Source organism: Acartia tonsa, chromosome 8 (assembly GCF_053477335.1).
Source record: "Acartia tonsa isolate MP-2025a chromosome 8, ASM5347733v1, whole genome shotgun sequence".
NCBI lineage: Eukaryota > Metazoa > Arthropoda > Copepoda > Calanoida > Acartiidae > Acartia > Acartia tonsa.
In genome coordinates this window covers 4,808,518-4,880,606 of record NC_137267.1, presented here as the reverse complement: position 1 = coordinate 4,880,606, position 72,089 = coordinate 4,808,518, and the positions used below count along the sequence as shown (strand labels likewise).

General features: G+C 32.4%; 2 protein-coding genes across 4 annotated transcripts; both read right to left on the bottom strand.

Moving 5' to 3' along the window:
* Positions 1-18,555: 18,555 nt before the first annotated feature.
* Positions 18,556-40,276, bottom strand: LOC145325846 (CD109 antigen-like). Of its 3 annotated transcripts, XM_080168817.1 has the most exons (13): positions 40,212-40,276; positions 39,500-39,716; positions 39,127-39,255; positions 38,442-38,614; positions 37,783-37,872; positions 33,988-34,057; positions 33,081-33,140; positions 32,383-32,469; positions 30,844-30,995; positions 27,247-29,817; positions 23,175-24,438; positions 22,404-22,540; positions 18,556-21,974 (listed from the first exon to the last, which is right to left on the bottom strand). In XM_080168817.1, the coding sequence occupies exons 1-13, from the start codon at positions 40,214-40,216 to the stop codon at positions 21,725-21,727; spliced, it is 5,205 nt and encodes a 1,734-aa protein (XP_080024943.1). In that variant the 5' UTR covers positions 40,217-40,276; the 3' UTR covers positions 18,556-21,724. The 3 variants fall into 3 exon arrangements, with proteins under 3 accessions (XP_080024943.1, XP_080024945.1, XP_080024944.1); XM_080168819.1 differs by lacking the exons at positions 37,783-37,872; positions 38,442-38,614; positions 39,127-39,255; positions 39,500-39,716; positions 40,212-40,276 and adding an exon at positions 37,527-37,605; XM_080168818.1 differs by lacking the exons at positions 37,783-37,872; positions 38,442-38,614; positions 39,127-39,255; positions 39,500-39,716; positions 40,212-40,276 and adding an exon at positions 35,947-36,025.
* A 1,157-nt stretch (positions 40,277-41,433) lies between these two features.
* Positions 41,434-44,543, bottom strand: LOC145325367 (uncharacterized). The gene is made up of 4 exons (XM_080168368.1): positions 44,487-44,543; positions 43,842-44,153; positions 42,973-43,287; positions 41,434-42,543 (listed from the first exon to the last, which is right to left on the bottom strand). Exons 1-4 carry the CDS (start codon positions 44,528-44,530, stop codon positions 41,943-41,945), a joined length of 1,272 nt encoding a protein of 423 aa, XP_080024494.1. The 5' UTR covers positions 44,531-44,543; the 3' UTR covers positions 41,434-41,942.
* Positions 44,544-72,089: the final 27,546 nt, after the last annotated feature.

Below are 72,089 nucleotides of genomic sequence, written 5' to 3'. Positions count from 1 at the left end.
ATCAATTTATCAGCCATTGTTTTATCCCTTTAGTTCCCTGTTAATTCGGCTGTAATCTCAAGAAAGATAGACATCTAGTATATAATTTACTTTCTAAATATATTCACCTGCGCCTCTTACTTTTTCACCATAGGAATTCGATGGTGGGTAAGAAAAAGCCGTTTAACCGATCATACGCAATATTGGAAGGGTGAAGCAAAATACAGATATCAGTTTTCGCTATTTGATTTACTTTTTTTCTCTATAAAATAAAAGCGTTGCTTGCAAAATTTTTTATTTCGCTATTATATAATAGTTATTTCTCGTATCGTATTATAAACGGCTTTCCGCGGATATAGAATGTACAATTATAAGATTAAAACTAGTTTTTTTAGCCCCGGGGTGCCGAAGAAAACTGGATATAATACGATGCTAGACATAGTTTTTCGTATGTATCAGAACCGGTTCCTATCCACCGGATTCGAATGAATACGAGAAAGCTATATAATATATTTTTCCGAAAACGGGATTTTATTAATGTTCCTAATAAACGTTTCTCCAAGTTTTACGAGGTCATATGCAATATTGGAAGGGTGAAGCAAATTACAGATCTCAGTTGTCATGACTGACCGCGTAACACGGCTTTTTCTCACCCATCAATTCCAGCCTGAGGCACGGATAAAGTGGCATCCAATAGGAAACTGAGACCACACATACATATATAGAGGAATACTTAGGGAGGGAGGGGACATTGGGTTGTTTATTACACTGGTCCCAATAGTTTTATTATTCGTTGGCTTAATTGGGATCTTTAGGTACTTAATCAAATATTAATGATTGAAGTAAAGTTTTTCTTGCATTATAATAAAATCATGTCCACCCAAACAATCACATCAGAGTGCTTAAACTGTTTTTAAACTATTTATGAAATGTATATCAACAAGGATGACAACATCCATAAAAGCGAAGCTCTGAAACGGTAGGACAAACGGACATTAACACTTGTATAATGTCAGAACTAAATAATCAGAATGCGAATGTATAAGAGTCAAAGCAAAATTGTAAGTAAATTTGTTGAAAAACTGCTTGATACAGGATAATGATTATGGAAATTAGGGTGGGTCGATTTTGAACATTTTTTTTCTGAGACCAAAAGCGGGGATCTGAAAACGATCTTAGGATGAATTTTAAATCATCCAGAGGTGTATTATACTCATAAAAATCGTTTTCAGATCCCCGCTTTGGTCTCAGAAAAACTTTATATATTATTAGCGGTTGTGCCTCTATCATCTAGGAACTAGAAAATAGCTTTAATCCATACCAAGACTTAAATCTGAAAATGAAATAGCCTAAAATTATCTTGGGACCTATGTTCAGTTTAAATAAAATAGAGAACCCAATCAGAAGTTATTAAATATTAAATATGAGTCATTGAAATCAACCTGACAATATATTTACAAATAAAAATATTGTTATTAGATTCTGCGTTTACCGAGATCTTTTAGTACAGACTGACACACACACACAGATCCTGTAAAGGACCAGAGGTCAGACACACAGTGATTTACTCTCAGACGGACATTTCTAATTATAGAGGTGTTTCGCTTAAAAAATATAAATTTAATAAAAAAGCAAGGACACCCAAAGTGAGGTTTAGGGTGCTTTCCGACAAAGTGCATATCGAGCGCTGAAAAAACACTCACATATTTCAGAAATAAATTGTAAATGAGAAGGGATAGATTTTTCCCATATGTCTAACTCCTGCAGGGGGCCCTAACCAACCGAGGTTTACCCTTGATGTGGCCTTACTTTTTATGAGATATTAATTTTAGAACATATAGAATTTCTAAGAAATTTTAAAGCTTAACAAGGATGACATCATTTATAAGTCCTTAGTAAAGCTAACAAACATGGATATCTTTACAATAGAATTTAAATAATATCTATGATAGCAGATGCATATGAAAGCATTCCAACAGATGGACGGACAAAGTAAGTTATATACTGGATGTTCATCAGTATGGGAAATTCTTATAAAATTTCCAGCCGTTGAATTTTAATAACTGAAGAGATATTCACGTTTACTCCTTTACGGTTTCTTACTGAGAGACAGACATTTCAATTAGAGTACAAAGAAACATATGATAACATCCATAAACTTTGTGAATTTAAAAATCAAATAAGATAGACAATGTGGTTAAAACATTAGATGTCAATAGAAATATATACAGTAAACTTTAAACATACATCTCTAAAACCATAAAATCTAATTACTAAAACTTTAGCATAATGGACGGACTGACTGACAAAGATAATTGAATATATGATGCTTATATAGTCAGCGAAATCATCACAGACAAATTTGCTTTCTATTTTTATTTTAAAGTAAAACATAATTCTGATTGTGTACCAGACAGACATACAAAGTTCATGTAAGATTTTCTGCTAAAATATTTTTTAGTAGAGAAGCTACTATATAATTTGAAATGTCCCTCTGTTTTTTTTCTAACAACTCGGACCCTAAGGCGGCCTAAGGCCGCTTCATCACTAGTCTATAATACAAAGTAGAACGATGTCTGTCCATCTGTTTGTTTGTAGCGAAGGATCTCGCTAACCGCTGAACCGATCGGGTTCTCCTTTACGGGGTAGCTTCTAATAGGTCCCGGGAAGGTTTATAACTATTTTCTTTGGTGGTGGGACACCCCCAACCCCCCCCCCCCCAAAAAAAAAAAAGAAAATACTAAAATTAAAATAGTGGGGTCGACTACCCCTCCCCCCAAAGAATTTTTTTTTTTTATTTTTATTTTAAATCTAAAACATGAAAAATTGATTTGATCAAACCTCTTGGGGCAAAGCCCCTAGAGGCAAGGGGCGAAGCCGCTAGTAACTTTATATAAGAGGATTATTATTTTTTCTTTAAATTTAAATCACAAAACTTTCAGAGTTAGTTTGCAATATATACACATATAATTAAAATTTAAATTTTTCTATGCATATTAGCAAGTACTTTATCGAATATTCTTGAATAAGGAATGATAATGGTTTTATATATCCTTTTATATATCTATTGCATTCATATTACAATGAATCCAATGCATTAAAGTTAATTTTCAAATTCTTGTTAAATTAAAATATGTATTTAAAACAAGGATGAGAACATATATAAGTAGCAAAGCACAAAAAAACATGGAATGGACAAACAGTCAAAATAAGTTATAGAGCAGAAGTTCAGCTCTCATAACAAGTAAAAAAAGGAGAGAATATTAAAAAACTACAAAGAAATCACGAAAAAATGACACTTCCATCTTTTGAATCACTATTAAAAGACAAACGGATAGACCTTCATGCAAAAATGCTGTAGGAATCTTCACAAAAAAATCTTTAATAGCAGCAGAGAAAATCAAATTTCTCCAATAGCGTTACAGACTGCCAAAGTGAATTATAGAGTAGCTTCACACTACAGTTATTTATTATGGATTATTAACTGCTTTCAAAGAAAATATTTAAAAGTGTTATAATTATTGCAGGAAAAAAGTGACATTATATTTTATAAAACAGTACTATAAAGTTTTTTTTTGTCAAATATGGCTCAAGACTTGGTAATTGTTAGAGAGAGAGGGGACAAGGGGTTGTTTATCATACTGCACTGGTCCCCAAAGTTTTATAATGACGTTTTCTTATTCTTTGGATTAACAACTTTAGGAACATTAGTGAATTATGATTGGTTGGTTTATTAAGTTGTGTGTTGTGTACCTATTCTTAACCACAACTGCAATTTTTGGTCATCTATATAATTTTTGTAAATGTATTGTTCTTTTGATTGCTAACATAGATTGATCATTTTTAGCAAGTCAATTTACCAGGGATCTAAAGGGATAAGACAATGGTCTTTAAATTGATGTACATCCCCAATGATCCCCCTAAAATTACCCCTTCTGTAGATTACAATTAGTAGTAGTAACGTTTGAAGATTGGGTAACATTCTATCAAGTTCTTTGGATACTATACTGGAGGTTGTGGGGAATATGGTGGGTCCACGCATTCCGTGCATGATCAAATATCTCATGATTTATCGTTCTTAATTACTGACTACTTTTATACAGTGGGAGGCGTAGTGAAACAAATTAGTTGGGGGGGGAAAAGACCAATTCAACGGTGTGCGGTCATTTCCGCATATTATCACATAAGAATATTGTTTTATCAATACACAAAAGCAAATTAAATTAGAAGGGGTATACAGTAGTGAGTGTAATGGATCTAAAGGGATAAGACAATAGCTGATAAATTAATATACATCCCCGATGATGATACTTAGAATAACCCCTTATGTAGATTAAAATTTGTGGTTAATTCAAATTGACTCAATCCCCAAAATTGTTAAGCCAACTAATAAGAAAACGTTATTTAAAACTTTGGGGACTATTGTCATTGCCCACTCTTTCTCTGCTGTACAAAGTTTATACTGTGTTAACAAGGACAAAAGGGATGAAAAGTAGAAAATGTTTTTTTCATGAAATAAAATAAATATATTTTTTTCATTAAATAAAAAAAATATATTTTGTATCATGTATATCAAAATATTGTAGATCCTAAATAAATTTAGCTGAGTAATTTACCACATCATATTATAGACATCTTTCCGTGGATAATAAGTGAAAACAAGGTTCCAAATGCCTGAGCTAACAAAACTGGTGCTAATATTATGATGTTTACTTACTACTCATTTAAAATTTCTGTAATATTAATAGTAATAGAGTAGCCCCGCTACTATAAATTATTTTGTTTTATACCAACTGGGAACTAACGGCAAATTTTCAGATATTTAAATTAATTTTTTTTAAAAAGAATTAATTAATGATTATTAAAATCTCAAAAGCTTCTTTTCTAAGTTTGTTTCAAAAATTAATTTAAATACTATGAAGAAAAAAAATACTTTATCGATGTACTTAATAGCTTAATGTACTTTTCTTCAATTTATACATGGAAACGTTTTATGGGGGCATTGTTCAAAAAAGTGGTTTAAACACCACCAATAATTAAAATTTAAACAAAAATAAAAATCTGTATATTAATGTATTTTATATACATAGATATATTTAAATCTTTTATTACAAGCGATTTTAGATAAAGTATCAATTAATTCGCAGGCGTTGCATGTGTTTGAATGTATTCGCATCAATGTAAATAAATGGAGTTGAAATATGGATCTTGAAATTGTTGGCGAATTTTATCTATAATTTAGATGTCTGTCAGTCTGTTAATGTAACTTTTTTATTACATATATTTTTAATTTTATATATTTTTTAGGTATTTTCTTTATAGGATTTCAAACAGAGTGACAGATTAATAGGGAGAAAAAACAAAGTGAGTTGCAGTGTAGATTTGCTTTTAAAAATTAGTTTATTTGCCAACATTTTCCTGCTGAGTGCCATTCAACTTTCTACTCACCCTCCAAGGGTTAAAGATTAAAAAATAAAACAAATATATTCTGTTCAAGTGTACTCTGGTTGAGAAAAATATTGGAAAATTAATCAGTATTATTCTGCTAGTGAGTAAATTCATATCAGCTTTTTGAATTCCTATAATAATTAGGTATGGTTTTTAAATTGTAGCAACTTTATAATTGTTACTAGATTGTACATCTAAAACATGATGATTTTTTATTTATTCAGCAAATTTTTGGGATTCTGATTCCTATTACAACAAGGTACATTGTTATAAGCAAATCATCTCTATAAATAAGTTGAAAATGTAAGTATGTCCTTAAAAATTCTCCTGTATTAAAGAAGATTGCAACAAATTTACTAAATTTACTTCAATTTTTTTTAGACCTGTGTTTAGTATTCTTCTTATTAAGTTCTGATACGCTACAAGTGTTTATGTTCGTTTGTCCTACATTTCAGAGGTTTTCTTATATGGATGTTGCTAAATGTGGAAGTCAATTGTTAATTTTATTATAATTCATGTATAATCATATCCATATTCCATAAAAAAATTTAAGGTGGGAGTTTGTACACTTACAGATTTCATCCTGGGACTTTCCCTCTAGGGGCTAGTGGAGCAAAACAGCTCTAGACCAGCCAATTTTGTATGTAGTCTATCACTGTAATCATAAACATATAAAAAACTTAATTGGCGCCAGCAACCGCCGAAAATGGCAGTTTCCGTTATTTGCCGTTTTTCGGCGATGGTCAGAAAAATATTTTTTTGTTATGTAAACTAAGAGTTCCTCCTAAAATTTGGTTATTATAGCTTTAGAATTGGCCGCTCTACAGCTGTTTTAATATTTAAAGGCTGGCAAAAAAATGAAATAAGAGGGGAGGGGGGAAGTTAGTACACTTATAGGAAATGAAATTCAATACCAAATTTTGCCCTGGCTTGTTTTTCTAGTTATCAACCTAATTCTTTTTGTAAGCTCTCTTACATGACTGGATCTACTCATTAATTTTGTGACTTTCCCTCTAGGGGCTAGTGGGGCAAAAGAACCCCCCAAACACTAAAAATTTAGGTTCTCAGCTTATTTTTAGAGATATTGAGATGATTTTTTTTTCAGAAAACTTTTTTAACATAACTAAACTAAGTAAACATTACAGATTTCATTTTGAGACTTTCCCTCTAGGGGCTAGTTGAGCAAAAGATCCCCAAACACTAGAAATTTAAGTTCTAAGCTTATTTTTAAAGATAACTGTACTAAGTAATCATTATAGATTTCATTTTGGGACTTTCCTTCTAGGGGATAGTGGAGCATAAGACCCCTAAACACTAAAAATTTAAGTTCTGAGCTTATTTTTAGAGATTTTCCCTACTATTGGAGCAAAAGACCCCCCAAACACTAACATTTGAAATCTGAGCTAATTTTTAGAGATATTGAGATGATTTTTTTTCCAGAAAACTTTCTTAACATAACCAAACTAAGTAATCATTACAGATATCATTTTGGGACTTTCCTTCTAGGGGATAGTGGAGCATAAGACCCCCAAACACTAAAAATTTAAGTTCTGAGCTTATTTTTAGAGATATTGAGATGATTTTTTCCAGAAAACTTTCTTAACATAACCGTACTAAGTAATCAATACAGAATGCATATTGGGAATTTCCTTTTAGGAGCTAGTTGAGCAAAAGACCCCACAAACACTAAAAATTTAGGCTCTGAGCTTAATTTTAGAGATATTGAGATGTCTGTCCATCTGTCTGTCCATCAGTCCATCAGTCTGTCAGTCAATACTTTTAGGAAAATGTGATTTTCTAAGCTGCCATTTAAGATAGAAGGCTAAAAATTCTTAGTCATCATTTAAATCATTTTGGAGCATAATTAACCTAAAACTTCATAGGAACAGAGAGTAAATTGTATTTTAATTTTAGGGATGCTGGAATTTTGTATAATTAGAGTGGTCCATCTAGCAAAGAGGAGAGTGAAAGTAAGAAAAGGTTATTTCCGGTTTTTAGAGGGTATCTGTAATTCGATTCAGCTGGAGCAAAACCGGTTAGAGGTACAAAATATTTTACTTCACATGAAATTTAGCCAATGCAATTGCCTACAAAAATGTACTTCACCATCAACTTGATTGGACAACTCTTTCCCCTCCTAAATGTCCATTAAAACCTCGGAAACGGCAAAAATCGCCAAAAATCATGCCTTCAGCGGCGAATAACGGCTAAACGGTCAGCCGGAGGTTAATCAAACATAAGTAAAGAATTGTCCGCCTCTAAAAGTTGTTCATCATCAACGAGATGCTTGAAGTCTCTAAATGACTACTTCCCCTCCTCTTAAAAATTTAAGTTCTGAGCTTATTTTTAGAGATATTGAGATGATTTTTTTCAGAAAACTTTTTAACATAAACCAAACTAAGTAATCATCATAGATTTCATTTTGGGACATTCCTTCTAGGGGCTAGTGGAGCATAAGACCCCCATACACTAAAAATAAAAATTCTGAGCTTATGATATGAACCTGTTTTTTTTAAAGTAAACTTTTTAAACATAAATTTCAATAAAGCTGTAAAGGAAAATTTTTAAAAAAAAGGTAAAAGTAACAGGATGTTTCTCGTGTGTTTGTATGTTTGTTGGTTTTTGCCAAAGTATGTAAATTTTATATTAGAAACCTTAAAACATAAATTTTGAGAGCAGCAGATAAACCGCCGCAGATTTTCAGGAAATATTAATATGTCATCCAGTTATCCTTACACTAAAGTAACAGGATGTCTATTTGTGTGTCTGTGTGTTTGTTCTGAAAAATCTCGCTAACTGCTAAACCAATCGGGTTCTCCTTAACAGGGTAGCTTCTCATAGGTCCAGTGAAGGTTTATGACTATTTTGGGTGATGGTACCACCACCCTTCCAAGAGATATAAAAAAAGTCGACAAAAATTTAAATATTTGAGAGACATAAAGAGGTATTGTAGAATTTTAAAGCAATAAAGAGGTATCATATAGATTTGAAAAAAAATACATTTAAAGCGCGACTAGAGGCCTCTAGAGGCGTAGCTGCTAGTGTTTTTAAAAGTATTAAGTATAAAGTTTGAATTCTATATGTCAAACATTTAAGATTAAGGTTAAGATTAAGTAAAAAACCATCTCGCATATTTCCGTTAATCGTCGGCTACAGTGACCAGCATCTGAAAAGATTTACCACTGCTTCAAAAAAATGTGTTTTGAAAATATTTCCATAATAGATTGTTCTTCTACCTTAAAACAAGGATGACAACATCCATAAAAGCGAAGCACTGAAACGGTAGGACAAACGGACATTAACACTTATATAGTGTTAGAACTGAATAATCAGAATATAAATGTATAAGAGTCGAAGCAAAATTGTAAGTAAATTTGTTGAAAAACTACTTAATACAGGATAATGTTTATGGACATACTTACATTTTTAGGACTTGATTATAGAGTTGCTTCGCTTATAACATTATAGTTTGTTGTCCCAGGAATCAATACACCAAAAATCAGATCAATCGGATGATTAGATCACAAAAAATTTGTTGTTAAAAAAGTAAATAAATCAACATGTTTAAAATGGACGTACGGACATTTTGGTGATGATTATAGAGTTCCTACGCTTTCTAAATCGTACCTAACTATTAAAGGAATCACCATTCAAAATTTGAAATCAATAGGACAATTCTAACATGCCTAAATTAACGAAAAAAGCTATCCGTTACGGACGGACGGACCGACCCTAATTATAGAAAAGCTTCGCTTTTAAAAAAAATATTTAGCAATCCTCATAAGAAAATAACAGGATGTTTGTTTAATAGGGGGAACTTCAACGCCCCCCCCCCCCCCCAAACCTATTAAGGTCCAGAAAGGGTACTGACCGTTTAGGGTTAAACATAGAGTAAATTCGCTACTAAAACTTAAACTCTAAATCATCCAAGATGTAATACAATTTTTTTTTAGTTTCCTGCGAAGTTGTCTCCGATACCATTGCTAATTTTTAAAATCAAATTAATGTTTTTGATATACAAAATAATAATCCTTTAATAATTTTTAGTGCATTTTAATATGGAATGTAAATATTCTAAAAAGAAAAAAATAATTTCTATCTAGGCGTTGCAAAGTTTTAAGTTCGCCGAATTTGAGATATGCCAGAAAGCCGGACCCACCTTTTTCCCCACAACCATACTGGATATAATGTAATGATATATCTGTACTGTGTTGTATTGTACAAAAATTAGGGTGAAGGTGTTGTATCAACTCCGTACTAAATTTTTAAAATTCAAAATACAACATCTAATTTATAAACTACCAAATGAAAATTCGTAGCTACCTTCTTTCCAAAAAAATAATCCCGTTATTTTTGTTTTTTCTATGTGGCCCTTTTTTAATGTTTAACTCTAAGCAGATTTAATAATTAAACTAATGTGATCTAACACCATTTATATTTATTTTTTCGTAGCAGACGAAATCATTATTTTTTCCAGAATTGTCTGCTTCTAAAATTTCCGCCATCTGTGATTTGGGCTTGTTTTGTATCAACCAATCACCAATTGGCTCCGCCAATTGGTGATTGGTTGATACAAAATAAGCCCAAATCACAGAACACTATTGGTTTAGAGCGGTAGCCAATATGAGCCGTCCGCCAGTAAGGTCATTAAATTAGGCAAATGGTAAAAGTTGCATGATCCCTTTCAAAACCAGGCCGAGACCTAATTTATGGCCAGGTTTCCTATCCCTTATCCTTGGATAAGACAGTGGGCGATAAATTTTTGTAAATACCTAATCAGGATACACAAAATTACCCCTTCTGTATATTACAATTACTGGTTAAAACGTGTGTACAATCAACCTAATGAACCAACCTATCAAAATTTAATAAAAGTCCCCCCCCCCCATATAAGTTGGGGGTAAATTTTTTTTATAGGGGTAGGGGGGGGGGGAAATCTAAGAAAATTCTAAATTCTTTGGAAAGGAGGGGCTAAGCACCCCTTAACCCAGCCCTTTTCCCTGATACATCACGGCAATGTTTTTCAATGCTACTTTGTTATCCTTGCTGAAATTAGTAAAAATTATTTCAAAACTAAATAAAAGTTTATAAATAAATCTAAATAAATTGACAGACTTAATTATTTACAAAATTTTATAAAAAAAAGTTGTAACTTTAAAAAATGTCTCAAAAATCAGCCATGTGACGTCAGAGATTATCCATCTCTTTTTTAGGGGTTTTCTTTCCCATTTCTCCTCTCACCCCCCTAATATTTATGACCTCACATGGCTGCTTTTTGAGACACTTTGTAAAGTTACCAATATGCATATGATCAGGGAGCTAAATGGATAAGACAATGGCCAGCATATTTGTATAGTGTATACATCTCCAATGATGCACAAGATTACCCCTTCTTTAGGTTACAATCACTGGAAACCTTCGGGTATTCAACTTAATTCACCAACTAATCAAATTCCTTACAAGGTCCTAAAGTTGTTGAGCCAACGAATATGAAAAGTTAATCATAAAACTTTAGGGACTAGTGTAATAAACAGCCCATTGTCCCCTTCTTCCCAGCATATGAAGGAATTATATCTCTTACACCTAACACCGTAACAATTTTTATAGGCGAAGCTTTTCTATAATTTTTTAATTTATATGTTATTATTTTATTTCACTTTTAATATTTCTGAAATATAAAAGTACTCCTAACAAAATATACATAAACAAAGATAAAAGCAAAGCTAAAAAAATATGGATTGAAATCCTAATAAATTGAAGAATTACAGACAGGCATTTTTATGGGTATATTATAAATTGTTTGAAACCTGCCAGGAATTTGAAAAACTTTTTAAAACTGCATTTTTTTGGCAATTAATCTTGGGAGGGTAGTTGTACCCTCCCCCCCCCCCCCCCAAATAGAAAAAAACCTGCCTAGGACCTATGAAAAGCTACACTGAAAAGGAGAACCATATCGGTTCAGTAGTTAGCGAGAGCCTTCGGTACAGACAAATAGAAAGACAGACATGATTTTAATATAATTTATTTCTTTAAAACCACAAACGTATTGAACTTTAGGGGGAAGAGAAGTGACATTGGGTTTATTACCATAGTCCCCAAAGTTTTATAATTTGATTGGTTAGTTCTTTCAGTTAAGCATACAAACGTTTCAACCACTAATTTTAATGTTTAGAAGTTGTTATCTTGTGAATCATGATTGGGGATGAACACAAAGTTATCGGCCATTGTCTTATCCCTTTAGATCCCTATGTATGAAGTAAGTAAATTGGTCCTAGCAAAAGTTACCCATTCTGAAGTATTTTGTAAGATTACATAAGATTAAGCTGATAATATGTACGTGTGTTTGTCAGTTTAATTACAACTAATTTTATCAACAGACGTTATAATTTGGTGTGGAATCATTGGGAATGTACATTAATTTTTCAGCTATTGTCTTATTCCTGGGGAGCTGCCCATTTCACTTGGCATATAGGACCATAAAGCTTATCTACAATTAGGAACTGTCCGTATGTAACGCTCTTCTCGTTAAAATAGCATGTTAGAATTATCCTGTCGACTTCTAACTTTGCATGATGATTCCTGTAACCATTACATACGACTAAGAAACCGTAGCAACTCTTTAATTGTTACCAGAAAGTCCATATTTAAAATAGTACGTAATTTTTCATCACATTTGTATACAATTTTGTTTAGACTTAAAATTTAATATTCTGCTTATCAAGTTCTGACACTCTACAAGGGTTCATGTTTGTTCGTTTGTTATGCCATCTAATTTTAAAGCTTCACTTTTAAGATGTAAACCTTTTTTCGCCAAAAATAATTTAATGATCATCAAGGCTGCATTTATTAAAACATTCGGATCTACTGCAGTTCATGGTAAAATATTGCTGGTAACGAATGCATCCTGGTTACTGGCAATATTACAAGAATCCTGGGTCCAGCAGCATGCATATTTCCCTAAATCCCAGGTTCCTGTTAGCTGGCAATCTGCACATTTTCCAGGTTACCAGCAATGACAGAAGATTACTGGTTTACAGGAGTTTTTACCCCATACCCTTTTTCACAATTTCTTAGGGGGTAAAGCAATGCTTAAAAAGGGACAGTGGCTTCCAATGCTGTGAAACTAGCTGTAATTACTTTATATACATTAAGAGATATAAGTTTTCCGGAATTGTAATGTAGGGAGTAGATTTGAAATCTGCATCAAATTTTAAAGATTTTTTTATAAAATTCGTTTTTTGTATAATTCTTTATCTAAAAGCGGAAATACAAATTAAGTTAATTAGTTTTGGCATCTGTGATTGGTGGATTTAAAAAATCTGCGCTCTGATTGGATGTCGTACATCATTCAACCAATTAGAGCGCAGGTAGTTTAAAATCCACCTATCCTATTGGTCAAAATTAATTAACTTAAAATGTATTTTCGCTTTTAGATAAAGAATTTTACAAAAAACGAGTTTTATAAAAAATCCTTAAAATTTGATGCAGATTTAAAATCTACTCCCTACATTAAAATTCCGAAAAACTTATATCTCTTAATATACATACTTAAAAGAGGTAGGAGAAAGGGGTTGGGGATCTTCACCTACAAATTTAACTGCTTTTATTTTAAATTTCGCTTTCGCGCCAAAATTTGAATGGCATCCATCAAAAGTGCCCAAGGACCTAACAATCAATACCGCCTCTTTATTTTTATAATAAATTAAAAAGATAGTCTTTATTTTAATCGTATTTGCAAATGGAATTTTATTATCGTCTAATAATAAAGAGATTTTAATTGGTAGATATTTAATTAAGGAGAAAGTATGTAAGTTCCATCTTGGAAATGAAGGTCGCTAGGAAGTCCATGGTAATATATACGTCTCTATTTCTCACCCTTATTTAAAAAAAAAACATAGTTGCAATTTAACAAGTATGACCACATCCATAAAAGCGAAGCTCTAGAGTGTCAGAACTGAATAATCAGAATATAAATGTATAAAAGACGATACAAAATTGTCAGTAATTTCTTGAAAGCTGATTAAATACAAGATAATGTTTAAAGGCATACTTACTTTTTTAGGACTTGATTATAAAGATGTTTCGCTTATAACATTGTACTTAGTTGTCATAGGAATCAGTATTAAAAAAATTAGATTAATCGGATAATAAAAACTTGCTGTTTAAAAAAGTTAAAAAAACTTGTTTAAAATGGACGTACGGAGATTCTAGTAATGACGGTGGTACCTAACTACATGCCTAAATCAACGAAAGCCATCCGTTCTGGACAGACGGACGGACTCACCTAATTATAGAAAAGCTTCGCTTTTAAAAATGGGTAATTACGGTTATTAAAAAAGGGTAAGCACTTTATTAAAAAGCTAGGGGAAAGTTGAAAGGGCAAAGTTAGGGGAAAGACAAACTATAGCAACATATAAATATTGGCAATTCTAAACAACCACTCACAGTCAAATACAGGATAGGAAATAGGAAACATCACCAGCCATGCCGCCACAAAGTTTGTCCGTACATTAAAATACGTCAATAGGAGAAAAAGGAGGGGGGGGGGGGGGGAGAATCAGAAATTCTTAGCACATTTATATTATTTTATATAATAGTTTAGATAATAATTAAAGTTTACAGAACTAATCATTTTATTATCCCCGAAGGATCTCGCTAACCACTGAACCGTTCGGGTTCTCCTTAACAGGAAAGCTTTTCATAGGTCCCGGGACTGTTTATAACTATTAGTTTGGGGGAGGGTACCACAGAAATCACAGAATGCTTTTTTTGTACAGACTTAAACGCAACATAGACAAATTATATAAAAACGGGTTTTTTGGATTCAATTCCCACCTCTTCAAGTGCCCCTGGAGGCCTGTAGGGGGCTTAGCCGTAAGTTTATGAATATTTAAAAATCAATTTGTTTATAGTATATGTAAAGACATTATGTCCATTTGATTTACTTTTTATTACAGCCTTACAGTAAAATATTCAGAAATAAAATTTATTTTGAAATTAGCTTGTCGATATTATGTTAGCAATGCCCACTATAATTAAAGCAATAGTCGATGGAATGTCTACAATTTTACACAAGAATATTTACTAGAATATAAAAATTAACAGGTTAAATCTTTTCAAACCTAATTTAAGCAATTTTCGAAGTAAATTCGAAGCTGTCAAATCACAAAAGCAAATGACTGAATGAAACAAATTTATCAATATTTATATGACCCTTTTTTCATATCCATACCCAATTAGTACAGAGTAGGATCTACCCCCCCCCCCCCCCCCTCCCACTACCAAAACCCTTACCATTGGTCTTTTAGACAAACATGCCAAAATAGCCGCTTCGAGTAGCGTGCTATCAACCTCTATTTGTGGGGTAAGTGTGATAAAAGGGTAATGGGAATTAAAAAGGGAAATATTGCTTTTTAACAGGAATATTTCAAACCTGCCAGAGTCCAGGAATGTGCATAAATTGCCAGCAACCAGGAAAGTTAAACATTGGTGGCTCCAGAAATATTTCTTGTTATGCTAGATCCAGGATTCTTGGAATATTGCTAGGAAACAGGAAGCATTCGTTACCAGCAATGTTTTACCATGAACTGCAGTAGATCCAAACATTCAAATCCATATTCTTTTAAAAAATTAAAGATCCAAAGGCGCAGCCGCCTTAATGGTGGTTATAAACAAGAATGACAACATCCATAAAAGCGAAGCTCTGAAATGGAAGGACAAATGCACATTTTGTTGTCAAAAAAGGAAAAAAAATCAGCTTGTTTTAAATGGACATACGGACTTTCTGGTAACAATTATAGAGTTGCTGCGCTTTCTGAGTCATACTTAACTGTTACAGGAATCAGCATACAAAGTTTAAAATAAATAGGACAATTCTAACCTGTTTAAATTAAAGAGCTAACTGTAACGGACGTACGGATGGACGGACGTACATACGACGGAACGACCCTAATTATAGAAAAGCTTCACTTGTAAAAATCAGCAAGATTATCACTCATTATATACATAGAAAATAGAATTCATAATTTCTTCAGCCCCAAGCAAAATTTATATATCTAATAATCTCCCTTTAATAACATGGTAATGCTCAAATATTAAAATGAACCACCAAACAAGAATGATAATTTCCACAGGGATAAGTCAATGGCCAATAAATTGGTGTACATACCTAATGGTGACACACAGATTACCTCTTCTGTTCATTTAAATTAGTGGTTGAAAACTTTGAACACTAAACTTAATAAATCAACAAATAAAATTTCATTAAAAGTCCCCAAAGTTGTTAAGCCAACGAATAAGAAAACGTTTTTGTAAATGTTAGCAGAATAAATGTTATAAGTCTTTTGTAATTTTCACAAACGTGATGTCCTGCAGGGGTGTTTAAGCATCCTATGATATAAAGTAACAAGCTTTTTTTTTGTAAAAGATCTTGCTAACTGCTGAACCGATATGGGTCTCCTTTAGACTGAAGCTTTAGGTCCAAGGAAGATTTTTAACTAGTTTGAGGAATTGTATCTCAAACCTCCTAAAACGAGAAATCGTCCCTGGAAAATTTTTTTTTTTACTTTACTCTCTTAAACTTAATTTTAAGATTGGGGGTTGTCAACCATCCCCCTCCCCCCCCCCCCCATTTACTTTAGTTCCCCTAGAGGCTTAAATGAAATAATAGTCATATAAAGCAGCTTATAGTGTCTCCAAAAAAGTGGACAAATGTTACAACGCCTGGCTGAAATAATCTATTCATTATATTGCCCCATGTGGTATTTTTTTAAAAAATAAAAAAAATAAAAAAAATTTCCGATGCTGCGAACCATAGTTTCCCCCCAATTTTTTTTTTTGAGGGGGGGGATTTCTTTTTTGGGGGGAGTTGGGGGTGTCCCACCCCCCAAGAAAATAGCTTAAAACCACCACAGGACCAATATGTATATACCCTGAAGAGTAGAATCCAATCGGTTAAGTGGTTACCGAGATCTTAAGCTTCAGACGGACGGACGGACGGACAGACATCAAGCTACTTTGTATTATAGATAATTAATATTTTAGCCTATGATTATTGCGTTGCTTATTGTTACGATTGTCTTTTTTTTTAGTTGCGAAGCCACTCCATAATTCACTAATTCTGTCCGTCAGTCCGTAACGCCATGGAGGAAAAGTTATTTTCTCAACTGCTAAATCAATGTAGATGGTTACTCTCTCAATTAGTTCTTATTGTGAAGATTCCCTATACCATTAAGCATCCAGTATGTAACTTGCTTTGTCCGTCAGTATGCCGAGCTACAAAAAAAATACATGCTGCTTTTTTACTTTTTTTGACAGAAAATTTATGTATGTTATATTATAATTTTCCTTTTCATCTGATTTTTGGAACACTGATTCATAGGAAGACAAAGTAAAATGTTATAAGTGAAGGATCTCTATAATCAAGTCCTTAAAATGTAAGTATGTCCACAAACATTATCTTGTATTTCAGCAGTTTTTCAACAAATTGACTTAAAATTTGGTTTCCAATTTTATACATATTCTGATTATTCAGTTCTGACACTCTACAAGTTTTAATGTTCCTTTGTCTTACCATTTCAGAGATTCGCTTTTATGGGTGTTGTCATTCTTACAATTCTTGTCAATAACCATTAACAATCAATCTATAATACAAAGTAGAACGATGTCTGTCTGTCTGTCTGTTTGTTTGTTTGTTTGTAGCAAAGGATCTCGCTAACTGCTGAACCGATCGGGTTCTCCATAACAGGGTAGCTTCTAATAGGTCCCGCGAAGGTTTGTAACTATTTTGGGGGATGGTACCACCAACCTCCCAAGAGAAATCGCCCATAGAACAAAAATTACCCCCCCCAAAAAAGAAAAAAAATTTGAAAACTTAAATAAAAAATGGGGTATGGGGAAGGGCATCTCCCCCTCCATAAACATTTAAAATGGGTTTTGGGATTCAACAAACGAACATTAAAACGATCTGAAAAACAGAGTATACAAGTGTAAAAGTCGAAACAAAGTATATTTGTTGAAAAACTGCTTATTTACAGAATAAGATGAATAGACATACCTAAATTTTTAAGACTTTATTATAGAGATTCTTCGCTTATAACATTGTACTTTGTTTTCCTAGAATTCATATTCCAAACATCTAAATCAGATCAATATGATAATCATATAAAAGGTTTTTCCTTGAATAAAGTGCAAAATAGAATAGACAAAAATATTAATTTGAACAATGGCGTGCGAAGTATGGGGATGTAGAAGGTTGGCACCCCCACTTCCTTGTTGAATCGTTGTACACCTTATTGATTAGTCACTATGTGCATTTTTAACCTTTTTTATCACTAGCTGTTGTGCTTCTATCATCTAGGAGCTCTGTAGTAGAAGTGGTAGGAAAGGGAAGAAAAATAGCCTAAAACCATCTCCAAGATTAAAATCTAAAAAATAGCATAAAACCAACCCGGGAACAATGTAAACTTCCGTTAAATGGAGAACTCAATCGGTTCAATATCTTAAGCCACAGCCAAAGACCTTAGGATAGTTTTAGATAGAAAAGACCCAACTGATGAATCGCTGTTCACTGATCAGTTGAATATTTTTAACATTTGTTTATCCTCAAAATTTTAAAATATACATATAACATTTTGAAGCCGGCTGTAAAAAAAGTGGCTTCGAAAAAGAGAGAATATATGCTATATACATATGATTATCATTTAATTCATATTTTGAAGCATGGGAAAATTTTTCGAGTGTGAGAACCATTTTTTGCATTAAATGATCATTCCCCATAGTTTTACAGACTGCAACAAATTGACGGACAGACAGACAAAGTGAATCTAAAAACTGAGGATTGACGAACATTGTAAATTTTAATGTTGCTATCCAGGGGAAATCAGTGTTTTTTACACTAATCCCAAAAGTTTTATAATAACGGTTTCTTACTGGTTAGCTATACAACTTTGGGTACTTTAATTGAATTTTGATTGGTTGGTTCATTAAGTTGAGTGTCCAAACATTTTAACCACTACAAAAGTGAAGTGGTAATATTGTGTATTATTATAGGGGATATATATTAATATAACGGCCATTGTCTTATCCCTTTAGATCCCTTATTGCTATCATTTGAGAACAAAAAAAGGGTTTTAATTTTTACATTTATTAAGTACATATCACAAAAATATATATAAAATATTAATATTATTATGTTGATGTTTGTTATGGAACTTCAGATTTGGATCATGTTGCGCTTAAAAAAAACTGACCATAAAATATTTTCATGTTTTTTTATTCTAGTACCCAAAGTTATATAAGTTATTTTATTAAATCTTGTTTAATTGTTTCAACTAGCAGTGTCCAAACTTTTTAACCCACAATTCTAATCTACATAATGGGTACTATTGGGGTTGTCCATCAATTTATCGCCAATTACCTTATCCCTCAGGACTTAGGGTCATTAGGTTGTTTGTACTTTATGGTCAGGTTTTTTTTAGACGATCATGTCCCAATTCTCGTGGTCCCTTTTAAAGTATGTTAATGATTTTGGTCTTGTATTCTTTGGAATTACAATATTGATATAAATTATAAATAAAACTTATTTTTGGCAATTTTGATATATAATTCATTTAGCTAAAATTTGGCATCAATTTTATATAGAAAGTTTTAAAATAAAATAAGAAAAGAAAACTATAACACAAATCATTTAAATAAAAAAAAAAGATTTTTAAATTCGTAACTACGGTATTTCAAAAACCTTAGGCACTTTCATTATATTTTGATTGGCTGTTCCTAAACTAACAGTGTCCAAAAATTTCAAACAATTTCGATTACATCTACTGATGATGTATATAAATTTATCCTTTGTTGTCTTATCTCTTAAGATCTCTGGAACGAAAAAATGCTAGAGAGAAACAGCGTATAGTGTTTAATAAAAAAATACGCCATACAATACAAATGGCCAATGATAGGCCAGTATACAATTTACCATTGTTCAGGTACAATGTATACTAACCTATCATTGGTCATTTGTATTGTATGACGTCATGTTTTATTGGACACTGTACGTTGTTTCTGCTAAAAAAAAATTGATTTGTGTTATGGGCTTTGATCTTTCTTGTTATATATGGCGGGACCTTTATGGTGCTGTGATGAACATGATTTTGTAGCCATGTTTAGTGCCCTAGAAAAATGGGGATAGATGCCTACCTATTCTATTGACGTCAAAGTAGAGGGAAAAAGAAGGGGAAAAGAAACCCCATAGAAAAAAAGATGGGGTGGGTAAAGGGTATTTCCTGACGTCAATAGAATAGGTAGGCCAAAGGCAGTGACATCTATCACCATTTTGACAGGGCACTATAGACAGCTCCCAAATTTTAAATCTGGTGCAGTTCACGCGGTAAAATGTTCCTGGGATCGACGATTATTTCCAATAAGTCCATGAACTTTATGGGCTGTGCTAGCTGACCGTTCATGTCTCATCCGAATGTTGTTATAGGCTGCCTCCAAATAACCTTGAATATCCAAGATCCAATGATGCACTGGGGAAGCTTTGTTGAAGAAAAAACGCATAAAAATAAGTCTTTTTCGCGCATGTATGTGCACTGCGAGATAATTGTGTATTATTTAGTATTAGTAATGACTATTCGATATTAATTACTGAACTTTTTATTTCGCTTAAACCAGCCGTTTTGGAGCTAGCAGCCATTAGAGTTAATAGATTTTTTGAGATAATTGTTATAAGGAACATTTTACCGTGAACTGCACTAGATCTAAAATTAATCTTTATACATAAAATTATAAAATCATATAACACATATAATATAGAAATTGTTCTAAATCTCTCATAATTTTAGATTCAGATATTTAGGGTTTTTAAAATCTTTATTTTTCAACTAAAGAAAGTAAAATAGAATGCTTTTAAAATATAAAAAAAATAATTTTAAAACTGTAAGATTGTATTTAAATAATGCCTTTTACTCTTTTGTTAATAAATGCTCTTGCGAAAAAAATAAATATATTTTTTGGTGATTTCCATTAAAGTGTCCAGTCGAGCAATGAAACACCGCCAACCCATCTTTATTTAAAAAAACAAGGATAACAACATCCATAAAATGATAAAAGCGAAGCTCTAAATCAGAAGAAAGGACAAGCGAACAATATCTTAATAAGAACTTAATAAGCAGAAAATTAATTTGTAAGCCTAAACAAAATTACCCCCCCCCCCCCTCCTTAGTTAAACTAATAAGGGGAGGGGGGCTCAGAGCTCGACCAGCACTTTAATTAAGTAAAATCACCAGACTTAATAAAATACAAATGTCTTTATAAAAGAAATTATGATTAAATACCACAGTAAAAACTCTTTTTGGACCGAAAGTATTGTTTTCCGCCTTATGATATCAACATATTAAAAATATTTTGATTACAGTTTTTCCTGCCAATAAGAAATTATTTACTGGTTAATGTTGATTATCATCTGTAAAACTGAATTGTACGACTGGAAAAATATAGGGCGGGAGGGTATATTTGGACTGTAAATTATACTGGTACCCAAAGTTTTATAATCACAATATCTTATTTGTTAGATCATAAACAGTTTTTAGCTTGCACTGTTTAAATGTTTCCACCAATAACTATAATCTACAGAAGGAGTATTTTTTTGTACAGTCCATTGTCTTATCCCCAAAAATCCCTGAAACATGTATATACATAATAATACTGGATAGATGCACAAGCGATTTAGTCCAATAGTGCAAATATATTTTAAAAAAAAGATAACTTTCCTTGAAATAACTCCTTAAAATTGTTGTAGATATGTAAAGTGTCATGTGTGACGTCATAAAATATTTCTAAAACAAGGAGAAATGAGAAAGGGAACCTCTAAAAATAAGATTTATTTAGACGTATTTTTATGACGTCACGCATGACACTTTCCGTATCTTCCTTAATTTTTATGATTTAGGGGGCAAGGGTTAAATAAATGTATATTCATTGGGTGGGGACACTGTGCTGACTTTCAATTTGGGTCTTTAAATATCAGACAACAGCGTCGGAAATATAAACACAGCCAAGTCGCTGCAAAAGAACAGAAAGCAACTTGCTAACAGACAAAAAAGGTCCCCACCACTGGAACCAGGTATTTGTCTGGGTTATACATTTATTTTGTAGACTAACCCTTAGAAAACTCTGTAGAATAGCTGCTACACTACTAAACAATAAAATAATTTATGGGATGATTTAAATGAATCTCCTCCCCCCCCCAAAAAAATATTTAAAGAAGGAAGGTAAACTATTATACAGTAAAATACATAATATGCTACAAGTTATTCAGGTACATAATACAAGATATCAGAGTTGACATGAGCAGGACGCCGGACGCCGATATGACGGGCGGCGCTGCCGAGTAGAACGGACAGAAGGGGCACTGGTAGCTGCCGCACACCTCGCAGATGCTCAGCGTGTACAGGGCTGTAGAGTTCCAGGTATACACGAAGAACCGCTCCGGTCGCATCGGCTCAACAATCACGGCTTGCCGCGTTCGCGTCAGGTTAGCCACTGGAAAGTATCTGAAATTTGATATAAATTATTAGTAGTGATTTTCTTAGTGATGGAGGAGGAGACATTAGGCTGTTTATTACACTAGTCCTCAAAGTTTTTATAATAACGTTTTCTTATTCATTTGCTTAGCAACATTGGGAACTTTTATTGAATTTTGATTGGTTGGTTCCTTAAATTGAGTTTCTAAAGGTTTCAACCACTGGTATCACTAGTATCTGGATGTCTATCTTTCTGTTTTAATTCATAACGTCTGTATGTCTATAAATCAATCACTCAAAGAATGAATCTTACCTCCAAACTGTATGAGTAAAACTCTGTGTGGTAGGAGTGAGAAAATTAAAGTATCAAGATGATATCTGCCTGTCTTAATTCATAAAACTGTCTGTATGTCTATCTGTATGCCAACCAATCACTATAACTCACATAATGAATCTTACCTCCAAACTGTATGAGTGAAACATTGTGTCATAGGTGTGAGGTATTCAAAGTACCAGATGGTTTTCCCGGCCTTATCCACATCTACATCCTTCATTTGTGGGATTACTCCAGATCTCACAATTTTGACGGCATCAGGCTAAAATAGAAACATGTTTTCATGAAAACTGATGCATTTTTGAAATGAAAAAAAAATTTGTTGTGTAATAACATACAAGAACACATAACGAACGAACAGACAACCTTTTTGGGACCATTGTTTTGGATGTCCCAAAGACCATACAAATGAGGAGAAAGCATTGATTTTTTTCAATTTGTGGAAGTAGTGAACACTAGATGCATTTTTTTATTCAAAAAGGCATAAAAAAGTAAAAAATCAGTTTCAATTTTGACAGCATCTGGCTGAAATAGAAAAAAAAACAAGGATGACAACATTCATAAAAGCCAAGCTTTACATTCAGAAGGAAGGAAAAACGAACAACAGCTCTTGTCAGAACTAAATTAGCAGAATATAAAAGTATAAGTCTAAACAAAATCTAAGTAAATTTGTTGCATAACTGCCTAATTACATAATAAAATAAAAGTACTTACGTTCATTAGGATTTGATTATAGAGATAAATGCACATATTTTATAGATAGCTTCTCATAGGTTTTGGGAAGGCATATACATATTTTGGGAGATTGTACTACCCCGCTCCCAAGAAAAATCACCCGAGAAAAAGATTATCCCCTCTTTAAAAAAAACACTCTGCAAGCAATTGAAATATTTTACCTGCATCATGATATAGCCCGAGGGAATATCCATAACCAGCATGGCCATGCCAGACGTTGGCGTATGATCAGTACATGTCCAGCTCACACAACTCTTCACGTCAATCTCGGACTTGTTGCGCCCGCGGAATGTCTCATCGATGGTCAGGTTGAAGCACTGCTGCTCCGGTTGGTCCTTCAATGGCTCATAGTCGATGCCCCAGTTCACATCAAGCTGGGCCACCGCAAGACCAGCTCCAGTCGCGTGGAAATTTACGTGTCCCCACACATTGGGGATCAATATTTCTTGAAGATTTGCCGCCCCATCAGGGCTAAAGTATTTATTACTGGTGATATTGGAATCAGGAATTTCAACTTCGATGTTCATATTGGTGATGTCCTTGATCCTGCTGTTGTAGCTGTAGGAGACCAGGGCCTCTAGGGCTATGATGGTATCCTGGGTGCCGATGAAGCCGCCAACACCCAGTCGCATTGTGTTCAACCAGGTGACTATCTGATCCTGCAATACCGTCACACCACCACCCTCAACCTTGAACAGGACAAGCAGAGCATATCCAGTCGCTTCTACAGCAACAGCATCATTAATCTGCTTGAATTTACCTTTTAGAAAAGGCCGGTTAAACTGAAGATACTGGACTTCATTTGTTTTAATTGGAGTGGGGCTCCAGTAAACCATTCCACTTTCTTCCCGTCTCATCTGTAGTAATCTTCCATAAGCAGCATCTGCTTCCGGGCTTTGTGACATCACCAAGGCATAGGCAACTATGGCAAGGTCATATGGGTTTGTAATATCCGGTAGATTACGCTCAAGATACCGGCGAGCTCGTAGTCGGGCGGTTGAGGAAAATTTCTTTGTTTCACCAAACATGTGATCACCAGACTCTACCAGAGATATAAGGACATGGGCTGTCAGGGCTATGTGGCCAGCTTTGTCATCCTTAGCCATGGGCTTGTGCAGCGGGTTGTCTCTGTAGTATTCAGTCTCAATAAACTCTCCTTCAACGTCCTGATAGTTGATGAGCCACATAACCGATGAGGTGATCACCTCTGGTTCAATGTAGATATAATCCTCCCAGTCCTGGAAGGCAACGTGTGCCAGCACCCTGACACACAGCGAGGTCAGCCAGACGGACGGCTTGGCCGTGTCCCATATGGCCAACCAGCCCTGAGAGCTGAACCGTCGCATGACAGCTGTGTACTCAACATTCATCTGTTCAAACACACGCTTGGCTAGTTCCCAGTTGGATTGAAGTTGGTTGGTCAACCTAAAAATGCAAATTTTTATATTCATTGGGATTTATAGTAAGTATCAAATAGACAAACTTGAGAGATAGATTTTTGCAAAAAAAAAAGGCAGTTTTAAACTAAGGTCAAAACAACAAGGATGACGACATCTATAAGTATCTAAAAATTATAGAGCAGTGTCATAAAAATTAAACATTAAACTTTATAAAATTAATCACAAAACCTTTTAAATATTTATAATAACGTAAATTTTTAAGAATCAATCTAGCCCCACAACCGTTGGCAAATTTTAATAAAACTTTGTTGAAATATCTATAATATGAAGTTATTCAACACCTAAAAATTTCAGTAATCTATCTTGTATACCTTGTTGAGAAAATCACAAAAATTTAAAATCTAGGTATCAACATAGCACCTCAATTAAAGAACAAATCTTAATGAAACTTAAAGAAAATATGTAGAATGTGAACTTATTAAATCCCAAAAAAATCCATTTATTAATCTTGAAAAGGAGCTGAGAAAATCATAAGTCCACCAAAATGTTTCAGACGGACATTTCAAATTACTGAGTAGCTTGAAAATATGTGATAATTATTAATACTGTGAGCCAGAAATTCCAATAAAAAATGGCTAGGATAAGCAAAAAATGATGACATAAGGACAAAGACTGACAGAAACACCTTGAGACGGCACACTTTATCATAAAACGAACTGGCATAATTTTCAATTAATTTTAGTTAATATAAATTGAAATAGAAGTAAAAACGGCTAAGATATACAAAAATCTATTATTTTAAACAAAGAAATCCATGCAAAAACCAATCTAGCTGAACAAGATACATAGATTTCATATCTAGCAACCAGAAAATCTAAATTACACACCCCACCCTAAGGTTTGTAAGGTTAGAAAAATAACCCGTGGAAAACTGTCAGGAATTAAAAAAATAATAGTCTTTAGTTTTCTTATCTGTCCGATAACTCCTAGGGGATGGTACTTAAATTTTAAAGAAGGTGTATCAACTTTTTCACTTTTTATTTAAGATAGCTAGCCGGCTCTTTTAGTAAGTAGTAGATGTAAAATTTTTCATAGAATTCAGATATGCAATCAGTTTTTTTGTAGACCTCTTATTTTTTAAGAGATTTAAGTTTTTTAAAAAAATAATTAAGTCGGTTTTAAGGTACTAAAACGCAACAAAATAAAAGAAGAAAATGGCCAGTATGAACAAAAATAGTAAGATCTTTAATTTGACACCTTACTTTTAAAATTCTGTTGAGTAATTATTGAAAAAATAAATTTTTTTAATCTCGGTTTTATAAAAACTTTAAACCTAAATATTTTATCAAACAGACATAAAAAATATGGGTTCATATATACCTTTAGAATGAGAAAAATATTACGAATCCATTCTAAGCGAAATTGAAAAAGTTAAAAAAAATTGTAATAAAACATAAAAAAAATAAAAAGTTTATTTTAAGAATTGTAACTACTAAACTAGCCAATCACAAATAAAAACTTATGCAGTTTAAACGGAAAAAAAATTTGTGTATGGAAAAATAACCTATCAAATTAAAAATGGCAATTATAATTTTCATTTAAACAAACACATATACCATAAATCATACTACTTTGCCAAATAACTGCATGTTATTTATTTCTAATGCTCTCTCCAATGATTATTTACTAATTATATTTGCGATAACTTTTATTTAATAGATTCTTCCAATTTTTAACATTTACAAAACAACCTGCTTTTTTGCTTTAAGATCCATGTCAGATCTATATAGGAAATAAATGTCTATAAATGAGCTTAAGTTTTCCAAGGAATAAATGTTTAAAACTCATAGTGCTCCAATAATCCATAATAAACTCTCATTGGCCAGAACGATTGGACCCATTATTTTACTTTATTAAAAATAAATTATTTTTTTTCATTTCATGTTGCTATTTACATTATATTGGAGTATTTAATTTCTAATCATAAAAAAGAAAATTGAAATTTTTAATATAATAAATTTATGAAAACTCTGTTTAAAAAGAATTCGATTGTGGTGACACTTCCTTTTGTGTGTTCAAATATTAAAACTAAAATTTTAATCATATTAACCCTTTGGTGATGGTAATGTGAGGAAAAAAATATTATTGAAAAAGTATTTTTGAAATCATTAAAATTATTAAATATTTACTTCTTTCTTTTAGATAGTAATGGCGGGGGAGGAAAATTGATTTATTGAGAAATAGATAAATAGATATGTACTCATAGAAAACTAGCCAATAGTGAGCTAAATCTAGTATGAATATATAATGAAAAAGACACGCAAACAATATACATATACAAACACACATATATTCTACTAGTTTGGCATCCAAATACTAAAACTATTTTATTTTATTTTAAATTGAAAAGGAAAAACGATTGAAAATCTACAAAGATGATCAGAGTACTTGAAATTGTGAAATACACACACAGACAAACTTTTGTGGAAACATTTTAAAATTCAAATGTGCCTCTTTACCAAAAGGTACTAAAATCAAGGATGATATCTGTAAGTATTTAACAATTAGGTCAGGTTATGCTATAGGCTAGGGGACCGAGCGCTGCAACTAGGCAGGCAAGGGTGCCGGGTGGGTATATAAAAAAAATTCAAAATTGAAAAAACAAATCCTAAGAGGATAATACCAAAATAACTTTTTTTCATAAAATTTTGTTTTCCAAAATTACTTTATGAGACCAGTTCATGTTAACAAACACATCTATCTTGTTATTGGTGGTTATATATGGAAATAGATGTTATTTAAGCACATTTTTGTAATATAAAATCAAGTTTACCTGAAGTAGTGAAGTTGCCAGGTATTTGCTGCAAGGTTGAACAGGTGATACTCCGCGCCCTTTCCAAATCTTCCATTGCCATCTGGAAACATTGTCTCCAGCTTTACAGGTTCATCGTTCATAAACACAGGACCAATCACATCACCGCTGAGAGAAACTCTCCCATTAGGACTGCCATAAATGTAGCGCCGGAACACTTCATATGGAATTTCTGGTGTCTCGTCCACAATAATGTTCATGAATTTGATGTCATATGCGCGAGTCTTGAGATCAAAGAGAAGTGAGGTGTGTCTGTGAACTGTACTGCCTTCAGGTAGGATAGTGATTGTTACATATTGTGTGTTGGACATGATCTGTGTGGATAATGATATCGTTGCAGTAACATCACCCTGCTGTTGAGGAATTATTGGTTTAATTGGTAGATGCACCTCAACTTCATCCTGTCCTCGCACAAACACTAAATGGTGATGGTCACCTTTTGTGGTACGTGGGTTGTGTGACATCACATGGCCAAACTCTTCAACCTGGATGAACTCATAGTCATCAGAGCCGTGCAGGATGATGACAGTTTCCAAGTCGTAGGGTGACCTGTTCATAATCATGCACCTAATACCAACCGACTCTCCTCTGTGAATTTCTTTAGGGGCCTCACAATAGAAATGAATAGGCTTGATGGTGTCATAAAACAAAGGATAATCCATAATACCAATACCATGCTGTTTGCTAATACTAAATGCATTAAAGAACCAAGAATCTGTGGTAAGAGGTATATTCAGCGTATAGAATTGTTCTCTATCTTCATCTATGTTAACATCAAACCAACCCCAATCTCCATCAAATGAGTCATAATATACATCATATCTGTTTACTCTGGAGAATCTAAATCTTTGTGTGGCCTCCTGTTGGGTCATCAAATCATCATTGCAGTCAGCTTCATCTGAACCATCCTCGCAGTCTTTATAGCCATTGCAGATTTGCTCCTTTGTGAAACAACCCTTATGAAGGCATGGAAAGAATCCAGCTGTCTCATTGCATTGACGTGTCAATGGGGTTTGTGGGATAATCACAAAATCTGTGAAAATCAACAGTTCATTTAATTCAAATGTTCTGTTTGTGTCAACACCATAGCCCATGGAAGGATAGTAGCTTACTTCATCTGGCTTGGAACCCTCTCTGTCCGTAAAAAAGACTCGGTGAATATGTTTGTCAACATTTTCAAATGAGTGTAAACTTTCCAGGATTGAAGCCTTTGTTATAGTATTGATACCTTGTGTAGAAAATGTTGCTGACCGGATAGAAGAGGACAAGAAAACAGCGCCAGGGTCACCTCTGCATGTTGCTTCAACAGTATCTTTCAGATGGTCTTTGATCTGGGTGAGTTTAAATTCAATTTTGTGTCTATTGATTGCCTGGACAGGAAAGTAGGCAGATTTAGAGAGCATATAGTCATCTGGCCGGGTCACTGTGTGCACAATTATGTGAAATCCTGGCGCCATCTCTGATGAAACAACAATACTAAAAGTATTTGTGACTGGATGAATGTCAGAACCATACTCTCGTCCAGAATTTAGAATTAGATTCTTGGACACGATGAGCCAGTCAAAGTAGGGTAGGGGAAAGTTACTCTTGACATGGAAGACAACATACTCCCCGACAGCAATATTCTTGGTGCTAGATCTAACATGGATATGTCTGTCACGGGGGCCATAGGAAGCATATGCAGTTGTCTCAGTGTAGGTAGTCTGCGTATTACCAGGATCATTATAGTAGGCAGTCATCAGAAGCTCTTCAGTTAGTTCTGGGACCTCAAATCTAAATCTGTGCACTCCAGTTTCTCTGTATTCTTTATATTGTTTTTCTTTTGCATAAATGCTATACAGAAACTCTGCATTTTTGTCGGCATCATCACTAAAAAATGAAGCTTGATTGATATCATTAATATTTGCATTATCATAGATTGCATCTGCACCATACTTCTGGCCGTAATGATCCAACCTGTCAATGTCAGCAAACTCATTAAACTGATTTGCAACAAACTTAGGAACACGTATCCTCTCCAGATCAAGAATTCGACCATCCTTTTGCTTTGCTCTGATATTTATCTCCAGTTCAGAGTTCATGAGTACTTCTGATGGCAGGGCCACTTGATCATGATACCTGACTGACACTGCACCCTCAAATAGGTTGCCAGGTGTAAACACCATGGGACTGTTTCCAACAAACTTTAAACTTAGCGTTTGATTAATGACCCGTGTCTCGCAGAAACCACGTTGCGTGTTGTTATAGAAATAATCTGTGACAAACGCCTCGGCCCTGATCTGGATACCCTGGGTTGTCCCCATGTAATCAGCCACCTGATTCATTCTCAGAATAAAAGTGTCATCCATCTTAATATGCTTATAAAAGAATCGTTTCTCTGAAAATATATAGGTCCAGTTCTGGAAGAGTGGCCGGATTGGCTGGGAGGTGGTGTTCACATATGGATCCACATAACCGTATCTGTCCGGGTTCACCAGAATGGATAGGTTTCTGATGGGGACACCATCAACATTGTTGTACAGCTGATTTGTCCTGAAATAAAAGACAATTAACCTCATAATATAGTAACAGGATGTATATCTGTCTGTTTGTACCAAAGGATCCTACTAATCACTGAACCAATATGAAGCTTCTCATAGGTCCTGGAGAGGTTTATAGCTATTTTTGGGGAAGGTACCACTACCCTCCCAAGATAAATCCCCAAAAATAACAAAAACAGTAATTATATATTACATATTAGTAATAGTAAGGTTTTTGTTTTTAAGATTCCTATAAGTTTTTTTTTACAATCTAATTGGTATAAAATGTGTTTTTTATTCTATAGGAATTACGCTAAAATAAGCATTGATATTAGTTTCCTTTTTAAAGAATTTTCAAGGGATAGGGGTTTTGAATTTTTCTTTTAATTTAGAAGAAAAGCTGTTTGTAGCAGTGGACATTTAACTAATAGTACACTGGTCCCCAAAGTTTTATAACCACGTTATCTAATTATAATTTTCTCTACTGGGAAAATCACCAAATACTCTTTTTGTATCCCACAAGTACTACCAATATTATAAATTGATTGGTTGGTTAAAACTAGCTTTGTACAAATCTTTCAACCAATACAAAGTTTCTTAAGAATAAGCCAAATGACGTCATAAAAATAAGGGATTATCCATCTCTTTTTTAGTGGTTTTCTTTCCCACTTCTCCTCTCATTCTTCATTTTTATGACGTCACAAGGCTGATTTTTGAGACACTTTGTCCAGTTACGTGAGCATAAATTCATCAGCCATTGCCTTATTCCTTACTATTCCTGTTGATAATAAAACTATGTATTACCAGGGAACTAAAAGGATAAGACAATGGCTGATAAATTGTACATCTATAATGGTGTTACACAAATTACCCCTTCTATAGAATAAATTGATGGTTGAAACGTTTAAACACTAAACTTTATGAATCAAATAGACCCCAAAGTTGTTAAGCCAACGAATAAGAAAATGTTATTACAAAACTTTAGGGACTAGTGCAATAAACAGCCCATCTATCCCCTCTATCTCTGATATATACCCACCTTATGTTGCTGATATTATGATAGTACGAGAACTCGTGTCTGTAGAGCGAGGTATCATTGTACAGTGGATTCGTTCCGTCCACCTTCTTGGCGTACCACCGGACCATTGTGGTGCCGCGGGCAGTTTTCTCCATTAGGTAGGATGCGGATACCTGCAATTAATGATAATTAATAGCCGAAAACATGCCCCTTAGACCAAAACACAATATCAATTAAAAACTGTAATATATCATTAGTTTTACCTAAAACTTAATTCGGCCGTTTTCGAGCTTTTATGTGTCAAACATGTAATGACCCCAACATAAAATTTCCTTAACAATTGTAAGTTGTTTAGTCTAAGCATTATATATAATGATTCTCAGACAAAACAGACATTGTATGTAAATTATAATTGTAAATTTATGTAAATTATAAAGGTTACCGAAGTTTTATTGCTATATTATCTTACTTCAGTTGAGTTCAAAACTTTAGTGACTGTTTGGTTGGTTAAAGCTTTTGAACCAATAATTTTAAATCTTGAAAATCGAGTTATATACCATCTATAATACAAAGTAGTACTATGTCTTTAGGCTCTACTCTTCAGAGAATATACCTACTGGTTCTGTGATGGTTCTAAGCTATTTTCTTGGGGGGGTGGGACACCCCCATCCCCCCCCCCCAAAAAAAAAATGAAAAAAACTTAATTTTTTTAAATTTTTCAAAAAAAAAAGATTTGATAATTTCCCTGGAAGTGGCTTGTCAAGCTCAGAGCCCGACACCTTATTTTGAAATAAATTGAAAAAGGTGTGTATGGAGGTTTTCGTTTGTTTATTATTTCTATTGGTATGGTTAGGTTAGATTATTTTGGAATTAATTTTGCAAAAATACATCCCTTCTTAATTTAAGCATATTCAAAAATATTGGTGGGGGAGGGTAGGGGGGGGGTTAAATTCCTTGCTTAGTTCTAAGGGAAAAGCACCAAACAATTATTCAATTATTATGTATTGTATTAGCGGATGCGCTCCTAGCATCTAGGGGCTCTATATTCTAATAGTAGCCTAAAACCATACCCAGACTTTTTATAAGAAAAATAAATAGCCTAAAACCATCCCAGGACCTATAAGAAGCTTCAATGTAAAGGAGGACCATATCTGTTCAGCGATTAAAGATATTCTTCGCTACAGAGAAAAAATGCCTACTACATTATACTAGCGGCTTTGCCCCAAGAGGTTTAATCAAACCAATTTTTCGTATTTTAGATTTAAAAGAAAAATTTAAAAAAAAAATTGGGGGGTGGGAATTTTTTTTTTTGGGGGGGGTAGTCGACCCCACTATTTTAATTTTAGTTTAAAAAGAAAAAAAAAATTTTTTTTTGGGGGGGGGATTCTTTATTTTTTGGAGGGTGGGGGGTTTCCCACCCCCCCAAAAAATAATTATAAACCTTACCGGGACCTACGGGAATATACCCTGTTAAGAAGAACCCGATCTGTTCAGCGGTTAGCGAGATCCTTCGGTACAGACAAACATCCTGTTACTTTAGTATAAGGATATATTTAGTACCTGTGCACTTATAACTGTATCTGTATCAAAGACAAAGGTTGGCATACGGACAAACACCTCAAACTGCGGTCTGTAGTACTTGTCAACCTAAAATATTATTAAGTTAGATAATAGGGTTAGTTTGGGTTGAGTTAGATGAGATAGTAGGTATTTCTTCCGTCAACGTCACATATGTTTATAAGTCTACATTCGGGGAAAAATTTATTCAGTTTGAAATTTTTTTTTTTTAATTATTTGAATACACTCCAAGCTTAGTTTAGCCAGTCGGGGGAGTGGATAACTCCCCCCAAACCCCCCAAAATAAGATTGTTTTAAAACCTAAAATAAGCTTTACTGTAAAGGAGAACCATGTTGGTTCAGTGGTTAGGGAGATCAAAAAAACAGTCCAAAACACATCCTAGTACTTTTATACACTATACTCAAAAATCATGTAAAACATCAAATTACAGTCAGGTTTCCGCGGATAATGAAATGAAAAATTTTAACATTTAAACCTCTTTAGCCCTTCAGGGCTAACAAAACTTTTTATATTATTTTTATTTGAGTAATTGTGAAAAATTTTATGATGCTATACATGATTGTTCAATATAGCCAAGAACCGGTTCTAATCCAACGGATATTAATCAGTTTCGGAAGCCATATTGGACATGTGTATTGTGTATTACTGTAAATTAAAGCCATATTGGTTCCGTGGTTACCTTTATTTTTTTCTCTTCGACTTGTCCCTGGCTGGCCACTCGGATTGTCCAGAAACCAATCTAGAATAGTGGATTTATTATTACTTGGATGGTGCACCAGATTTTAAAAGACCCTCTGATAAAGTGATGCTCGCAGCTAGCTAAAATAACGATTTACACCCCTTAACCCCATCCCATTCATTCCTACTGAATGAATAAATGGCCAATAAATGAGATCCATGTTAGCAACCTTAATTAACGACAAATTTTCCTGTGTCAATATATCCACATAAATCCTATATCCATTAATCTAGATGAAAGAAAATAGTGCTGCTAAAATAATTTGGTGCACTGTTATCAGTCTATCTATCAACAGGGTGGGAGGAGACATTGGAGTTTGGACTGTTTATTACACTATTCCCTAAAGTTTAACAATAACGTTTTCTTATTCGTTGGCTTTTGATTAATTTTGATTTGATGGTTCATTAAATTTCAAGTGTCAACCACTAATTGTAATCTTGTATTATCATACGGGATGTTCTTCTGCCATTAAAAAATAAGAAAATTTATGTATTTTAAATTTTGCAGAAAAGGACATAAAACAAAGGGTAAGGAAGCAAAATATGACTTTGACTGAATTATAGTCGGATATTCATTATCGAACTGGGGAAATGCACAAAAATATTTAGCCCTAAATTTCTAATAGGAACTGAGATAATAAGTGGAGAGGATGTGATGTGAATGTCATCTTTGCATATTTTAAGAGTGGTCGCATTCTAAAACTCAATTTTAAAAAAATTATTTTTCGGTCAGAAATTTTTTTAAAGTACATTTTATCAGTTGCATATCCCCCTCTGTCTAATTTCGATATGAAACTTCCCTAGTGTCTATCTATCTATCCATCTATCTATCTATCTATAAAACTTACCTTAGGAAATTCAGGTAGAAAGAAAACACCTGTGAGAACTCCATTGTTCAACTGTTTAGAATTCCATTTCCTGAAAAAAAGATTTTTAATGACAGCAAAAAATATAATTTATGTTTTGTTAGAATACCTTCTAGAACAGTCCAAAAACAAATAACCCTTTCATTTTTCGATCTTTGTTTGGAAGACCTAACTGCCATTAGTCATGAGTTAAGTCTTGTTTTGACCAAGGCATTACCCTTATTATTTTTTTTAATCATAACTATAAATTATCTCATAATTATAAATTAATTTACTAAAATGTACAAAATATTGTTTTTTCTTTAAGCCAAATTTTAATTTTTAAGTGTTTTTTGGACTTATTTTTCAAAATCTCTGTAATCAACTAATAGAATTATAAATAGATATAATACTCGTGGATATTATAACAGAGGTAATTTTTTCTTCAATTTAAGTTGCTTTTTTTTAGTCCTTATTTATTGGTCAGTACTTTCCTCCATTAGGAGAAGAAGGGGATGGAGTAAATGGGTATATAGGTTGGGGATCTTTATTTTAGCCAGCTGCAAGTTTTTTATATCGCAGATTACATGATAATCTGGTGTAAGATCCAAGTATTATTATATCCACTATTTTAGAATGATGTACTTAACAAAACATATTTATTAATCATTAAATTTATAGTCCAAGGGTTAGAAAACGCAATACATAAGTAAGTAAAAACTCAGGAAGATCTCTGAATACATGAAAAATGCTTAAAACCATTAAAACCAGTTAAAACTATCAATTAACAATTTTTGAATTTATTGGCAAAAACAATCAATGATTAAAACCCTTAATTAGAAGAAACCAAAAAATAAGACAGCAATAAATTTTAGCGACTAAAATCAGTTTTTTTTAAGCGAAGCTTTTCTATAATTAGGGTCGGTCAGTCCGTCCGTTCGTGCCTAATGGTTTGCTATATTCGTTACAATAAACATATTGGAATTGTCCTATCGATTTTAAACTTTGCAAGATGATTCCTATAACAGTTGGTTAAAATTTAGGAAGCGATTTAGCAAGTCTATTGACAACATCTTTTTGTATGATATTATGCTAATTTTAGAGATTGACTTTTATGTATATTGTCATCCTTGTTTTAATTGCCTTTAAAATGCATTCTGACAAACCTAATTAATAAGATATTTCAAGATTTCTTTAATTTTGTTATGTGTACTTAAAAAATGTATTTTTTCCTTTTAATGTTTGAGATAAAAAGGAACCTAGTAAATGTGTCTAATTTAGCTAATTTTTTTACGTCATAATCAGAGTCAGACACTTTTACTAGGTTCATAAAAAGAAATTAAATATTTAAATAGCTAATTTTTTAACTTAAAATAGTTGGGTGATTTGCTATCATATACCTAGGCAAGAAAATATCTAGATATATCTACCTGTTTGTCTGTCTATCTATCTATATATCAATCTATCTACCTTATAACATAACCATCTGGGTCCAGGACAAATAGATCTGCCACTTCTGTGTAGGGTTGTAGGGCAGTATCCAACATTATTGCTCTATCTATCTATCTATATATCTATCTATCTATCTATCTATCTATCTATCTATCTATCTATCTATCTATCTATCTATCTATCTATCTATCTATCTATCTATCTATCTAAGTATCTATCTATCTACATAATAACATAACCATCTGGGTCCAGGACAAATAGATCTGCCACTTCTGTGTAGGGTTGTAGGGCAGTATCCAACATTATTGCTCTATCTATCTATCTATCTATATATCTATCTATCTATCTATCTATCTATCTATCTATCTATCTATCTATCTATCTATCTATCTATCTATCTATCTATCTATCTATCTATCTATCTATCTATCTATCTATCTATCTATCTATCTATCTATCTATCTATCTATCTATCTATCTATCTATCTATCTAAGTATCTATCTATCTACCTAATAACATAACCATCTGGGTCCAGGACAAATAGATCTGCCACTTCTGTGTAGGGTTGTAGGGCAGTATCCAACATTATTGCTCTATCTATCTATCTATCTATATATCTATATATCTATCTATCTATATATCTATCTATCTATCTATCTATCTATCTATCTATCTATCTATCTATCTATCTATCTATCTATCTATCTATCTATCTATCTATCTATCTATCTATCTATCTATCTATCTATCTATCTATCTATCTATCTATCTATCTATCTATCTATCTATCTATCTATCTATCTATCTATCTATCTATCTATCTATCTATCTATCTATCTATCTATCTATCTATCTATCTATCTATCTATCTATCTATCTATCTATCTATCTATCTATCTATCTATCTATCTATCTATCTATCTATCTATCTATCTATCTATCTATCTATCTATCTATCTATCTATCTATCTATCTATCTATCTATCTATCTATCTATCTATCTATCTATCTATCTATCTATCTATCTATCTATCTATCTATCTATCTATCTATCTATCTATCTATCTATCTATCTATCTATCTATCTATCTATCTATCTATCTATCTATCTATCTATCTATCTATCTATCTATCTATCTATCTATCTATCTATCTATCTATCTATCTATCTATCTATCTATCTATCTATCTATCTATCTATCTATCTATCTATCTATCTATCTATCTATCTATCTATCTATCTATCTATCTATCTATCTATCTATCTATCTATCTATCTATCTATCTATCTATCTATCTATCTATCTATCTATCTATCTATCTATCTATCTATCTATCTATCTATCTATCTATCTATCTATCTATCTATCTATCTATCTATCTATCTATCTATCTATCTATCTATCTATCTATCTATCTATCTATCTATCTATCTATCTATCTATCTATCTATCTATCTATCTATCTATCTATCTATCTATCTATCTATCTATCTATCTATCTATCTATCTATCTATCTATCTATCTATCTATCTATCTATCTATCTATCTATCTATCTATCTATCTATCTATCTATCTATCTATCTATCTATCTATCTATCTATCTATCTATCTATCTATCTATCTATCTATCTATCTATCTATCTATCTATCTATCTATCTATCTATCTATCTATCTATCTATCTATCTATCTATCTATCTATCTATCTATCTATCTATCTATCTATCTATCTATCTATCTATCTATCTATCTATCTATCTATCTATCTATCTATCTATCTATCTATCTATCTATCTATCTATCTATCTATCTATCTATCTATCTATCTATCTATCTATCTATCTATCTATCTATCTATCTATCTATCTATCTATCTATCTATCTATCTATCTATCTATCTATCTATCTATCTATCTATCTATCTATCTATCTATCTATCTATCTATCTATCTATCTATCTATCTATCTATCTATCTATCTATCTATCTATCTATCTATCTATCTATCTATCTATCTATCTATCTATCTATCTATCTATCTATCTATCTATCTATCTATCTATCTATCTAAGTATCTATCTATCTACCTAATAACATAACCATCTGGGTCCAGGACAAAAAGATCTGCCACTTCTGTGTAGGGTTGTAGGGCAGTATCCAACATGATTGCTCTATCTATCTATTTATCTATCTATCTATCTACCTATTTATCTATCTACCTATTTATCTACCTAATAACATAACCATCTGGATCCAGAACAAATAGATCTGCCACTTCTGTGTAAGGTTGGAGGGCAGTATTCAACATTATTGCTCTACATATCTATCTACCTATTTATCTACCTAATAACATAACCATCTGGGTCCAGAACAAATAGATCAGCCACTTCTGTGTAGGGTTGTAGGGCAGTATCCAACATTATTGCTCGTACCCTGCAATAAATATATGTTTGTTTAAATAAAATTGAAATATAATTTTGCTATAAAACAATTTGTAGATGTTCTACTTTAGGGACTTCCAAGCTTTTTATTTTTAGGTGGTAAAATGAGGGGTTTCGAGCGTTTTGAAGGAATAAACATCCCCATCTTTTAAAGTCTATATTCTACTTAGAGGTGATTATTGCAATAACAAGCGTCTTAACCTCTTGTAAAGGACTGTGAGGGAACTTGAGATAACTCCACCCTCCCAAATTACTTGTAATTCTGGAAAGAAAAAGTAAACATAATTTTTGGAGTAGTATCTTTTTTTTCTGTGGGCGATTTCTATTGATTGATAGAAACCTTTAAGACATCTATAAGAAGCTTCACAGTCAAGGAGAACCATATTGGTCCATTGAGCTATCTTTTAGTTTAAATAAACAGATAGACATCACACAGACAAACTTCCCGTTACTTTCATAAAGAGTATATGACTGTTAGCAATGTTTAAAAATATGGCAGAAAAGTATAGCGTTCTTCGCACAAATTCCAAATGGCCGGTTTCATGCTATTTCAACACTGACCTAACTTCTTGATTGCCATCATAGACTGCCCTGTTGGTCGATATAGAGATGGACAAAAATTGGCGGGAAAACTCGAGGCGGGTCTCGTTCTCGAAGATGATGGCGCCGCCGCCAATGCCGCTGCCCTCAATCCGCAGCCGGTACTCGCTGTCCGCATTGTTACCAGGCGGGACCTACAAAACAAAAGGATTAGAAAAATAACAATGGATAGATATAGAATATACGTGGATATTATAAGAGTAAAAATTGTTGTTAATGTAGGTTGCTAACATGAGCATCAATTATTGGTCATTTTATACATAGAGTAGGAAGGAGGGGTTCAGGTAAAGGGGGTGGATGGGGGGTATCGTTATTTCAGCCAGCTACTAGTTTCTCTGTATTAGACTACATGATAATCTGGTGTAAGATCTAAGTTATAATAAATCCATTCGATCATTTATTTATAAATCGTAGAATAGATAGCTTTGCAACATGAAATCTTAAGGAATACGTAAGACAATAGAACTACTGTATAAACTTCAAATTATAAAAATAAAATATTGGTATTAAAGTTTGGACACGGGAGATTTGTACAGCCCAATCAAAGTCCCCAAAAGTTAAGTCAACAGGTGAGCGAATGTATTTTCCTTCCATCCTTTTTTTTTGGTTTCACGTGCCATATAACAAACAAACAAAAAATCGTCACCTGTAGTAAAACAGTTCTTGTTTCTCTCGGCTGTAGATTCACAAAGTCACCAGAAACTTCGACTCCGTCTCGCGAGAGGGCGGCCCTCACCCTAGAGGGAGGGGATTCTTCTAGCAGGCTTACTATCACCTAGATAGATAGATAGATTTATAGATAGATAGATAGACAGACAAACAAACAGACAAATAAACAGACAGACTAACAGACAGACAAACAGACAGAAAGACAAACAGGAAGACAGACAATCACACAAACAGTCAGATAAACAAACAGACAGTCAGATATACAGACAAACAGACAGACAGACAAACAGACAAACTGACAGACAGACAAATACAAATAGACAGACAAACAGACAGACAGGCAAGTGTACCTGGTATATAGTGGATGGGCGGACAATCTTGCTGGCCAGTATCAAATATGTCGGTGGCCGGCGGTAGACATTCTCCTCTCTGGCATCAATATCCGCCACCTGGCTCACTTTCTGCTCCCTGATGTCACCGATGACCCTGCGCTGACCGCTGACCTGGCCGTGGCGCTGCCAACCTACCAGGCCGAACAGCGAGGTCAACCAAACCATATATATGAACCTGATATAGAAATAGTTATGACGTCGTATTATAAACAGGTTTACAGATTTAAACCAGTTTTATATTCGTAGAAAACTAGATTATATATGATACGCTACATGATTTCTCAGTATGGCTTAGAACCGGTTCTTATCCAACGGATATTAATCGGTTGCGAAGCCATACTTGAAAAATTGATTATTTAGTTTCAAGATATAAGACAATAATAACTTGTTAACCAAATTTTGTTTATCATCATTGAAAAAGGAACTAAAGGCATAAGACAATGGCCAATAAATTGATGTACATCTCCAATGATGATACACAAAATTACATCTTCTGAAAATTATAATAAGGGGTTGAAACGTTTGGACACTTAACCACTAAACCAATAAATCCATTTTCAACAAAAATTCCCAAAGTTGTAAAGCCACCGAATAAGAAGACGTTATCATGAAACTTTGGGGACTAGAATAATAATCAGGGCAATGTCCCCTCCCTCCCTCTGAGGTTTACCTCATATCTATGGAATGGTGATTTTCTTAGCTGCCCTCCAATATTAGTTTCAACAATTTCAATCTGAAAAAAATAAGTATAATAGTTATTTATTGCATCGTATTATAGACAGCTTTCCGCGGATATTAGATTGATTAAAATCAGTTTTGTTAGCCACAAGAGGCCACAGACCCGGTTAAAACATTTGGAATCAATCCTTTATTAATTTATTAATACTCGTGGAAAATTGTCTGTAATAAAAATCTATACATGATTTTCAGTATTGCTGAGAACCGGTTTTAATCCAGCGGATATTAATGGGTTTTTAAAGCCATACTGAAAAAAAATTCACAAGTATTAAAACAACGATGACATCATCCATAAGTAACGAAGCACAATTAAAATCATGGGTGGAGAACATATTCTAATCCAACGGATATCAATCGGTTTCGATTAATACACACTGGAATATATATTAGTTGCTTATTGTGAACAGGACAATTCAAACATTTATGTAATGTGGTGGTTTTAGGCTATTCTATTTACAAATTTCAGTGTGTGGATGGTTCTAGGCTATTATCAGACCTCCTTTGAATACAGAGTTTCTAAATGCTAGGAGCGCAGCTATTTGTAAATTGAAATAGATTTAGAATTTGTGGATATATTGACAGAGGAAAATTTAGATTGCTTTTATTAATTGGTCAGTTTGTTCATCCAGTAGAAGTGGAGGGTATGGGGTAAAGGAGGGGGGGGGGTATTGATATTGTAGCCAGCTGCAAGCATTACTTTAACAGCGTACGTTCAAATCTGGCACAAGATCCATGTAATAATATATCAATTTGCTTAAATAAATATTGCATAGGGAAGACAACACAAAAAGGCAAAATCTTGAATTTTCTTTCATGAACAAATGAGATTTACTTTCCTCCTAAGGGTTAGGTTAGGTTAAGAAAGGACTACTTCTACGTGGTTAAAATACCGATGGGAATAGATGAATATGATTTTAACCAGGGGGAGGGTGGTGACATTGGACTGAAAATCAGTATTGCCTATAGTTTAATAAAAAAAACTTTGGGTACTATTACTAAATCATGATTAATTAGGCTAAAATAGTGGTATTCAGACAACTAATGAGTACTGAGTACAAATAGTAAAGCAGTATTATAAAACTTTGGGGACTAGTGTAATAAACAGCCTCATATTCACTCCCCCCCCCCCTGCAAAATGGATGACAGTAGTTCGAGTTCTCGGATTTTTTAAAACTTGTTTTGTTCCCCCCCCTTATTTTTGTGCATTAACTGGTGTTTATACAAATGCGCCAATTTCAAATCCCCTACCTAAAAATTTTATAATATTTTTTATTAAAACTCAAATTAAAAAGTAGAAAGGCGGTTGACTTATCCCCCTCCCACTTTAATAATACCTAAAAGCTTCTAGGGGGCGTTGCCCCTAGTCTATCTTAAAATAAAAGCTATATCTTGCATTATTTTTTTCAATTAGGTGTTTGAACACGAATTGCATATAGTAAAATAGTTTTCTTTTTTAATTGTTATCCTAATAAGATAAAAGTTACACTTAAAAATTGTTTTAATAGTTATCATTATATTTTGCATTTTAAAAAAAACACCAAAATTTACCAAAATATGCGTATATATTTTGTACTCACTTGCGTCATTTACAGTTCAGAATTTATTTACCCGTCATCAGTTTAAATGTAAATCTTAATAATTTGCCTTGAAATTGATGGGAATTTCAAAATTTTAATAAATTATAAATTCTATTGCTGGGTAATTGATTTTTTGAATGTTTACCCTTCATTTCAGCCACCAGAAAGTTTCGGGCTTCCTCTATGTATTCTTTGATATTGAGGGGCCAGAAGAAATTTTCTAAAAGTGGTTTATTAATATGTATTATATCATCATGTGAAATAACAAAATGAGTTCCAAAAGGTTGGAAAGGATCTTTACAATTATAACCTCTGAAACTTCCAGTCAAACCCTCTGTAAAGAAATTGATTATCACATGCAAAGGAACACCTTTAAAATAGGACTTTTTCACAGAATAGTTAAACTCTTGTTTCTCCTGCTCATTCCAATATCGGAATCTATACACTTCAAGATTATTGAGCCTCTCATTGATGATGATTAGAAGATTCTCTAACATAAAATAACTGGCTTCAATCTTCAGGTTTTTCAGTTCTGTCTTAGAAAGGTCTTCTAGCTTATCGTTTCTCAGGAAATTCAGGATAATTTCAAAAAATTTTGGGTCTCTGTCTATGAAGTAAGATCCATCTTTCAACATAGCAGCTGTTTGCAGAACAGATTGAGGCAGAATTTGTGTGGTGGTAACAAACCTAAATAATTTATTGTTGATGAAAGACTGCCATAGATGTATTATAGTTAATAATTTTTCTTAATAATGGGAATACTGACAAAAAGCTTTAACCGACTATCTAAATAGGAGCCAAACAAAATCATGTTTCTTACGGATATAAGGACAAACAGTTTGAAATATAGAGTAGCTGCGCTACTGCAAAACAATTCTACCATGAAAAATCAGTATGTGCTAAATGGACATGAGGAAAAAATGGTTAGGATTATTGAGATATATCCTCATTCAAGGGAGTATTTTAGGATTACTAGTGGCTCAGAGTTATTTCTCTTCAGAGGGTGGTGGTACCCACAACCAATATAGTTTGGCATTCCCATGAGAAACTACAATGTAAAACTAACTTTTTTGATACAAACATACATTTAGAGACAGACATAAGGATTATATTTACCTGGTACCACTAACAATTAGCTCAACAACATCTTTATGGTTATCAAGCCTCTCATTGATGATGCTGAGAAGATTTTCTAACTTAAAATAACTGGCTTCAATCTTCAGGTTTTTCAGTTCTGTCTTGGAAAGATCATCAGCTAGCTCATCTTCGCGCAAATAATTAAGGATCATTTCAAACTTTTTTGGGTCTCTATCTATGAAGTAGGATCCATCCTTCAACATGGCATCTGGCTGAATTGGAGAATCTTTTTCAAACATCTTTCCCAGAACAGATTGAGGCTCTTTCAACAGAGTTTGTCTGGTTGTAACATACCTAAATAATTTAAAGTTGGTGGTGGCTTTTAAAGGGTCTACAAAATTTACCAAAGATATGAGGGAAAATTAAAAAGTAGCTAAACAGCTGCTAAAAAGCAGTCTGACTGCCATGGATGTTTTATATTTAATAATATTCCTTAATAATGAGAATTCTGTCTAAAAAGTTTAAGCAAAATATCTAAAATAGATGATGAGAAAATCATTTTTCCCTGATTCTTAAAAACAAACATTTAGAAGTACAGACAGAGTAGCTGTGCTACTACATAACAATTCTACCATAAAAAATCAGCAAGTTTCAAATGGACATGAGTACTACATGGTAATGTTTATTGATATAATACACTTTAAAAATTGACCCTTAAAGTTACAGGAATCTTTATGCAAAGTTTTAAAATTAATAAGACGATTCAAACATATCCTCATTCAAGGATGAAATTTAGATAATAGATATTTAACTATATTAGTTTGGCATTTCCAGGAAAAGCTACAATGTAAAGCGGAATTCTTTGATACAAACATATATTCAGAGACAGACATTGGGATAATATTTACCTAGTATCCCCAACAATTAGCTCAATAACGTCATTGAGGTTATCTAGCCTCTCATTGATGATTATTAGAAGATTCTCTAACATAAAATAACTGGCTTCAATCTTCAGGTTTTTCAGTTCTGTCTTAGAAAGGTCTTCTAGCTTATCGTTTCTCAAGAAATTCAGGATAATTTCAAAAAATTTTGGGTCTCTATCTATGAAGTAAGATCCATCCTTCAACATAGCAGCAGGCTGAAGTGGAGAATCTATTTCAAACATCTTTGCCAGAACAGATTGAGACTCTTTCAACAGAGTTTGTCTGGTGGTAACAAATCTAAACAATTTAAAGTTAATGATTACTTAAGAAAGTTTTTAAAATATATTTCTATTCATATCATCAACCCATTTTTCTTAAATGAGAAATAAAATACTTTTTCCCCATCTTTTGCCTTTTCCTTCTAATATGAAATAATTATGGAGGTGGGAATTTTTTCTATGATCAAATCCTCTTGGGAGGTTGGTGGAACCCATTCCAAAAAATCTATAAACCTTTAAATGATCTTGAGATGCTACAAGGTAAAAGAGATGATATTGGTTCAGCAGTTAGCAAGATCCTTCGATAAAGACAGACAAACATCCTCATATTTAAAATGTGGATAGTGTTTACCTAGTACCACCAACATTCAGCTCAATAACATCATTGTATGACATTTTTTCTCCGGAGATATCTGAAAATAAAATTATTTTCAGATTTGTACAAAGGATTGAAGAAGATTTGATGCATTACAAATATAAAGAGAGTGTGAGGGATTCTATGCTTTATAGAATATGGTTGCGTGTTGGAAATTTTACATTTGGACTAGATTATATCAACGTTATTGAAAATCAGTCGCTAATAGCTTAAGATGAAGACCTGAATACTTATATCTGAAAGTAAAATAGCCTAAAACCATCGCTTCATTAATTATTGAAATATTAAACTTTAGACAAAAATTCCTTACTAATTTATATAAAAGGAACAAACGGTAAGGAGCTAGGGCATTTTAGTCAAGCTAAGAATATTTATATCTAGACCCATTGTGAATTTTTTATGGAGATTTAAAAAATTGAGGTTTGAATATAGTCATCTTTACTTAAATGTTAAACAAACAAAAATACGTATTTAAGTAATGAGACAATAAAATCTTAATGGATAGGTAATACAATCCTACAAAACTAACATGATTTCTGTCTGTCTGTCTATATCTCTGAATCAATATGGTTCTCCTGAACAGGGTAGCTACTCATAGGTCCTGGTAAAGTTTGTAGCTTTTTTTACCATTACCATTCTCTGAAGAATTATCGCCTCTAGAAAAAAATTACCCCAAAACGACTAAGATAGAAATAGAAACTTCTAAGTACTAGTGGTTCTTAAAATCCCTGTAAAAAATTTCCAGTATGGCTTCGAAACCGATTATTTTGCGCTAAATTAGAACCAGTTCTCAGCCATCAGAAAAATCATGTATTAAATTACAAATTAATGTTATGCCAATCAACTTCTGACACTCTACAAGAGATATTTTTCGCTTGTAATTTCTTCGTTTCGCTTATACGGTTGTTGTCACCCTTGTTTTTTTAAAATTTTTAAACATTTTACTGATTTTGACAAAATGAATTTATTTCCTACTAATCAGCATGATGGGTGTTTACAAATAGTCACGACATTACAACTGCGGCTATTCTTTGAATATTAATTCATTTCAGTATTCTAATAGATATATTATTACTTGGATGTTGCATCAGATATTCAAGTACTCTGATAAAGTGGTGCTCGCAGCTGGCTTAAATTCCCCATTCCTCTACTTTAGCCCATCCCCTCCCCTGCTACAGTTTAGAGTTTAGCGATATTTTAAGAAAGACAGACATCCTATTTCTTCTAAATAAGAATGTGCTTTGTTAACTATGGATATTATCATCCTTGTTAATATAATTAGGGATCTTGAGGGATAGGACAATGGCAGATAAATTGATGTACATTCTTTAGATTACAATAAGTGGTTGGAACTTTAGGACACCCAACTTAACCAATTAGAATTCAATAAAAAGTCCCCAAAGCTGTTTTCACCAACGAATAAGAAAGCGTTTTCATAATACTTTGGGGACTAGTGTAATAAACAGCCCAATGTTCCCTCCCTCCCTGGAATATAATAATGAATTGTTGATATTTGACATAATCAAACATGAAATTTAATTTTACTGATAACAGTTGGGGAGTTGAATCCATTTTTATAGAAGCAGAAATATAATCTATGATTATGGTTTTGACCCTCTAAAACTGTAATCTACCTTTCCACTTCCCCTCTCTTGGTGAAGATACCTTCAACGCCGATACGATTTTTGAAATGTAAGATTCTACTTTCCCTTCTCTTGGTGAAGATATCTTCAACGCCGATACGATATTTGAAATTTAAGATTCCACTTTTGCCTCTCTTGGTGAAGATATCTTCAACAAGAGAGACAAAAGTGGAATCTTACATTTCAAAAATCGTATCGGCGTTGAAGATATCTTCACCAAGAGAGGGGAAAGTGGAAGGGTAGATTACAGTTTTAGAGGGTCCCAACCATAATCATAGATTATATTTCTGCTTCTATAAAAATGGATTCAACTCCCTAACTGGATAATCATATTTTTTTGACAGTTAGATTAGTGACAGGCAAATTCAGAGTCTGATTTTGTACTATACAATTTTTTTACCAAAGAAGTTTCTCCGATTTTGTACAGTACACAATTTGTATTATATTTATATGTTCTTATAATAGTTATTTATCGCATCATATTATTGACAGTTTTCCGTGTATACTAAAATAAAAATAATAAAACCAGTTTTATTAGCCCCGACGGGGCTTTATGCCCGGGCTTACAAAACCAATCTTTATTTTTATGATTTGTAATCCTTAGGATATTAATCGAATTCAAAGCCATACTGAAACATACAATGTACACAAAAAATATTAATTCAACATTTAGGAGCTATATTTATTTTGTGTTTTTGCCCTATGTACTTAATTTGAATATAATTGTACTTGGTACATTTCTCTTTCGGCTCCTAGGGCCTAAAAAAACTGGTATAAATCTAACAATTTTTCATTTTAATATCCGTAGACAAATAACTATTAGAAACTAAACAAAAAAATTTGTTAACATGCTTTCTTGGTAGGAGAGCTACTCTTTAATTCACTTTGTCTGTCTGTCTGTCCGTCCGAAACGCTGTTTACTTAATATGTTAGTCCGTCGACCATGAGATAAATGACATATAAAAATATTTTTTTATGATATCTGATTATCTGCTTGGCAATTGGCTGTCTGTTTGTTCTTCCATATTTGGATGTTCTCATCCTTGTTGATTTTAAATTGTCTTATTTTCTAATGGATATAAAATATACGTGGATATAATGATAGGTAAAAATTGTCGTTAATTTAGTTTGCTAACATGTAACTTATTTAATGGCCATTTCGTTCATCGAGTAGTAGGGGAGGATTGAGCAAATGGTGGATGGAGAGTATCGTTATTTTAGCCCGCTGAGATTTCTCTTTATTAGAGAACACGAAAATCTGGTGTAAATTTCAAGTAATAATATATCCATTGATTTACTAAGCTATGGTTTAATAAAATTTCTCGTATTCATTCGAATCCGGTGGATAGGAACCGGTTCTCATCCATACGAAAAAACTATGTTCAAATGAATAAGAGAATAGTTATGTCTAGCATTGTATTATATCCAGTTTTCTACGAATATAGAAATGTACAATCATAAGATTAAAACCAGCTTTTTTTAGCCGGTGCCTTCGGCACCACGGGGCTAAACAAACTAGTTTTAATCTTATAATTGTACATTCTATATCCGCGGAAAGCCGTTTATAATACGATACGAGAAATAACTATTCTCGTATTCAATCGAATCCGGTGGATAGGAACCGGTTCTCATCCATATGAAAAAACTATGTCTAGCATCGTATTATATCCAGAGCTGGATCTTTAAATGTGTAGCCGTTGGCGTGGCTGTAGCCGTGGCCGTAGTCATGGCTGTGGCTTTAGCAACGCTTTAGCCACACTAACGGACTGTGGTCACTTTTAGCGTGGTTAACCACTTACGACTACGACCACGCGTTGCCAATATGATTTAAAGATCGCATTTTTTTTTGTGGCCACGGCAACGCGTGGTTAATATGATTTAAAGATCGCTATTAGGTTGGTGGCTGTAACTCTGACCACGACTACGGCAACGGCTACGCTTTTAAAGATCCAGCTCAGCTTTCTACGAAAAAAAAATACGATAAAAATGTACAATCAAATGATCAAAACCAGTTTTTTTAGCCCCGAGGAAAGCGGTTTAAAATACGATAAAAGAAATAACTATTATCATCCTTGTATTTGTTAATTAAATGCTTGAATAAATATATTTTTATCCAGGGATCCTAAGGGATAAGTCAATGGATGTTAAATCAATGTACATTTTATATCCCCAATGATAATAATCAAAATTGACAGTTCTATAAATTACAATCAATGCTTTTTCAACTCTATTATATAGTTAATAAATTTTGAAGCCAACAAATGATATTTTTTATATAAAACTTTGGGTACTAGTATAATTTACAGTCCGTCGTACCCTTCCTCCCTGAGCGTTACCACTAAGATTTGATATTTGAAAATAAACAAACATTTTTGAATTAAATCCATTTGTATATAACATATAAAGGAAAGCAATGGATGTAGAATAGATATTATAATGACAGGGTGAAAATTGCTGTTAAATTTCTAACATAGAACTCGTTTATTGGTCAGTTTGTTCATCCAGGAGGAGATCCAGTAGGGTTTGGGTAAAGTGGTTGGAAAGGTTGAATCGTAATATTAGCCTGCTGCAAGTTTCTCTTTATTAAAGAACATGAAAATCTGGTGTAAGATCCAAGTAATAATATATCAATTAGGAAAGCTTTGAAAACAAATTATTAAGGCATGATTGAATCGTTCTTGCATATTCAAACCTTGTATTCAATTTTTAATTTTCGCTTGTCTAATTGTATGGGAAGAGGGGATATAAAATAGCCTAGAACCATATAAAATTTAAATTTAAAACCATCTCAAGACCTAATTCATAATTGTCTACGATTATTAATATAGAAGTCATAATATTAAAACCAGTTTTGTTGGCACGGGCCTTCGGCCCCTCTTGGCTAACAAAACTGGTTTTAATTTCTTGTTCATAATAATTTCGTGTATAAAACGATATAAAAACTATTACCTCAAAAAAGCGGATTTTGGTCGTTAGATATTTTTCATGTGATTTACATTAAAAACCTGTTTAATAAAACGGCTTTATTGGTCGTTAGGTAATATTTATGTGATTTACAATAAAAGCAGAGGCGTTTGAAGAAGAAGGTTGATGATCCTCCCTAATACAGCCAAGGTGTCGTCAGGTTAAAAAAAGCCATAACCTCCAAAAATTAAGGGGGTGTTAATAAAATTTGCTCGATTTGTGCTTTAATTTACTATTTCAGGGAGGCTTTTAGGACTTTCCAATATACCTCCCTCGATTTTGATTATAGGGAGAGTCAAAAATTGTGAGGGGGGTGTTAATAATTTTGGTTAAATACATTTAGAGACATACATAATTAAATTGATTATGACTTAATTATAGAAATCTTTCGGTTCAAATATTGATCCATTTTGGAATCATTGTTCCAAAAATCTTTATCTTTCTAAATTGTACCCGATCGTTGCAAAAATAATGATGTTCATTACGGACGGACAAAAAAGACATACAGACGGACAAACCATAATCATAGAAAAGCTTTGCTTTCAAAAATTCAATGAAAATTGAATATATTGGTTAAAAATAAAGACATTTGCCATTAATTTTCAAGATTATGTGTCGTGATTTCAAATATATGCATATTTTAATTTAAGCTTAATCATTTAATATAAACTTTCAAATTTAAGATTGATAGTAAATTAAAACTAACATGGCAAATTTTATTGTAAGAACTATCCGTTACGTTACATACGGACTAATACTAATTTTAGAGAAGCTTCCCTTTTAGAACTATTTTATATCAAAACAATAACGATTTAAAATTTTGAAAGAAGGTGTATCAACTTTTTTTTTTATGGCTAGCCGGTTCTTTTAGTAAGTAGTAGATGTAAAATTTTTCATAGAATTCAGATATGCTATCGGTTTTTTTGTAGACCTCTTATTTTTTAAGTAATTTAAGTTTTTTAAAAAAATAATTAAGTCGGTTTTAAGGTACTAAAACGCAACAAAATAAAAGAAGAAAATGGCCAGTAAGAACAAAAATAGTAAGATCTTTAATTTGACACCTTACTTTTAAAATTCTGTTGAGTAATTATTGAAAAAATCTATTTTTTTAACCTCGGTTTAATAAAAACTTTAGACCTAAATATTTTCTCAAACAGACATAAAAAACATGGGTTCATATATACCTTTAGAATCAGAAAAATATTACGAATCCATTGTAAGCAAAATTGAAAAAAAGTAAAAAAATAAAAAAAATATAAAAATGGCCAATTGTATTTTTTGTTCTGGCAACACTATCGTCTTCCCTTTTTTACCCCCTCTTTACCCCCTCTATACCCCCTTCCCATTTTTATACCCAATTCAAAAGTTAAGACGTTGCCTGTACAATATAATATGATATTTTCATATAATTCCTTTTATTGTAGTTTATATACTATACTAGCGGCTTCGCCCCTAGCCTCTAGGGGCTTTGCCCCAAGAGGTGATAAAAAAAAATTATTGCGAAAATCGTAAAGGACCATGGAAATCTCCTTCAAAAAAAAAAAAAAAAAAAAAAAATGGGGGGGGATTTTTTGGTTTTTGGGGAGGTTGGGGGTGTCCCACCCCCCGAGAAAATAGCTTAAAACCACCACAGGACCAATAGGTAGATACCCTGAAGAGTAGAATCCGATCGGTTCAGTGGTTACCGAGATCTTAAGGGACAGACAGACAGACGGACAGACGGTCAGATGGACAGACGGACAGACAGACATCGTTCTACTTTGTATTATAGATTGTAAACTTTTTTTTTCAATTTTGCTTACAATGGATTCGTAATATTTTTCTGATTCTAAAGGTATATATGAACCCATATTTTTTTACTTGTGAAATGATAAAATTGAGTTCAAAGTTTTTATTCTCGTTGGTTTAAAAAAATCGATTTTTTCAATAATTACCTGACAGAATTGAAAAAGTAAGGTGTCAAATTAAAGATCTTACTACTTTTGTTCATAATGGCCATTTTCTTTCTTTTTTTGTTGCATTTTAGTACCTTAAAATCGACTTAATTTTTTTTTTTTTAAACTTAAATTACTTAAAAAATAAGAGGTCTACAAAAAAACCGATTGCATATCTGAATTCTATGAAAAATTTTACATCTACTACTTACTAAAAGGACAGGCTAGCTATAAAAAAAAAAAGTTGATACAACTTCTTTGAACAATAAAGAATTGTTTTACATAAATTAACCTTAAATCAAATAAAGCAAAACTGACGAAAACACATATATTTTAAAAGTTGTTATGCTATTTATAAACCTTAAATATAAAGTAGTAAGGATTTCTGTTTCTGCATTAGCTAGCTTCCCACTAACCCGATTTCAGTTATATTTTGTAGGTAACCTCTAAAAAGTCAAAGGGATGGTTTTAGGCTATTTTAGGCCCCTGCCCTTCCGCTTCGAATAAAGATACCCTACAAGCCAGCGACGCAGCCGCTAGTAATTTAATCATTAACAAGGATGACAACATCCATAAAAGCGAAGCGCTGAAACGGTAGGACAAACGGACATTAACAATTGTATAGTGTCTGAACTGAATAATCAAAATATAAAAGTATAAGAGTGAAGCAAAATTGTAAGTAAATTTGTTGCAAAACTGCTTGATACAGATTAATGTTTATGGACATACTTACATTTTTAGGACTTGATTATAGAGTTGCTTCGCTTATAAAATTGTTCTTTGTTGTCCCAGGAATCAATATACCAAAAATCAGATCAAACGGATAATTAGATCACATAAAAATTTGTTGTTAAAAAAGTAGAAAAATCAACATGTTTAAAATGGACGTACGGACATTCTGGTAATGATTATAGAGTTGCTACGCTTTCTAAATTGTACCTAACTACTACAGGAATCACCATGCAAAGTTTGAAATCGATAGGACAATTCTAACATGCCTAAATTAAAGAATAAAAGCTATCTATCTCGGACGGACGTACGGACGGACGGACGGACGTACGGACGGACCGACCCTAATTATAGAAAAGCTTCGCTTTTAAAAAGACTATAAAAACTGTTGAAATTATTTCAGGTAAATGATATTGAATTTTTTAAAACATTGTTTTCATAAATTAAAATGAAATTTAACCGTCGACACAATTTGAGAGTTGATAAGCTTTTTACAAACACTTAAAAAAAGGTAAAAAATTGTCAAAAATCACTTTTTATCACTGAAAAAAGTCGTTAACTTGTTGTAATATTAAGGCTTTAGACACTTTAAGGTAAATAATATTTAATTTTTAGGCATTATCTAACTAACGCAATATTAATAATAACTGACGAATTAAGCATTACAAAAGTTGTTATACTATTCCAAAAAGGTAAAAAAACTGCAAGAAATTAATTTTTTGTCACTGTAAAAAGTCGTTAACTTGTTGAAGCAGTTTTAAATCTATAGTCACTATGTCTGTGTTGTTTTGACACTCAAAACTTGTTGAACCAACCAATCAGAATTAAATAAAAGTACCCATAGTTTTTAGGCTAAAACAAGGTTTTTATAAAACTTTGGGGACTAGGGTAAGCCCAATGTCCCCTCCCTCCCTCACTATGCACTGTGTCTATGTTGCTTACAACCAAAACAAACTAAGGAAATCTTACTTCCACCTGTTTTGCGCCTGTACTTAGGACCAACAATCACTGTTCACTGGGAAACGTCTTTGGCCACTAGAAATAATCCCAAGCACAAAGCCTATTGTTTAGGGATCTAAAGGGATAAAAGGCCCAAAAAATTAATGTACATCCTCAATAATGATATACAAAATTACAATTAGTGGTTGAAACGTTTGGACACTCAACTTAAAGAACCAACTAATACAAATTTTCTAAATTGGATCAAAGTTGATAAGCAAATGAATAAGAGAATGTAATTATAAAACTTTGGGGACTAGTGTAATAAACAGTTGTTATTGTTATTGTTGAAAGTAATTATCTGTTTTGATAGCATTTTCTATCCGAGGTATTGGAGGTTAGAATTAGTAAAATTGCCAAAAACCCGTAAAGGACCTATGTATAGCTTTTCTAAAGTGAATTTATTAATCGGGTTTAGGGAAAAACAAACAAAATCTTACTACTTTATATACTAGGATATATGAAAAAATAAAATTACAAAATACTCTATTTTTATATTTTAAAAAGAAAATATTATTTTACATGTTAGTAGACTTTATAACACTTTAAACAACAACTAATTTCATACTTTTCATAGTTTTCAGTCAAAATTTATCATTTACTTAGTTAAATACTGTATTTAATAAATTAAAATTGCTTTGTTAGCACTACTTTAATTATGAAAAAAATTAAGAATTGATGCTATATATGAATAATTGTTAGTGTAGTTTATTTTCTCTAAACTGAATGCCGTCTCCCAGTGAGCAGTGTCTAGGTAGAGAGGTATGAGTGTAGTTAGTGCATGGGCGCACTGAACACAAACACACACACACACAGAGGTAGATGCGCATACAAGTAAGCTAAATAACCATCTCAAACATATAGCAGGTGATGTTGCATTATATTTTTATATACTCGCAGCTAACTAAATCCCCTCCTACTGGATAAACGAATTGACCAATAAATGAAGTCTATATAGCAAGCTAAAATGAAAGAAAAAAATTTCCGTTGTCATAATATCCATGTATATTATATATCTATTTAAGTCTAGGACTTATTTTACCCTTATAATAATTACATTGAGTGCAGAAATTATGGTTTGAAGGTTTATTTTTCGTTTAATGTTCTAAAACTAAAACATAAAAACGAATAACTTGGTTATTTTAATCATATATTGTATCCCCCCAACAAAGATTAAGTGGGAGGACATTAAATTGAATTAAAAATTAAAGTCATGGTAATATCTTCATTATAAATGTAGAATGTCGAAAATAACAATTAATTTAGTAAGAAAAACCATAATATTATTACTTATTATTATAATGTTTAAATATGATATACTGTTCTCTTTGATTATTTAAGTAATTTTTATTGCTTTGCTATTCTTTTGTTTGCGCAATTTTATATAAACACCATCTTATGCCTATATTTTTTCCTGGCCTGCCTAAGAAGAAAATTTTCCTTACTTTAGCGCTTATTATTTACCTACCTCCCGTCCCCCCCCCCCCCCCATAGTAACATCCCAACCACCCCACCACCTTTCGCCCCCCCCCCCCCTTTACTTAGACCGATAGTACATTTCTACCATTGTTATTTGCTTCCTTTAAGCTATTTGTAAAAATGGATATATTATATGTGGATATATTGACAGGGGAAAATGTGTCGTCAATTTATGTTGCTAATATGGACCTCATTAATTGGTCAGTTCGTTGATCCAGTAGGAGAGGGAATCGTGTAAACCAGCTGTGGGTAACAGTTTATTGGAGTACATGAAAATCTGGTGCAACATCCAAATTATTATATATCCTTTTTAGTAAATTTGAAAAAGGTAAAGAAAAAGGCAATGTAAAGGGGTGGGGGGGGGGGTCATGTAAATAACAGCGCCGGTTTGGGGCTATTAGACCATATAGATGTAATCCTATTATATATTAAGTATTGTTTTCTGATTGTTTGTTTGTTAAGATCTCGCGGATAACCATTGAACCAACATATATTACTGCATTGTAGAGAAGCTTCCCTAGTAATCTCAAAACGTGTAAGTAAGCAATTAACATTTTTTTTGGCTTACTTAAATGTGCCATTGTGCCATTTTTGTGGTAAATTACTGATAAGCCATAAAAATACTAATTGCTTACTTATATCAGCATTCAACAACAATTTGGTCTTACTTGTGTGATAAAAGAGGGTGGAGTAAATAAATACTCAGTCATTTACAGTAAAAGTGGCTTATATAAGTTAAAGTGAAGAAAAAGAAGGAGGAGTAATAATTAATCCCTTCCTTCCTGTAAGCAGTTTATGAAAAAAAGAGAAGCTTTGGCTGATATAAGCCAAATAAGCAACAAATGTGATTGATTGCTTATAAGTAATTTATCAAAAAATTGGATGATTTGGTATATAAGCCAAATAAGCAATAAATGTGATTAATTGCTTATAAGTAATTAATCAAAAAATTGCATGATTTGGTATATAAGCCATATAAGCATTTATTGTGATTGATTGCTTATAAGTAATTTATCAAAAAATTGCATGATTTGGTATATAAGCCAAATTAGCATTTATTGTGATTGATTGCTTATAAGTAATTTATCAAAAAATTGCATGATTTCGTATATAAGCCAAATAAGCATTTATTGTGATTGATTGCTTATAAGTAATTTATCAAAAAATTGCATGATTTAGTATATAAGCCAAATAAGCAATAATTTTCATTGATTGCTTGTAAGTAATTTATAAGAAAAATTGTATGATTTGGTATATAAGCCAAATAAGCATTTATTGTGATTGATTGCTTGTAAGTGATTTATGAAAAAATAGCATGATTTGGTACACAAAACAAATAAGCATTTATTGTAGTTAATTGCTTAAAAGTAATTTACCAAAAAATAGCATGATTTGGTATTTAAGCCAAATAAGCAATAATTTTCATTGATTACTTATAAGTAATTTATCAAAAAATTGCATAATTTGGTATTTAAGCCAAATAAGCTTGTGATTGATTGCTTATAAGTAATCTATCAAAAAATTGCATGATTTGGTATATAAGCCAAATAAGCATTTATTGCGATTGATTGCTTATAAGTAATTTATCAAAAAATAGTATGATTTAGTATATAAGCTAAATAAGCATTAAATGTTATTGATTGCTTGTAAGTAATTTATGAAAAAATAGCATTATTTGGTATATAAGCCAAATAAGCAATAATTTTCATTGATTACTAATAAGTAATTTATCAAAAAATGGCATGATTTGGTATATAAGCCAAATAAGCAATTATTTTCATTGATTGCTTATAAGTAATTTACCAAAAAATAGTATTATTTGGTGTGTAAGCCAAATAAGCAATAATTTTCATTGATTGCTTACAGGTAATTTATCTAAAATAGCATGATTTGGTATGTAAGCCAAATAAGCAATAATTTTCATTGATTGCTTACTGGTAATTTATCAAAAAATAGCATGATTAGGTATGTAAGCAAAATAAGCAATAACTTTTATTGATTGCTTACAAGTAATTTATCATAAAATAGAATGATTCGGTATATAAGCCAAAAAAGCAATCATTTTCATTGATTGCTTATAACTAATTTACCAATTTACTTGTAAGCAATCAATGAAGTTATTGTTTACTAGTGGCTATGCTCCTAGAGGTATCTAGGGGCACTTGAGAAGAGGAGTTGAATCTCAAAACCATGATTTGGTATGTAAGCCAAATAAGCAATAATTTTCATTGATTACTTACTGGTAATTTATCAAAAAATAGCATGATTAGGTATGTAAGCCAAATAAGCAATAACTTTTATTGATTGCTTACAAGTAATTTATCATAAAATAGAATGATTTGGTAAATAAGCCAAAAAAGCAATCATTTTCATTGATTGCTTATAACTAATTTACCAATTTTCTTGTAAGCAATCAATGAAGTTATTGTTTACTAGTGGCTATGCTCCTAGAGGCATCTAGGGGCACTTGAGAAGAGGAGTTGAATCTCAAAACCATAAAATGTTTTAAATTAGTTTATTTTTGTCTATTTCTCTTCGGATGTGGGTGGTACCCTCCCCCAAATAGTTATTAACCTTTCTGTGACCTATGAGAAACTACCTTGTTAAGGAGAAACTGATTGGTTCAGTGATAAGTGAGATCCTTCTGAACTTGTTCTTATGCCCTAGAAGCCTAAAAGGGTACTCGAGTATATGGGAGGGGGGGTGGTCATTAACCCTCCATCTATGATAATGTAGATACCCTTCCTGAAACATTCTTTGTACCTATACGAACCATCACAATAAAGAAGAACCATATTGGTTCAGCGGTTAGCAAGATCCTTCATTAGATACAGACATACAGACATCCTGTTACTTTTAAAATAAGGTAATAGCAAGCCTAAATTATCATGAATGAAGAAACATCCACCAAATATTTACATCACGCCTATTAACATTCTTAATACTGCTTTTGTTTTATTTCTTCAAAACAATGAGATATGGTAAACTGATAGCTAGCTGGATAGATGGATATATTAAAACAGGGAACTATAGGGATAAGATGATGGTTGATAAATTTATGTATATACCCAATGATGATACACAAAATTACCCTTTCAGTGGATTAGTAGTTGAAACATTTGAACACCCAACTTAATGATCTAAACAATCAAAATCACAAAGTCCCCAAAGTTGTTAAGCCAACGTATAAGAAAACGTTATTATAAAAATTTTGGGACTAGTGTAATAATTTTGGGAGAGTACTTCAACCCTCCAAAGAAAAATTGCCTTAGAAAAAAATGAATCCTCCTCAAAAAAGTTTCTACTTTTTAAAACTGAAATTTGGGTGTGATTCACTATCTTCCCCTTTTTCTACGGGCAAAATGGTGGTGGTAACCTCCCTCCAAATAGATATAAACCTTCCCAGGACCTATGAGAAGCTACCATGAAAAGGAGAAGTATATTGGTTCAGGGATTAACAAGATCCTTCAATACAAACAGACACACACATACACAAATATCCTTTTACTTATAAGGATTTGGTTTATATACCAAATAAAATTATTTTTTAATAAATTACTTGCAAACAAACACTCAAAAATTTTGTTTATTTTGCTTAAATACCAAAGCATACTATTTTTGATAAATTACTTGTAAGCAATAAATGAAAATCATTGCTTATTTGACTTTTATACCAAATCATGCTATTTTTGATAAATTACTTGTAAGCAATTAATGAAAATTATTGCTTATTTGGCTTACATACCAAATCATGCTATTTTTTTTATAAATTACTTGTAAGCAATCAATGAAAATTATTGCTTATTTGGCTTACATACCAAATCATGCTATTTTTTGATAAATTACCTGTAAGCAATCAATGAAAATTATTGCTTATTTGGCTTACATACCAAATAATACTATTTTTTGGTAAATTACTTTTAAGCAATCAATGAAAATCATTGCTTATTTGACTTATATACCAAATCATGCAATTTTTTGATAAATTACTTATAAGTAATCAATGAAAATTATTACTTATTTGACTTATATACCAAATCATGCAATTTTTTGATAAATTACTTATAAGTAATCAATGAAAATTATTGCTTAATTGGCTTATATACCAAATCATGCTATTTTTTCATAAATTACTTACAAGCAATCAATAACATGTAATGCTTATTTGGCTTATATACCAAATCATGCAATTTTTTGATAAATTACTTATAAGCAATCAATCACATTTGTTGCTTATTTTGCTTATATCAGCCAAATCTTCTCTTTTTTTCATAGTATTTATTTACTCCACCCTCTTTTATCTCACAAGAAGGACCAAATTGTGGTTGAATGCTGATATAAGTAAGCAATTAGTATTTCTATGGCTTATCAGTAATTTACCACCAAATTATGCTATTTTTTTGATAAATTACTTGTAAGTAATCAATGACCATCATTGCTTATCTAGCTTATATACCAAATCATGCTATTCTTTTGATAAATTACTTGTAAGCAATTAATGAAAGTTATTGCTTATTTGGCTTACATATCAATCATACTATTTTTTGATAAATTAATTTTAAGCAATTTAAGATACTTTTAAGATACTTTTTCGTGGGTCTTACTGTTTAAGAATCATTTTTTGTAGCTAGAAAGTGCTAAATACTTCATTTTAATCGCCTTTAATTGCTTTATAATATACAGATAATAATTTGGTTGTTTTAGAACAGTTAACTAAAAAATCGAGGTTTTGTGATAAAAGCACTTTTGTTGTAACTCCAAAAGTATATTTTTTCCCCAAAATTTTTGGCTGTAAAGAAGCTTTATATATTCATATAACATCCACTAAAATTTGACTTATGGTATATTATTCATAACATCACCAGAAGGAAATAAATTTTAGATAAAAAAGTTTACAATTCTTTTTTTACACTGCTATGCATCGTTCAACGCCCCTCCCCTATTATCTCAGTTCCTATTAGAGCTAGAGGGATAAATTTTTTGTGCAAGTCCCCTGTGTTATGATGAATTTCCGACTTTAACTAAGTCAAAGTCAATTTCTGTATCCTTCATCCTTTTATTTAACAACCTTTGTTTTTAGGTCCTTTTTACTTAAAAATTTCAAACAGCTGTAATTTTTTTATTTTGAAGCTAGAAGAAAATGATTTTGCAGAAAATGTTTTTCTTTATGTAAATTTTATATTTGAAATATCAAAATATAAATTTCAGCGGCCGCAGCTGTACTTGGCAGCTGCCAGCCGCCGCCGTCGGCGGGAAAACGGCGGCGGATGTAGACATGTAAGAAAAGCTTAAGTTTAAAATTTAAAGTCTCTAAGTCAAAAATTGCGGCCACAGGAGCCTTTTAAAGATTTCTAGAGACCTGGAGAATCAGGACCTGCGGGATCATACATGGAACCTGAAATTGACACCTGTATCTAATATGAGGATGTATTACTAGAGAATACTTTAGTATTTTGGTAAGATAAAATGCTCTGTTTAAGTCAAAAAAATATTTTTGCTCTTTACCTGGATGACCCTGCCAGGTTTGCTGGCATCTGTGCCCGCCAGGATGGAGACATTTAAAAAATTCCAACTCTCAGTTATGTGTCACTTAAAAAGTCACCCAGTTTGGGCTCTTTATCTTTAACACACAGAAAATGAGATAGAACCCCCCCCCCCCCCGACCGTAAAGGGTTAATTATGGGAATGTTGTCAAAAAGTTTCAGCCTTTTACCTTTTATAGGAGCTGAGAAAATCACGTTTCCCCCACTTCGTGACTGACAGACGGATGGACATTTCGAATTATAGAGTAGCTTCGCTCTACTAAGAATTATAGAGTAGCTTCGCTCTACTACTAATAATAAGATTAAAACTGGTTTAATAATTTTATGATTTTTTAATATTCGTGGTGGAAAATTTTCTTTACGATGCTATCCTTATTTTTTTAAATATTGCTGAGAACCGGTTCTAATCCAGCCGATACTAATCGGTTTCGAAGCCATACTGGAAATTGTGAATTTTTTTAAACAAAGCTTTTCTATAATTCGTGTCGGTACGTCCATTCTTACACCGATATCGATTTAAAACTTTGGATTATTATAAGGTACCAGAATGATTGTTCATACATCAATGTTGATTTTTTAACCTTTTCGACAAAAAAAATTATTCATCCTGTTCATTTTTTTGGAATACTAATTCCTGTTACAACTAGGTACAATGTTATAAGCATCTTTATAAACATGTCCTAACAATGTAAGATGTCCTGGAGCAGTATCATGTTTATTCAGTTATGCCACTCTTATACAATTGTTAATGTTCATTTCAGAGCTTCGATTTTATGGATGTTGTTTCTCTGATATTTATCAGGGATCTGATTGGATAAAACAATGGCCGATAAATTGATGTACATCTCCATTGATAATTCACAAAATTATGACTTCTGTAGATTACAATAAGAAGTTGAAACTTCTGGACTCTCAACTTAATAAACCAACCAATCAAAGTTTAATAAAAGTCCGTTATCTGTCCCATTTTATTAAAGTCAGAATTTAGTTCATAACATTTTTCGTCCATTGTTCCATCCCTGTAGATATATGTATATACCAATATATATTCAAAATCAGTTTTTTTATATTGGACACCAGTTGTTTCCAGTATGGCTTCGTAACCGATTAATATCCGCTGGATTGGAACCGGTTCTCAGCAATGTATAGCATCTTGTTACATTACAGACGAATTTCCCATGAATATTAAATAATAATATTATAAAATTATCACCAGTTTTGTTAGCCCGGGGTTTCGGCCTCTTGGTTATGTAATCGGTATATTCCTGCATTTTACTTCCAATTTACTATGTCTATAACTAGCGGCTGTGCCTCAGCTAGGACCTTTGCCTTCATCTAACAATTTTTTAGATTATCATTATCTTATATTTTTATATCCTAGTTTATTATTTATCTTTTATTGACCTGTGCCCTTTGTGTGCCATTGTATTTATTTGAAATTGGCATTGCCCTGTTTTCCATTAAATCACGGATATCAAGGGATAAGGCATTGGACGATAAATATATATACAATCCCAATAATGAAAAAAATAACACCTTTGGAAAATTCAAATTATAGGTTGAAAAGTTTTGAACATACCAATCAAATTTCAATAAAAATGCCTAGAGTGTTTAGGCCAACGAACGTGGTTAAAAACTTTGGGTACTAGGGCAATTTACAGTTCAATAAGAAGCTTCACGGTAAAGGAGAACCATATCAGTTCAGATGTTAGCGAGATCCTTTGCCACAGAAAGACAGACAAAGATCCTGTTACTTTATTTATGACCCCTCATTGTCCCCAATTAGTTTTTTGAAAATTAAAAAAAAATTTCTAGGGGCGATTTCTCTTGGATGGATTTCTATGAGAAGCTACCCTGTAAAGGAGAACCATATTGTTTTAGCGGTTAGCGAGATCCTTCAGTACAGACAGATCGACTGACATACATACATACAGACAATGATCCTGTTACTTTATCATAAGGAATAAAAAAAATGGCCTAAAACCACCTCAGGATCTATAGGAATCTCCACAGTAAAGGAGAACCATATTGATTCAGCGGTTATCAAGATCCTTAAAGACATACATACATACATACAGACAGAATTCCTGTTACTTTATTATAAGGAATACAAATACAGTAGCCTAAAACCATCTCAGGACCGATAGGAAACTACCCTGTAAAGGTGAACTATATCGGTAACGGTTACCGAGATCCTTCAGTATAGACAGACAGACAGACATACATACAGATAAAGACCCTGTTATTTTATTATAAGTAATAAAAATAAAATAGCCTAAAACCATCTCAGGACCTTTAGGAAGCTTCACTGTAAAGGAGAACCATATTGGTTCAGTGGTTAGCAAGATCCTTTGGTATAGACAGACAGACATACATACAGAGAACCATATCGGTTCAGCGGTAAAAGAACTCCTTTGCTACAGAAAAAAAAACTTTCTATTTTGTATATTGATAATATCTATTCTTTTTTTATATTGCTCTATGTTTTATATTTTTACTAGCGGCTACGTTCTTAGAAGCCTCTAGGGGCACTTAAGGTAGGAGGGGGAAAGTCGACCTCATCCCATTTTAAATTTGAGTTCAAAAGAATAAAAAAAATATTTTTTGGTGGAAGGGGGTTGAAGACACCCTCCCCAAAAATAGTTTAAAACCTTCCCATGACCTATAAAAAGCTTTACTGTAAAGCAGAACAATATCGGTTCAGCGGTTAGCGAGATCCTTCGGGACAGAAAAAAATGCTTACTACTTTATATGATAGGATTATTTACTTGCGGTTGCGCCTCTTTTAGTGTAAGAAGGAGGCAGAAAAATAACCCATACCATCTAGGGGCTCAAATCTAAACATGAAATAGCATAAAACCAACCCAGGACCTAAATGAATCTTCCCTTTAAAGGAAATTCAATTAGTTCCGTAATTTATGAAATCTTTAGTTTCTTAAAAAAAACCTTACTATTTTGTATAATAGGATACAACTAGCGGTTTTACAAACAAATCAGTAATTTTTTTATTGGTTAAGTGTTAAATGTGTGTGTGTGTGAGTGTGTGCATGTGAGCGTGCGTCCTTTAGGTTTGACTGTGGCATTATGTGGTAGCATTGCGGTCAAAACAGGTAGTAACCATGTATCCGTTTGAGGATTAACACTGAGTGAACATTGTGTGTGTGTTACAACAGTTAAAATTATTAGAGTATTAATAACCATCAATTCAAAGTTTGGAGTATGTGCAAACAAATTAATAATTATTTAAGATAATGCTGTTAACATTTTTAAATTCAAATATTAAATTTGATTGTTTGAATTCCAATATGTATACAATGCAATATTTTATTATTCACATTTTTAAGAATCGATGTAAACAAACAAACCAATACATTAAATACCAAGCCATATGAATTACGTATAAGGTAGGGTGAAGTAAATAAACAAACATATTTCAGTATGTATTTTAAATCAAAATTTACTTCTGAATTAACCGACTCTTATGCATACGGAAAAATATGTATTATCATGTAGATAATTTCGTGGCAACGCCCCTTAAGGGGCGATTCGTCGTATTTTTTAAATAGCACTTAATAGGTTATTTTAGTTTAGGTTAGGTGATTGCCCCGCAGGGTTAGACAATTAGCCCTGCAGCGTTAGAGCCCCCCACGGGGGATAGAAGTAGGAGAATAGCTACTAAAAAAATACGAAGAAACGCCCCTTAAGGGGCGTTGCCACGAAAGGGGCTATACCCAATTTCCTAGTTAAAACGAAATTTCCAGTATGGCTTTGAAATCGATTAATATTTGCTGGATTAGAACCGGTTCTAAGCCACGCTGAAAAATTATGTATAGGATCGTATTACAGACAGTTTTCCACGTATCTTAAAATAAAACTCATATACCTAAAACCAATTTTCTAAGCTTGGGCACCGCGGGTTGAAGAAAACTGGTTTTAATCTTAATTTTTCATTCTGATATCCGCGGAAAGCTGTCTATAATATGATGCAATAAATAATTATATTCTTTCTTTTACACTTACATGGAAACTTTACAGTATACTGGTAGTAATATGATTTTTTAATATTCATGAAAAATTGTCTGTAATACGCTGCTTTACATATTTCTTTAGTATATCTAAGAACCGGTTCTAATCCAGCGGATATTAATCGGTTTCGAAGCCATACTGAAAATGGATTTATTAATATTTAAAAGCAAAGCTTCTCTACAATTAGGTTTGGTTCGTACGTCCATATTGGTTAGCTCTTTTTGTTAATTTAAACTGGTTAGAATTGTCCTGTCGATCTAAAACTATGCACTATAACACTACAATCAAGTCCCAAAAATGTAAGAATCTACAATACAAAGTAGAACGATGTCTGTCTGTCTGTCTGTCTGTCCGTCCGTCCGTCCGTTCCTTAAGATCTCGGTAACCACTGAACCGATCGGATTCTACTCTTCAGGGAATATACCTACTGGTCCTGTAGTGGTTTTAGGCTATTTTCTTGGGGAGTGGGATACCCCCAACCCCCCAAAAAACAAAAAATCCCCCCATTTTTTTTGTAGGGAATTCCTTGGTCCTTTTTTTGTAGGGGATTTCCTTGGTCCTTTTACGTATTTCGTCCAAATTTTTTTTATCACCTCTTGGGGCAAAACCCCTAGAGGCTAGGTGCGAAGTCGCTAGTGTCCTTAAATAGTATCATGCTCCTTTCATAGCTTTGATTTTATAGGTTTGTCATCCATGTTTCTTTGATATTTATCAGGGATCCAATGGGATAAGACAATGGCCGATAAATTGATGTACATAAATTTTGATAACTTTAAGGATTTTGATTAGTTGGTTTCAAACTTATTTTGCCCAAACTTCAATCAATTCAATTAACGATTTAAATCCACATAAGGGGTAATTTTATTTATCATCATTGTCTAATCTCTTAAGATCCCTGAATTATACACTACTCTTAAAAATGGGATTCTCCTTCAATTTTTAAGTAATCATCTAGGGTTGTTAGGCGAAAAAAAAGAAATTATGAAACTTTGGGAACTGGTGTAATAAACAGCTAAATGTCCCATCCCTCCCTAAAAAAAAACTCGTTCATTGGTCAGCTAAAAACTTTAAAACTGTAGAATTAGATCTAAATGTTATATTTTGATATAGTTTAATATTAGATTCAATTGACTTTTATTGTCCTATCTCTCTCTGAAAACATAAAATTCTTTGTAAAACCAAAGTTGGTAGTGCTAGCACAATGAAAGATTAATCATACTATTGCATTATTGCAAAGAGCGGGTATAGTCCCTTTCGAGGCAATGCACCTTACGGGGCAATTCTTCGTAATTTTTCACAGTAGCTTTACTCCTATTTCTAGCTCCTGCGGGGACTCTAACCCTGCGGGGCCAATTGCCTAAACCTGTGGGGCAATCACCTAACCAATTATAACCTAACCTTACCTAAAATATCCTTTAAAGAGCCATTTTTTAAATACGACGCATCGCCCCTTAAGGGGCGTTGCCACGAAAGGGACTATTCCCCAAAGAGCTGTAGATTAGATTAACTATGGAAAAATGGCGAAGGACAATGAAATATTAATTATCATTAACCAAGCAAATGTTGCACTATGTTTTATGTAAATAGGTATTGTTATTAACGTAACTTTGTCCCCTCTTTCCCAGAGAAAGTTTAACACATATTATATTTTTTCACATACATGAGGTTTTGTAAAAAAAAAACATTTGTCGTCGGGAAAAGAAAACAAGGATAGATGCATTTACAAAAACAAAGCTAACAAATAAAAATTATGAAATATTAGGATTGAAAAGGGATAGCACAATGGCCGATAAATTGATGTATATCTCTAATAATGACTTACAAAATTACTCCTTCTGTAAATTGGTGGTTGAAACGTTTGAACTTAATAAACTAATCAAAATTTAGTAAAAGTCATAAAAGTCGACGAATTAGAAAACGTTATTATATCACTTTGGGGATTAGTGTAATATATACAGCCTATTGACCCTTCCCTCCGTAATAACCACGTCGCCCTTTGGTCAATTTAAAAACTTTGGGTACATAGTCCCCTTTCTTTTCTCTCTAGTAACAAATAATAACTAAAACAATAGTTAAGAGCGAAGCTACTTTACAATTCACGTCTTTGTCTGTCATGAGTTTGTAACTTAATTGATTTTCCGGTATGGCTTCGAAACAGATTAATATCCGCTGGATTAGAACCCGTTCTAAGCTATACTGAAAAATCATGTATCATATTGTAATATATCCAGTTTTATATGAATTTAAAAATGTAAAATGTAATATTAAAAACAGTTTTATATAGTCATCTCGGGGTTGAATGTATTTATTTCAAAGTTTATAAATTGTATCTTTCTACATATAGTCCGTCAATCTGTCCGTTATTTGTCTATTTTTGAAAACGATTTGACACGAACCTTTTTACATTATTTATAAGCTAAAAATTTTGTTATTAACATTTTCTTGTTATAATACTTAACAAATATAGGAAATGGGCGGGGGTTTTATATAAAAGTGTTTGGATTAGAAACTTAAATAAAACTTTTTTTTTATTTATGTGATGAATATCTTTGAGCATGGGAGGTGTCATTAGACCATAAATTACACTGGTACCCAAAGTTTTATAACAATTATTGGGGGCGGATAGTAGGATCCTTAGTAACAGACAGACAGAGAGACACACATAGATCCTGTTACTTTATTTAAAAAAAGGATATAGAGCAGGGTTATACAATCTATGATCAAATAAATAATATTTTTTTATAACATCGTATTATTTTTCTGCGGATATAAATATGTACAATTATTACCACCATTTTTTTATGTTTAATCTTTTGATTGTACATTTTATATTCATAGAAAACTGACTATAATAATTTTTCAGTATGGCTGAGAACTGGTTCTAATCCACCGGATATTTATCGGTTTCGAAGCGAAACTAAACATATTTTTCCAGTATGGCTTCGAATTCAATTGATTTCCGCGGGATAAAAAACGGTTTTAAGTGAGACTAAAATTTATGTTTATCACCCCTAGGGATCTAAAGGGATAAGACGATAGCCGATAAATTGAAGTACATCCAAAAATACCCCTTCTGTAATTTACCATTAGTGGTTGAAAAGTTTAGACACCATACACCAATCTAACCAAACTAAATTCATTAAAAGTCCCCAAAGTTGTTAAGCAAACAAAATGAAAACATTATTATAAAACTTCGGGAATGAGGGGGGACAATTGGCTGTTTATTACACTAGTCCCCAAAGTTTTACGATAATGTTTTCTTATTCGCTCTCTTAACAACTTTGTTGACTTTTGCTAAATTTTGGTTGGTTGGTTTAACCACTACCATACTTAATAACCTAACCATTCAAAATCTAATAAATGCCCCCAAAGTTATTAAGCCATCGAATAAGAAAACGTTATTGTAAAATTTTGGGGACTAGTGTAATAAACAGCCCATTGTCCCTTACTTACTTAATAACCTAACCAAAAATTAATAACATAATTCAAAAATTCAGTAAAAATCCCTAAAGATCTTAAGTTAACGAATAAGAAAACGTTATTATAAGACTTTGGGAACTAGCAGAGAGAGAGAGGGAGGGAAGATTGTGCTGTTTAATACAAAGGTTAAAATAACGTTTTCTTATGTGATGGCCTAACAACTTTGGGGACTACAGAAGGGGAATTTTGTGTGTCATCATTGGGAATGTACATCAATTTATCAGCCATTGTTTTATCTCTAAAGATCCCTATATTTTGATACTAGAGTTTGCTCGATATAACTATCTCCCTATTGGCTAGTTTTCTATATGAATATCTATTTCTCAATAAATCTATTTTCCTCACCCGGCAGTACTATTTAAAGAAAGTAAATATTTAATAATTTAAATGATTTTAAAAAGATTTTTTTTAATTGTATTTTTTTCTTTACATTACCATCACCAAAGGGTTAAATTGATCACAATTTTAGTTAAATATTTGATCACACAAAGTGTCGCCACAATCGAATTCCTTTAAACAGAGTTTTCTTAAATTTATTATATTATAAATCTAAATTTTCTTTTTCATGATTAGAAATTAAATACTCCAATATAATGCCCAGCATATACTTTTATTGCATTATTTTAAGAAACATGTCGTATTAATACGTCCTTAATGACGTAACTTTTTTATTACTATACAAATGACATTTCATATTTTTTTTAAAGACGTATTGTGTACCAAAAATAAGTCGTTATCTTTAAAAAAACGTCACAAAAAAAATGTCTTAGATAACGGCGCATTAAAACGTCAATTTTTCCTTTAAAACGTCCAGAAAAACAAGATGGCCGCCAAACTAACAATATAATTTAAATATTAATTAAAAAATAATAATATTTTATTAAATGACATATTATTTTAAATAAAGACATATCAAAACGTCATTTTTTACTGTAAAACGTCAAAAAAAACAATATGGCCGCCAAAATTGGTATTTAATGTGTATCAATAAAATATTAGATTTAATATTAAACAATTATTATATTGAATTAAATAAATATTTTTTGAATTAAATCATTAGAATTAATAAATAATTAGAAATTGATTTGAGTTAAATAAAAATGGATTATTTTAATAAAATTGCAATTAATCTAGATGCTTGAATATGAGAAATGTACACAGGAAAAAAAATAAGACCTCACTCTTATTCAGGAAACGAGAAAATCTTTTTTTTATATATTTCTAAATTTCTGCCTTTTATTGCCTAACCAACCGACCAACAGACAAAATATCATGGAACAGATTGGTTAGAAGCCTCTAGGGGCACTGGTAGGAGGGGGAAAAGTTGACCTAATCCCATTTTAAATTTGAGTTTCAAAAGACTTTTAAAAAATATTTTTTTTGGGGGGAGGGGGGTGTAGAATCCTCCCAAAAGATAGTTAAAAACCTTCCCAGGACCTATAAGAAGCTTCACTGTAAAAGAGAACAATATCGGTTCAGCGGTTAGCGAGATCCTGTGGGACAGACAAAAAACGTTTACTAATTAATATAATAGGATTGATATAAAATAGAACTCTTACCTTTAAAGTTATAAAACCAATTGAAATTCACTAAAGTCCCCAAAGTTGTTTAAAGCTAACTTCTTACCTCAACATTGTAAAACTTAAATTCATGATTTGTCGTCGATAATGATCTCCTTTCGAAATTATGCAACAAGAGAAGGAAAAATGTTTTTAAAATTCATTTAACTCATTCTCTCATCACATTTACGAACGAAGTTCTATTGTAAATCTTATACTTCACACAAATTAAATTACTCATTAATTGTAATGTTTGTTTGTAGGGTTGAACTATAACTAAATACTCATAATATTTATATGGGGATCATAGTTCAGAAAATTTTTTTGTCTTTTAATAAGAAAAATTTAACTTCAAAAATAAAAATAATAGATTTCTTGATTTTATTTTTATGTTACAAACTTTTAGTTTTTAAGAAGAAAAAAATATTTAAAAATAATTATGTCAGAATTTTTTCTGAACTCTTCCTTATTTCCTAAAGTGTCTTGAAAATTATTTAATTAATCAAGATGACATATTACACAATAAGGACGTTTTGATTCTACATTATTTATTTTATTTACTGCAGAATTAATGTGTAATTTTACAACATATATTAATATGTGGAAAAAATACAAAATGACGCATTGAAACAACCATAATTTTTATATTTAATCAGGTATTAATTTGTAATTCCTTTTTTTAGAAAAATAATGGCAAATAAAAAACAGTTAAGGCCACATTAATAAGTCATTTTCTTTAAATACGTCACAAAAAAGACGTATTGAAAGTTAACGACATATCAATGCAACCTTTCTAAAGAAACAAAACCACTTTAGTAGATGCTGGGTGTAAATAGCAACATGAAATGAAAAAAGTGAATTTGTTTTTAATAAAGTAAAATAATGGGTCTTATCGTTCGGGCCAATGAGAGTTTATTATGGATTATTGGAGCACTATAAGTTTTAAACATATATTCCTTGGAAGACTTGAGCTCATTTATAGACATTTATTTCCTATATAGATCTGACATGGATCTTGAAGCAAATAAGCAGGCCGTTTTGTACATGTTAAAAATTGGAAGATTTCATTAAATAAAAGTAATCGCAAATATACTTAGTAAATAATTTCAGTATTTTAATTGAGTATTTAGTCAAATTTAGTTTAAAGTAAAAAAAAGAATCACATTATAGACAGATTTCCGCGTATAGAGAAATGCTATTGGAACTATATAACATTAAAAATAATCGTTTTTTTCCCCGCGTTCAACTGTTGAATTAAGGGATCTAAAGGGATAGGACAATGGATGATACATTAATATATATCTTCAATGATTATAAACTACCCCTCATTAATTGTAATTTTATTGAGTAAAACGTTTGCACATTGCAAGTAAATTAATTAACAATGGATAATATTTTTTTATATATCCCAAAAAGTAATGAACAAAATTATTGAATCAAAGTACCCAAAGTTTTTGAGCCATCATGCACAATATTGTGGACCAGTGTAATTTACAGTCAATGGTCACCTCCCCTTATATTATTCAATAATTCTTTCTGTGTTACAATTTATTAAAGCTTTGCATAAACAAAGGAGGGAGGGGACACTGGACTGGAAATTATACTTGTGAGAAAAACTAATCTGTTGTTTGTTGGCTTAAAAACTTGTATGTTTTTTTTGGGTTGTACAAACCAACAGTGCCTTAACCTTTCTATTACTAAAGTGTTACCTACAAAAAAAGATTTATTGTAATTGAGATGCTTACATAAATTTATCGTCCATTGTCTTATCACCTTTCCTGGTAAGATCGAAAATTTAGTCTATAATGAAAACAAGGATAGTTCACTCCATTAAAGGGAGGGAGGGGACCATGGGCTTTTTAAAAACTAGTTCCCATAGTTTTATAATAATTTTTCCTATTCGTTGGCCTAACAACTTTGGGGATTGGTTGATTCATTAAGTTGAGTGTACAAAAGTTTCAACCACTAATTGTAATGGAAGATTTTTGTTTTATCATCGGGGATGTACATTAATTTCTCGGCCTTTATCTTATCCCTTTAGATCCCTGCATTAAAGCAATAATAGATAAGAAACAATTTAGTTATTTTAATTTCGTCTATTGTCACATCCCTTCACTATCCATACAATGCTTTACTGTGGTGGGCCTTCATGTCTGCATATTGTCATATTTAAAACAAATATTTTTGCAAATTAGTATAAGACCATACATATTTGAATAGAATTTTGTTTGATGAAGGTAAATATAAATGGGAAGATTAAGTAATAAACTATGGTTCTGAATATTCTATCATTTTGACGAAGGTGATGATGCACTATCCTATCATATAAAGTAGTAGCGTTTTTTGTCTATCCCGAAGGATCTCGCTAACCACTGAACCTATATTAGTCTCCTTTACAGTGAAACTTCTTAGAGGTCCTGGGAAGGTTTTAAACTATTTTTGAGAAGGGTATCTTCACGCCCCCCCAAACAAAAAATATTTTTTTACTCTTTTGAAAAAAAAAGACTGAGGTTGACTTTTCTCCCTCCTACCCCTAGATGCTTCTAGGGGTGTAGCCGCTAGTTAATTATCATAAAGAAAGACAAAATAACCCTTTCCTTTGTTATATATTTCAAATACTAACATTTAAAAAATAAGCAAACAAGATCATAGGTAGGGCAACAATAACAATTCAACCTTTATAAATCTTTATATTTTTTTCATAAGAAGCGCAGCAATAACAATCTACACCTTCTTAAACAAGAATGATTAGATTATAAGTAGGCAAGTAGCTTCTTAAAGAAGAATATTAACCCTACAAATTGGATATTGATAGCTGATACTTTTTAGTAGCGAAGCTACTCTATAATTCAAAATGTCCGTCCGTCCGTCCGTCCGTCCATCCGTCCGTCCGTCTGTCTGTTTGTCCGTCTGTCAGTCTGTCTGTCTGTCAGAGAAAAAGTGGGAAAACATGAATTTCTCGGCTCCTATGACAGATAGAAGGCTGAAACTTTATGACAACATTCCCATCACTAAGGATTATAATTAACTTTCACACATCCATGGCGGTTGGCATAGACGTCCAAGGGTGGGGTAATGGGGCGATTACCCCCCCCCCCCAAACGATTAATTTGGGGGTGCCTACCTCACCCCCAAAAATTTTTTCATTTCCCCCCCCTCCCTAATTTAAAATTTACCCCCAAACAATTTTGGGGGGGTAAATACCCCCCCCCCCAAGAAAACA

Coding starts and splice junctions, on each gene's coding strand:
- LOC145325846 (XM_080168817.1), bottom strand. Junction 32,470..33,080: donor TCGAAGAGAAAAAAATAAAG/GTAACCACGGAA, acceptor ATAATATTTTAG/GTTGACAAGTACTACAGACC. Junction 24,439..27,246: donor TGGCAACTTCACTACTTCAG/GTAAACTTGATT, acceptor TTGCATTTTTAG/GTTGACCAACCAACTTCAAT.
- LOC145325367 (XM_080168368.1), bottom strand. CDS start 44,530: ATGTCATACAATGATGTTATTGAGCTGAATGTTGGTGGTACTAG. Junction 44,154..44,486: donor CTGAATGTTGGTGGTACTAG/GTAAACACTATC, acceptor TAAATTGTTTAG/ATTTGTTACCACCAGACAAA. Junction 42,544..42,972: donor CTAATTGTTAGTGGTACCAG/GTAAATATAATC, acceptor TAAATTATTTAG/GTTTGTTACCACCACACAAA.